The 69,698-nt window shown below is 42.1% G+C and overlaps 6 protein-coding genes across 8 annotated transcripts in view; 2 read left to right on the top strand and 4 right to left on the bottom strand.

The window, feature by feature from the left end:
- The window catches only part of LOC139383443 (maleylacetoacetate isomerase-like), a 2,067-nt gene extending 1,342 nt beyond the window's left edge, over nucleotides 1-725 (top strand). The window contains exons 8-9 of the mRNA XM_071127991.1: nucleotides 11-60; nucleotides 152-725. Of these exons, the coding sequence (XP_070984092.1) occupies nucleotides 11-60; nucleotides 152-278 (177 nt within the window). The 3' untranslated portion in view covers nucleotides 279-725. The remainder of the gene's footprint in view (nucleotides 1-10; nucleotides 61-151) is intronic.
- A 299-nt stretch (nucleotides 726-1,024) lies between these two features.
- On the bottom strand, nucleotides 1,025-4,461 carry LOC139383583 (rab9 effector protein with kelch motifs). Its single transcript, XM_071128157.1, has 11 exons — nucleotides 4,429-4,461; nucleotides 3,628-3,741; nucleotides 3,379-3,495; nucleotides 3,116-3,284; nucleotides 2,896-3,018; nucleotides 2,574-2,761; nucleotides 2,272-2,468; nucleotides 2,052-2,143; nucleotides 1,908-1,962; nucleotides 1,547-1,644; nucleotides 1,025-1,439 (listed from the first exon to the last, which is right to left on the bottom strand). Exons 1-11 carry the CDS (start codon nucleotides 4,459-4,461, stop codon nucleotides 1,216-1,218), a joined length of 1,410 nt encoding a protein of 469 aa, XP_070984258.1. The 3' UTR covers nucleotides 1,025-1,215.
- Nucleotides 4,462-10,199: 5,738 nt separating this feature from the next.
- Nucleotides 10,200-12,897, bottom strand: LOC139383582 (protein TMED8-like). The gene is made up of 4 exons (XM_071128156.1): nucleotides 12,796-12,897; nucleotides 12,616-12,712; nucleotides 12,086-12,379; nucleotides 10,200-11,918 (listed from the first exon to the last, which is right to left on the bottom strand). Exons 1-4 carry the CDS (start codon nucleotides 12,895-12,897, stop codon nucleotides 11,701-11,703), a joined length of 711 nt encoding a protein of 236 aa, XP_070984257.1. The 3' UTR covers nucleotides 10,200-11,700.
- Nucleotides 12,898-16,139: 3,242 nt separating this feature from the next.
- On the bottom strand, nucleotides 16,140-37,935 carry LOC139384192 (autophagy-related protein 2 homolog B-like). 3 transcript variants are annotated; one of them, XM_071128912.1, is made up of 43 exons: nucleotides 37,832-37,935; nucleotides 36,480-36,870; nucleotides 36,205-36,367; nucleotides 35,896-36,048; nucleotides 35,694-35,796; nucleotides 35,386-35,548; nucleotides 35,118-35,297; nucleotides 34,912-35,008; nucleotides 34,648-34,812; nucleotides 34,361-34,512; nucleotides 34,154-34,265; nucleotides 33,817-34,060; nucleotides 33,564-33,726; nucleotides 33,297-33,389; nucleotides 32,869-33,057; nucleotides 32,464-32,737; nucleotides 32,254-32,362; nucleotides 31,944-32,151; nucleotides 31,678-31,820; nucleotides 31,400-31,563; nucleotides 30,989-31,164; nucleotides 30,723-30,873; nucleotides 30,390-30,583; nucleotides 30,165-30,245; nucleotides 29,935-30,041; nucleotides 27,345-27,437; nucleotides 27,191-27,261; nucleotides 27,011-27,087; nucleotides 26,747-26,917; nucleotides 26,318-26,450; nucleotides 26,026-26,225; nucleotides 25,692-25,921; nucleotides 25,399-25,516; nucleotides 25,110-25,301; nucleotides 24,909-25,010; nucleotides 24,658-24,736; nucleotides 24,301-24,520; nucleotides 21,764-21,833; nucleotides 21,425-21,507; nucleotides 21,132-21,253; nucleotides 19,652-19,806; nucleotides 19,383-19,532; nucleotides 16,140-19,242 (listed from the first exon to the last, which is right to left on the bottom strand). In XM_071128912.1, the coding sequence occupies exons 2-43, from the start codon at nucleotides 36,639-36,641 to the stop codon at nucleotides 19,012-19,014; spliced, it is 6,243 nt and encodes a 2,080-aa protein (XP_070985013.1). In that variant the 5' UTR covers nucleotides 36,642-36,870; nucleotides 37,832-37,935; the 3' UTR covers nucleotides 16,140-19,011. The 3 variants fall into 3 exon arrangements, with proteins under 3 accessions (XP_070985013.1, XP_070985012.1, XP_070985014.1); XM_071128911.1 differs by lacking the exon at nucleotides 37,832-37,935 and adding an exon at nucleotides 37,503-37,575; XM_071128913.1 differs by lacking the exon at nucleotides 37,832-37,935 and having other exon boundaries at nucleotides 31,944-31,986; nucleotides 32,068-32,151; nucleotides 36,480-36,869.
- A 14,229-nt stretch (nucleotides 37,936-52,164) lies between these two features.
- LOC139384193 (iron-sulfur cluster assembly 2 homolog, mitochondrial-like) lies at nucleotides 52,165-58,110 on the top strand. Its single transcript, XM_071128914.1, has 4 exons — nucleotides 52,165-52,262; nucleotides 54,553-54,727; nucleotides 54,940-55,055; nucleotides 56,092-58,110. The coding sequence occupies exons 1-4, from the start codon at nucleotides 52,198-52,200 to the stop codon at nucleotides 56,264-56,266; spliced, it is 531 nt and encodes a 176-aa protein (XP_070985015.1). The 5' UTR covers nucleotides 52,165-52,197; the 3' UTR covers nucleotides 56,267-58,110.
- Nucleotides 58,111-62,988: 4,878 nt separating this feature from the next.
- LOC139383396 (echinoderm microtubule-associated protein-like 5) overlaps nucleotides 62,989-69,698 on the bottom strand; it is a 59,041-nt gene continuing 52,331 nt past the window's right edge. Inside the window, exons 33-45 of the mRNA XM_071127930.1 lie at nucleotides 69,520-69,618; nucleotides 69,058-69,078; nucleotides 67,985-68,158; nucleotides 67,646-67,854; nucleotides 67,056-67,213; nucleotides 66,744-66,858; nucleotides 66,440-66,628; nucleotides 66,139-66,311; nucleotides 65,843-66,005; nucleotides 65,629-65,732; nucleotides 64,829-64,982; nucleotides 64,205-64,305; nucleotides 62,989-64,000 (exon numbers count right to left, since the gene is read on the bottom strand). Of these exons, the coding sequence (XP_070984031.1) occupies nucleotides 63,964-64,000; nucleotides 64,205-64,305; nucleotides 64,829-64,982; nucleotides 65,629-65,732; nucleotides 65,843-66,005; nucleotides 66,139-66,311; nucleotides 66,440-66,628; nucleotides 66,744-66,858; nucleotides 67,056-67,213; nucleotides 67,646-67,854; nucleotides 67,985-68,158; nucleotides 69,058-69,078; nucleotides 69,520-69,618 (1,697 nt within the window). The 3' untranslated portion in view covers nucleotides 62,989-63,963. The remainder of the gene's footprint in view (nucleotides 64,001-64,204; nucleotides 64,306-64,828; nucleotides 64,983-65,628; nucleotides 65,733-65,842; nucleotides 66,006-66,138; nucleotides 66,312-66,439; nucleotides 66,629-66,743; nucleotides 66,859-67,055; nucleotides 67,214-67,645; nucleotides 67,855-67,984; nucleotides 68,159-69,057; nucleotides 69,079-69,519; nucleotides 69,619-69,698) is intronic.

The raw sequence follows: 69,698 nt of genomic DNA, 5'->3' as shown, positions 1-69,698 counted from the left end.
TACCTTTTAGATTTCCATGGCAGACATCTGTCTCGTCCCTCAAGTCTATAATGCTGAACGGTAAGGCAACCAGTCATTCAGAACACCACTGTATGAGACCAATTCATCACTGAACATACAACCCCACATGACTTGTACATTTGCCCAACAGGTTCAAAGTGGATGTTGATCAGTTCCCAACTATCAAAAGGCTAAACCAAACCTTACTGAAGGTAGATGCTTTCAAAGAGAGTCATCCGTCCTGCCAACTAGACACACCTGCTGAAATATGTACATGAGAACCCCTCTGATGTCTAAGGGAGCCAGTAGTGCCACCATCATTGAATGCTTCTATAAAATACCTTTGTCTTATTTAATGAGATTGAAACCAAAGACGATATATTACTTGTATGATGAAGTTTCGTTATTTTAATACTCATATTTACCCTCTAAGAAACAGTACATTCACCCATCTACACAAATTATGCCAATGCTGACCAAAGTGGATTTGTTAAGGGAAGCAATACAAAATGTAAAAACATTAACAAATAGTGATGTATTAAATCAATTTAAAAAAACATTTACTGTACAAATTCCAAAGTACCATACTAGCCCTCCGTTGATCCTTCATGTTACTGTAGAAGTTTATGGAAAGTGAAAATGGCTGTCTGCACTTTGTTAATTGGTTTTGTAAAAAAGCTGAAGTTCAGCTTACTTCAAATAAAACAGAAAATTGATTTCAGCTCTACCATGTGATCACACACATTGATGAGAAAATATTTAAAAACAGAAGAGATTGCTTGTCAGATCTGATGTGTATACCATATTCTCAATGGGAAAAATGTCACATAAAACAAATGGGTCACGACCCATAATGTGAAACACCACAATGGGATAAAAAGGCATCACTTGCACCATAACTAACAATCACCACCCCCCCCCCCCCCCCCCCCCCCCCCCCCCCCCCCCCCCCCAGGAAAAAAAGCTGATCAGATAAGACTACAGCACAGAACAAACAAAGGGGCCTTAAGCAGCCACAATAAAACTGAAGACTTGATGAAATCTAAGCCTAACGTAACAGAGCCTTACCAAGGACTCAAAAGTCCCTGTACGAGTTCCGCCCATGGCACAATCATATTATTTAGAATGTGTAAACCAGATACAGGGATAAAAAGTCAATTTATTTTCCTTATTTCCCAATAAGGTCGTTATCGTCTCCCACTAAGATCCAGTCTCTTATTCTACAGGGATCTCCACTGTGCACTTCATTGTGTTATTGTAGAAGGTCCCAGCGCAGTCAGAGCCCCCAAACACCAAGACGGTGCAGTGGATGTTGGCATACTCCCCCTTCTGTTTATCAGCATCTGAGATGACAGAGCCTCCCAGATTGATCACACTGTGTCCGGCACGAGGCCTGGCGCAGAGCAGAGGGGAGACCACTGAATGCCACATACTGGTGTCTGAAAAGAACCAAGACAGGCATTTTTATTCAGAGCAAATGAAAGAGGCTGGATTACCAACAACTTTCTTGGAAAAAAATGATAGGCATTGGTGAGTGTGTACTCACCCGTGTTGAAGATATGAACGTCCTGCAGGGCTCCAACAGCACTGCAACCGCCACTGACCAGCATCCTGTTGTCGGATACTGGCAGTGCTGCATGATATCTGACCACAATGATGATAGGGCAACGTTAACTTAGTAAAAAGGAATTTCTACACCAATATGCATCCTTGTTGTTTACAGATACTAAGCAATAAATATCAGATTAAACAAATGGCATAGAATTAAATGGTCACAATATTGGTCTGTATGGCAATAGACATTTTATCACGGCAAGTACTTGATGTCCTAGATATATGAAATACGAAAAATGTCAGATGGGCATTGTGTTCATATTTTACAAGGTTTGATTTGTATTTGTTCTCACCCTCGAGGCAGTGGTGGCATGTTCTCATATTTCACAGCTGTGTACTCCATGAAGCCTTTTGTCAAAAATTACAATTACATTTGAAGATCATGGCAACTAGCTTTTTATATAGAGTACTCCACATTACCACTGTCAGTGCCTTACCAAGATCCAAAATGTGGAGGTCGTTTAGGTAGGTTGCAGTCTTCCTGCCACCAAAAATGAGCAACTGGTTGGACAAAAGTGTGGTTGTGTGCCTGTAATGTAAACACAAAATGTGTTTATTAAATAAGCACGGTCGTCCTGTTATGGTTAGATACAGTAAGTGAAATATTCTAATAGCCCAATGCCTTGTCTACAGAAATATAAATCAAGGAACACTGACCCAAACCTAGGTAGAGGTCGGTCCCCCTCGACGATGGGTTGGTACCAGAGCTCAAACTCTGGGTTAAAAATGTACAGAGCATTACTGCAGACCTTGCCTCCAGGACAGCGGCTTGGGTGAACCCCCCCAAAAACAAAGAGCTCTTTCTTATAGATAGTTGCAGAGTGGTAGGCCAACATGGGGATATCACCTCTTGCCTAGAGGAAGAATTTCCACAAGAGAGAAAATCAAACTTTTCATTTGAAGGTCCTTAAGGTCAATTAAACTATAAAGTGACAAGTGGCTCTGGACAGGACACTCACTGTGACAAGCTTCCACTTCCAGGTTAGAGTGTTGAGGATATAGAGGTCGCTGTAGCGCTGGCCCTCTCTCAGGCCTCCGTACACGTAGACGACCTTGGAATCAGGGTCATAGGTTGCAGAGTGGCCATGGGCACACGGTGGGACAGGTCCAGAGGTGGGGGAGTTCATTGGGAACCAAAAATCGTTGTCTTGAGAAGATAATGTTGACAATCAATTTGATCAATTAAATGTGTGCTGGGCATTTCAAGATGCCAGGTAACAGATGTTTACATTTTGGCTCCAAATTGTTCTATACGTTATTAAAATGGGCAACTCATCTCACCTATTTCCAGTTTCCATAGGGAGTCCTCGCAGTGAGTCTGGTCAGAAGCTTCTCCTCCAATGACAATGGCGGTCTCAGGATCACTCAGACACATGGTGTGGCTCCAGCGCTTTGATGGGCAAACTGAAAACAAAATATCCTTAATGTTTTTCATTCAGCAGAATAGTTGCTATTTGAAATACAAATACAAAACAAATAATTTCATGGCGAATTCTGTAACCTGCTCTGCAGTTGGTCTTCTTCATTCCAGTCTTCTCAACACTGTTCTCTCTAGATAGCTTTCTTTTTTGGGGGCTAGATGCTCGACCAGTATCCTCCTGAGGAATAATTTCAGGGCTCCATGCGATGCGACCCCTCTTCCCAATCACCGTCCGTCTGGGGGTCTTATCCTTCAAATACCATTAAGATTAAAAAGTCAGGTTCAATTTCTCTCGCCACACCACTCCCTACTTGGAAAGTTTCTTATTCAAGCATGAGCCCTACCGTAAGCGAAATACAGGGTTTATCAGATAAAGTGGAATCATCAATTTCTGTCTTGTTAACTTTGAGTTCGGCATAGCAAATGCTGTCTCCTAGATGTGATGAGTTGGGGGTTGAAATCTGCAAAGAGTGACACATTTGATTTCTGTCTCACTGAACTACAATTTTAATGACAGTGTAGACCAGAAAAATGCCTCAAAATCAAGACTGTAGTGACAGGTCTACTAACTAGTGGATAACCCTGCAATTTACCCTCTGACTCCCAGAGGTGTTGAGCAGAGTATGGGAGAGATTGCTGTTGTGCTCGAATGGGCTGGAATGTTTTCTTGGCACACGTGGAGTATTGCTGATGAAACTGGCTTCATTCTTTTCGAGGAAAGAGTTAAATAACAATTTAAGACACTGGTGCATTATGTAGGCTGTTAATCTTTCCAGAATCCTTTGCAAAGACAAATATAGTATCTGGTCAGTATTTAATTTATAATGTGAGATGTCACAACAAAGTGTCACCTGTCACAATAACATTGAAAATGTACAGAATAAAAACGCTTGAAACCATACCTCTCCACAAACAGTGAGCAAAACCTTCCCATATACTCCTCTCCTCCCTTTCTCTGTTGCCTCTTGGACAAGGTCAGCATTCCAATCTCCCTCCCAAGTCAAGCACCTTTAAAACAAGCAATATAGACCTTGTATGCATTTTTGCAATTGTTATTAATTAGAACGCATGTAGGCCTAATGTACCTTGTTTGGTCTGACAATGTACCAATCCTCTGCGGTTTCACGTCCTGGCTAACCAGAACATCAACTGAAATGGTTGTCTCGCTTGATAAGAACCGCCATTCCCCAAGACTGAATACAACAAGTTGTTTGGGCAGTGGCAATGGAACATGGACTTGGTGGCACTGGCGATTGGATTTGCTGCAATAATTACGGACAAACATTTATGCTGTGAACTACAAGGATGAAGATTGGGCATTTCTGTAATGAATAACGATGGCTCAAATTGGGAGTTGCTGCGTGCCCACTTTCAACACTTTAACAACGAAATACCTGATAACTACCTGATAAACTGACGGGGTGCATCGTTTAACGACCAGAGGACGAAAAAATGTAACCGTCCCATGTTGATTTCCTCTGAAGTGAATCAGCAAAATTGCAGATTTGCGTTAACGAAGATTATCCCAATATTACCAGGACAAATCGCTCGCCAGTGCAAGTGAAAGTGGCGTGCAATTTATAAACTGCGCACCTGTTATCTGCTCTATTGGGTTGCAGTGTGCACAGATCTAGGGTCAGTTTAGTCTCAACCCAGTCCAAATCCTCACCATTCAGGCCGACTTTACCCTGCTGTCGTGTGACCTCGTTCTATCCTCATCTGATTACTTTTTGGAACAGCTCAAAATAAAACTGTTGATGGATGTTTCATCAGCTGTGTTATACTTACATCAACTCCCTCATGATTGTTCTTAATGGAGAATCATGGGACAAAATCCCATAAGAGCATAGGCCTTAAGCTGTATGTGTGAGATAGGTCAGCTCTAATGATCAAATCCTATAGCATTTATGCAATGGTCTCAATCTTCAGAATGAGTTAAACAATTCAGTTTATCCAACTGATTCTGTGATTTGAGCAGTTGCAGGATAACAAAACAAAATAAAATCAGATTATATTTGTCACATGCGTCTAATAAAACAGGTAGTAGACCTTACAGTGAAATGCTTTCTTTCAAGACCTTTTAACCAACAATACAAAAACATTTTTAAAGAAAGAAAATATTTGCTAAAAAAAATAAAACATTTTTTTTTAGGTAGGACAAAAAGTAACACAATAAAATAACAATAATGAGGCTATGTACAGGGGGTACCGGTACCGAGTCAATGTATGGGGGTACAGGTTAGTGGATGTAATTGAGGTAAAATGTACATGTAGGTAGGGGTTATTGTGAATTTTTCAGTACATATGTGGCAATTACTTATTTCAGAAGGAGCCGTTAGCCGTCATTAGACACCATTAGACCTGATTACACCTCTTGGGTTTTTTCCAGAACAGGGGTGTGTCCCCTTTTCAGAGGAGTCAGCCGGAGGACATGTAGCGTGCCAAGGTCTGTTGCTATGGTCCTACATGCATGAAACTATTTCTGTGAGACTCTACAGGTTGCATGTCCTAATATGAAGGCAATATTATTTTATTTTTTATTATTTCACCTTTATTTAACCAGGTAGGCTAGTTGAGAACAAGTTCTCGTTTACAACTGCGACCTGGCCAAGATAAAACACAGCAGTTCGGCACATAAAACAACACAGAGTTACACATGGAATAAACAAACATACAGTCAATAATACAGTATATATATATTTTTTTATAAAGTCTATATACAGTGAGTACAAATTAGGTGAGATAAGGGAGGTAAAGGCAATAAATAGGCCATGGTGGTGAAGTAAATACAATATAGCAATTAAACACTGGAATGGTAGATGTGCAGAAGATTAATGTGAAAGTAGAGATACTGGGGTGCAAAGGAGTAAGATAAATAAATAAATACAGTATGGGGATGAGGTAGTTTGATGGGCTGTTTACAGATGGGCTATGTACAGGTACAGTGATCTGTGAGCTGCTCTGACAGCTGGTGCTTAAAGCTAGTCAGGGAGATATGGGTCTCCAGCTTTTTTTGCAGTTCGTTCCAGTCATTGGCAGCAGAGGACTGGAAGGAAAGGCGGCAAAAGGATGAATTGGCTTTGGGGGTGACCAGTGAGATATACCTGCTGGAGCGCGTGCTACGGATGGGTGCTGCTGTGGTTACCAGTGAGCTGAGATAAGGTGAGGCGTTACCTAGCAGAGACTTGTAGATGACCTGGAGCCAGCGGATTTTGCGACGAATATGAAGCGATGGCCAGCGAACGAGAGAGTACAGGTTGCAGTGGTGGGTAATATATGGGGCTTTGGTGACAAAACAGATGGCACTGTGATAGACTGCATCCAATTTGTTGAATAGAGAGTGTTGGAGGCTATTTTATAGATGACATCGCCGAAGTCGAGGATCGGTAGGATGGTCAGTTTTACGAGGGTATGTTTGGCAGCATGAGTGAAGGATGCTTTGTTGCAAAATAGGAAGCTGATTCTAGATTTAATTTTGGATTGGAGATGCTTAGTGTGAGTCTGGAAGGAGAGTTTACAGTCTAGCTCGACACCTAGGTATTTGTAGTTGTCCACAAATTCTAAGTCAGAGCATGGGAGTGGCTACCCAGACAATTTGCATTGACCCCCTTTTTTACACTGCTGCTACTCGCTGTTTATTATCTATGCATAGTCACTTTACCCTGTCGTGGAAATATTTGGTCAATCATATTTCACAAATACCGGAGCATGTGAGTTCAAATAGACTTTTATTAATCAATATAACAAAAGCCGAGTCAATTCATGAAGTAACTCCCAGTCTTAGCACAAGCTACTTATACATTTGTCCTCCTTACATCATACTCATAGCAACTCCTCTTAATGGCTTATCACCTCTGGAATTTAGCCACTGTTATCATTCTTATTGGCAGACTCAACATCCTTGGTTTCTCAAATGACTGCCTCGCCTGGTTCACCAACTACTTCTCAGACAGAGCTCAGTGTGTCAAATCGGAGTGCCTGTTGTCCAGACCTCTGGCAGTCTCTATAGGGGTACCACAGGGTTCAATTCTCGGGCCGACTCTTTTCTCTGTATATATATCAACAATGTCGCTCTTGCTGCGGGTGATTCCCTCATCCCCCTCTACGCAGGCAACACCATTCTGTATACATCTGGCCCTTCTTTGGACACTCTGTTAACTAACCTCCAAACGAGCTTCAATGCCATACAACACTCCTTCCGTAGCCTCCAACTGCTCTTAAACGCTAATAAAACCAAATGCGTGCTTTTCAACCGTTCGCTGCCCGCACCCGCCCACCCGACTAGCATCACAACTCTGGACGGTTCTGACTTAGAATATGTGGACAACTACAAATACCTAGGTGTCTGGCTAGACTGTAAACTCTCCTTCCAGACTCATATTAAACATCTCCAATCCCAAATTAAATCTAGAATTGGCTTTCTATTTCGCAACAAAGCCTCCTCCTACCGATCCTCGACTTCGCCGATGTCATTTACAAAATAGCCTCCAATACTCTACTCAGCAAACTGGATGCAGTCTATCACAGTGCCATCTGTTTTGTCACCAAAGCCCCTTATATACCCCCCCACTGCGGCCTGTATGCTCAGTCGGCTAGCCCTTACTACATATTCAACGCCAGACCCACTGGCTCCAGGTCATCTATACGTCTATGCTAGGTAAAGCTCCGCCTTATCTCAGCTCACTGGTCACGATAACAACAGCCACCCGCACGCGCTCCAGCAGGTATATCTCACTGGTCATCCCCAAAGCCAACACCTCATTTGGCCGCCTTTCCTTCCAGTTCTCTGCTGCCAATGACTGGAACGAATTGCAAAAATTGCTGAAGCTGAAGACTTATATTTCCCTCGCTAACTTTAAACATCAGCTATCTGAGCAGCTAACCGATTGCTGCATCTGTACATAGCCCATCTATAAGTAGCCCACCCAATCTACCTACCTCATCCCCATATTGTTTTTATTTACTTTTCTGCTCATTTGCACACCAGTATTTCTACTTGCACATCATCATCTGCTCATCTATCACTCCGGTGTTAATTTGCTAAACTGTAATTACTTCGCTACTACGGCCTATTTATTGCCTTACCTCCTCACGCCATTTGTACACACTGTATATAGACTTTCTTTTTTTTCTATTGTGCTATTGACTGTACGCTTGTTTATTCCATGTGTAACTCTGTGTTGCTGTTTGTGTCGCACTGCTTTGCTTTATCTTGGCCAGGTCGCAGTTGTAAATGAGAACTTGTTCTCAACTAGCTTACCTGGTTATTAAATAAAGATGAAATAAAAAAAATATATATATTTTAAATTAGACAAAATTACATTGGATGACCAAGGATATTACTTCTATTCTCCAAAAATACTAAAAATATGCTTTCAGTTGAGGGTTATGTAGCACTCAGATTAACACACCAATGCGTTTACATAGAACCAGACATTAGTTTAATCAATATATATAGTACCAGTCAAAAGTTTGGACACACTTACTCATTCCAGGGTTTTTCTTTATTTTTTACTATTTTCTACATTGTAGAACAATAGTGAAGACATGACAACTATGAAACAACACATATGGAATCGTGTAGTAACCAAAAAAGTGTTAAACAAATCAAAATCTATTTTATATTTGAGTTTCTTCAAAATAGCCACCCTTCGCCTTGACAGCTTTGAACACTCTTGACATTCTCTCAACCAGTTTCACCTGGAATGCTTTTCCAACAGTCTTGAAAGCGATCCCACATATACTGAGCACTTGTTATCTGCTTTTCCTTCACTCTGCAGTTAAAGAAAAACCCTTAAATGAGTAAGTGTGCCCAAACGTTTGACTAGTACTGTATATATGACCCAAAAATCCTTAATTGATCTTGAAAGATAATCATTGGCCGAAACCAAGCTCTCTATACTTTACTACTTAATGGGAACATAAAGTAAATGAGATGTAGAAAATGTTTTAAAAAACATAATTCAATGCAAATGAGAATCTTTCTTCTTTATTGTGATTTATTTTTAAAAGGAAAGCTTATAAGAAACAGAAGTGCATGCAGTACAAAGCACAGCAACCATGGGATACTTATTTTCAGTTCCTTATATTTTAACAGCACAATTCATATGATATAGTACCTTTGGAAACATGCACAACACAGATGGATGAGGTACAAACATAATTTTTTGGAACCACGTATTGTCGGCTATAATAAATTGAGAACATGATTAGGTGCATACAGAGCTACAACACAGAAAAGACACACACATTACAAATTATCTTCTTTTACAGAGATCTGTGCATAAAATTGTACTTTAAAGGGACTATCCAAATCATACTTTTATACTGAACAAAAAATAAACGCAACATCTAAAGTGTTGGTGCCATGTTTCATGAGCTGAAATAAACGATTCCAGACATTTTCCATACTCAAAAAAAGGTTATTTCTCTCAAATGCTGTGCACAAATTGGTTTACATCCCTGTTAGTGAGCATTTATCCTTTGCCAAGATAATCCATCCACCTGACAGGGGTGGCATATCAAAGAAACTTATTAAGCAGCATGATCATTACAGAGGTGCACCTTGTGCTGGGGACAATAAAAGGCAACTAAAATTTGCAATGTAAATATTGAACCAATATTACATAAAAGCTTTTTGTGATAGGGCATGGCTTTTATTTGTGTCATAAAGACAGACGGTGACCATTTGCTTTATCATTGGATTCTGAGCAACATTCAATATTCTTTCATTGACAATCACTCATTCCAATCACAGTATGCAAAAACACTATTGAATTGTTGTGCAGAATATTTGCTTAACTGCATTTGGATTATCATACAATTCAAGTAAAACATATTTTTTTTAAAGGCAAAAAAGTGACATATATGAAGCAAAAAATAAAACAAATTACAGTTCTTTGGCGCACCTCTCCCGATTAAGCTTTCCACCTAGCAGTCATCTTTCTATCAGTGTTCCCTAATTGCTGCCACCAAAGAAATTGTGTGTTTGATTAATATACATTACCAGTCAAAGGTTTGGACACACCTACTCACTCAAGGGTTTTTCTTTATTTTGACTATTTCCTACATTGTAGAAAATTAGTGAGGACATCAAAACTATGAAATAACATTTATGGAATCATGTAGTAACCAAAAAAAATTTTAAAAAATTTGAGGTTCTTCATAGTAGCCATCCTTTTCCTATTCTGCATTCTCTCAACCAGCTTCATGAGGTCTCCTGGAATGTATTTCAATTAACAGGTGTGCCTTGTTAAAAGTTAACTTGTAGAATTTATTTCCTTCTTCATGCGTTTGAGCCAATCAGTTGTGTTGTGACAAGGTAGGGGTAGTATACAGAAGATAGCCCTATTTGGTGAAAGACAAAGTCCATACTATGGCAAGACCAGCTCAAATAAGCAAAGAGAAACGACAGTACATCATTACTTTAAGACATGAAGGTCAGTCAATGCAGAACATTCCAAGAACTTTGAAAGTTTTTTCAAGTGCCGTCGTAAAAACAATCAAGGGCTATGATGAAACTGGCTCTCATGAGGACCGCCACAGGAAAGGAAGACCCAGAGTTACCTCTACTGCAGAGGATAATTTCTTTAGAGTTACCAGCCTAAGAAATTGCAGTCTAAATAAATGCTTCACAGAGTTCAAGTAACAGAAACATCAACTGTTCAGAGGAGACTGTGTAAATCCTTCATGGTCGAATTGCTGAAAAAAAACTACTACTAAAGAACTCCAATAAGAAGAAGAGACTTGCTTGGGCCAAGAAACATGAGCAATGGACATTAGACCAGTGGAGATCTGTCCATATTTGAGATTTTTGGTTACAACCACCGTGTCTTTGTGAGACGCAGAGTAAGTGAACGGATGATCTCCGCATGTGTGCTTCCCACCGTGAAACATGGAGGAGGTGGTGTGGGGGTGCTTTGCTGGTGACACTCAACGATTGATTTAGAATTCAAGGCACACTTAACCAGCATGGCAACCACAGCATTCTGCAGCGATACAACATCCCATCTGGTTTGCGCTTAGTTGGACTATAATTTGTTTTTTAACTAGACAATGACCCAATACACCTCCAGGCTGTGTAAGGGCTATTTGGCCAAGAAGGAGAGTGATGGAGTGCTGCCTCCACAATCACCCGACCTCAACAACAATTGAGATCATTTGGAATGAGTTGGACCACAGAGTGAAGGAACAGCAGCCAACAAGTGCCCAGCATATGTGGGAACTCCTTCAAGACTGTTGGAAAAGCATTCCAGGTGTAGAGGCATTCTACAATGTAGAACATTTTAAAAAATAAAGAAAAACCCTTGAATGAGTAGGTGTCTCCAAACTTTTGACTGGTACTGTACATATACTATAGATATCTTTAAAATATGGTCAATTTGCCTTAACTCACTGCACATAACTTTTAAACAGAACATGGCACAAACACAAGGCTACGTCAAATCTTTCTCTATAAACACAGTAAAACATATGAGCAAAATGTCCCACTTCATAATTCTCTGGTCCTCTTAGATTTTAGGTGTAGACTAGGAGTGAGCAACATCCGCTGATTGTGATGAAAAATCTATGCACTTATAATTAACCATAACATGTTCTATGGAATCAAAAATAAGTAATTCTAGTAAGTCATACAGTCATATGCAAAAGCTGACAATTACAGTTCCTCAGGCACTGTAATACACTCTGTAGTACAGAGTCTTATTTCGCCATAGTGAGTAGGAGTTATTAAACTTCAGAAGGTAAGTGCCTTCGCCTGGATACTCGTGACTGCCACCTTGCACTGCCATGTGACTGTCCAGACGATACACAGGTAAGATTTCCCCTATGTTGGAGTTGGCCAATGATTTAGAACCCTTCTCAACATCCCCTGGGTTGATAAGTCCTGCATGAGACAACACATATGGCCTTCAAGACAATTACAACCTCAACTAATTAAAAGAGAAGTTATTATTAAAAATATTCAAATCTTTTCAAATAAAATTGAGATTATTTCATATTAAATTAGTTTGGAACTAAAATTTCAACCCAAAAGAGGAGGTGCCTACTGACCTTCTAGCTGATTTTCCTCCTCTTCGTCATCGCTGGATTCACTAATGTGGACCGTGATGGCCTGGCTGGTGACAGGGTTCCAGTCAAAGGAGATTCCAAAGGCTATGTCATAGCTATCTGTGGCAAACTCCCAGCACACTTGCTTTCCCTCAGGAACGGTGGGCACATGCACTGTCAAAATCTTTCCTTGTTTCACTGTCACCACACGGTCCTTCTCCAGTCGCAGCTTGGACTTGAGCTCCTTCATCGCCATGGAGGTCCACGTGGAGGGAGGCTTCAGCGGTGGCATTTGGGCTAGAGCACAACCATAGACATATGTGAGAACAACATGGGAACCAAACATGAGCAGTGTTCAAAAACGTGTGATATAATTACTCAATCTGAGATCCTTTGTCAAATAGATATTTTTCAGCATGCTCATTATTTTATTAATATGTTGCAATACAGACATCAGACTCCAGAACATGGATGAAAGCTATGAGTTATCTTTAGTGGCAGTGGGTGTTAAACCCTAGACTAAATTGTCTCACCTTTTCTCTCTCCAGGGTTCTGGCTATTCCCACTGCTGTTGCTCTCTTCAACATCTCCCCCCATGGCCTGCTGCCCGGCAGGAGACTGTTGATTAACCTGAAAACACACAAGTGCTTGCAGTATTTTCATTTCAGTGCCATGTACTTTTTTATGTGGCATGATGTTGGCATGATGTTTACCTCAGCTGGCTGGTTGGTTCCATCCATATCAGGGTGACTTATGGGGTGGTTGGAGTTAGAGAGGCCTCTGCTCTGGAGCCTGTACACAGACAGTATGACCATTCTAACTTCTAAACACAATTCAGCATACAATACAATTGTGCTATGTAAGGCATACATAAAACAGGCAATGTATTACAACTATACAAAATTGTTATGCCGTATTTAAATTGTATTTAGTTATAGCATATTGCAGGAATTAAATACAGTAGTTATACAGCAAAAGATCAAAGTAGGTCTAGCAAGAACAAGTGAGTAACCTGTCTAGCGGATTGGTCTTCGACGTTATCCAAGGGAAAGAGGAAACCGATAACACTGTTAATCTGGATTGACGCTCCGAAGTAGACTCTAATTTATCTATCTCTGAAATGAATGCATAAACACCGCTCAATTCCGCTCTAAATAGCGTACTGTATTAAGTCCCTCCCCTTTACACACACGCACCAGCACGAATTCCGCGTTCACAACAACTTGGAACTCGGAAATCTCCGAATACAGTGTATTCAAGACAACTGGAAATCCGAAAAAAACGAGCTGGGGAAAATAGTTTTGAACGGTCATCTAACTCGAAATTCCAACTCGGACCTCTTTCTTGAGCTTCGACCTGAAGATCAATGTCGTCATTATTTGACCTGGTATTTGTTCACAGTTTCAAATTGTCTTGAACACACCATAACGCGCAGTTTTTTTTTTTGGGGGGGGGGGGGGGGGGGGGGGGGCTGTGTGTATTGTTGTTGAATTGATATATATTGCTGCATTGTTGGAGCTAGAAACATAAGCATTTCGCTGCACCGTGCTTCTACATCTGCATTGCTTACTGTTTGGGGTTTAGGCTGGGTTTCTGTACAGCACTTCGTGACACCTGCTGATATAAATAGGGCTTGATAAATACATTTGATTGATTTTGCGTACGCAACCAATAAACTGATTTGATTTAGTCAGCGAACTTCAAAGTCCGATTGGTGCGCGCGCGGTTACAAAGTAACATTCCTAGATAGCTTCCTGGTCACATAATTGCAACAGATTTTAAACCAATTTCATTGCAGCAGCCTGATGATAAACTGTAACAGCTCAAGTTGTTACAGACGCTACTAGCAAACTGATGTCCCCGCTGAGCAATCACTGCACCCACTGGCCATTCTGAGCTGGACGTACGCTTACTAACGTTAGCTATAGTTAGCTAGCCAGTTGAACTTGTCGTAAGATCCTCTGCCATTCTTGGAATCGATGCATCTCGACATAATCTTGTAAATCGTCAACAAATTATAAATAAAATAAACTACCAGAGATAATGATAATAGGCACTCGCACATCTGAGCTATATTTTTTGCAGGTGCATGGTAATAGGTGAATAAGATTAGAAATTAGAAGAAACCCGCACACTGCTCTTTAAACGCCTTATGTATCGACCCAAAGGCTTTTGTGAGTTTTAAATTAGCACCCTAACGTAGACACCCACATCCGTTCAATGCATCGAATGGTGTTGGAGTCGAGGGAAAATAAGTAAGCGTTACCAAATCTAACAATGTTCATTTCATAACTATTCTAATAAAGTGTGTATATAAAACGTATTAAACACGTCTGTAAAACCACAATGAGGACATCGACCCATCAAGCAAGTTTTCATAAATCATTGGGAACGTCAGAGTAATCTGAAATGGGGGCATTAATTTAGGTTCACATTTACAACATAACAATACATAGGCATTTCTTCATTAAGACCTCAGCCACAGTCATCTAACATACTCCATCCAGAGCGACACACATAAGCAACCAGGGTCAACGCCCTGCTCAAGGGCACGTCGACAGATCTCCCACAAGATCAAAAACGGGGACCGGAACCAGCGATCCATCAGCCACCGGCCCAATCTCCCACCCACAGTTCACCAAGAGCTGCCCCTCAACCATCCGAGCCCCCACCCCCAGAAAAAAAACCCCATTAATCTCCCCCCAATGCACCAACAACTGAACAAAAGGGGAAAAAAACACACAAAAAATAAGGAAAACAGAAAACTATGCAAAAAACAAAGATATCACTCTTGGCTTGCCTTATAATGGAGATGCCAAATTCCGATTATTAGCAGGTGATTAGGTGAGAAACAATGTAAATCAGTAGACTTATGTCACAAATTTCAAACAACAAAAATCAACAAAAAATCATAACAGCAAGGCCAACTGAATATGTTTGAGTGTATGTATGGCACTATTTACCTGTGTGCATGTGCATTTGATTGTGTCTGTATATGTACATGTACAAACACCTGCAAGGCATCAGCCTCAGGCAAACTGGTATTAGATGTAAAAACACACCCCTCAGTGTCATTCAAATGTACTTTTATGTTATGTTTTTTATACTTTTATCTTTGACTGTCATTCTATCCCCCGCCCTGCAACTCCACTCCCACATGCCAACCCCCTTATCTTGTCAAAGGAGAAATGCTCATTAACAGAAATGTAAACAAATTTGTTCACAAAATTTGAGAAATAAGATTTTTGTGCATATTGAAAATGTCTGGGATCTTCACATGTTGTGTTTATATTTTTGTTCAGTATAAATCCAATCTTTTTTTCAAATTGGACATATACATATTTCCCCTTACAAAATGATCTGTACGTTGTGTCGCAATAAACGTTTGGTCCATTCTACTCAGGAGCACTTCTATTTTCCAAATCCACAGTTTACACCCCAAGGAATGTTGCTGCTCAATTTGCACCCCTTAAAGAGTTTTTGATATTGGACATACACATATTGCACCATACAAAATTATTTGTATGTTGTGTCACAGTAAAAAGGGGTCCATTCTCCTCAGGAGCACTTCTAGTTTCCAAATCCACAGAGGTTACACTCGGGGGGGAGTGGCTGCCCTTTTGACGGCCCTTATATAGAGCAGCCCATCAACTTAAATCCAATCGTTTTTGTCATTTTGGACATACATATTACACCATACAAAATTATCTACTCACGAGAGTCTATAGCATTCAAAACAGATGAGTTTGAACGAAAAGGTTTGCGTGGGGACCCTCGACACTATATGGTACAAATATAGCACTGTAAGGGAAAAAAGTATTGATTGTGTCCATAAAACCACGGTCCAGTACTGTCACTTTAACTCTCCGCTGACTGACTAATTCAGGAATATACCATATCTATTTTAACTTACTCTTTGTGCTTCCATTGTGAAATAAAACGCCATTCCAAACCAGACTTACACTTTTGACTTGCATTATAATGGAGATGCCAAATTCCGACTATTAGCAGGTGGTTAGGTGAGAAACAATGTAAATCAGTAGACGTATGTCACAAATTTCAAATGTGTCTATTTAATAAGCTGTGATAGTATTGGGCATGACAATGTACTATTGTAAGGTTACGTTGTATCAATATCTGCACAAGTACGGTATGTGAGTAGTACAACAAATTTACCAAATGGCTCTGCACTTGTCTCCTATTTTTTATGCTCCACTGATGAACATTATTATAAAGGAGATAACGTTTGGCCACAACATCTTTGGTTTCCTTCTCAAAAGGCAATATATTTCAGTGGACATTAGTTTATTTCCCTTTTAAGAATATTTCATGCTTTAAATACAAATTGTGAAGATCAACTGTACACCTATGTACAATAAACAATATTCTCTATTATCACATGCATTACAATTCCCATTACAGTTAAACATTTTTGTAATGAACTACTGTCCAAAACAACTCAGGTGTGTAGAGCAAATGTAAAGGCTGCATTATCACATGAGCTATCTCCAAAATAAGCACATAGGCCAAAAAAAACTAGTCCAATATTTCAAACATGGGCACGATATTTAAGACCAGACAGCACAAGCCAACTTAGGTAAATGTATAGTGAAATAAAGTTTCACACTGACATTTGAAAAATGTAAAATTGAGAAGCAGTCTACTTCGCACATTAAATAACTTGCTACACAGGCAATTATACCATACGACTGCAGCCTGCAATTCTCTTATAAATGTATTTAGAAGACAACAGCCATAAAATCAGGAAAAAGTCTAACACCCCCATTGTACTGGTAACAAGTGACCTTCACATCACTTGTAATTAGAAGTGCAGATGATCTATACATTTTACCGCAACACATTCCACAATGCTGAGAGTCTTTTCGGATGCTCTCTGCAAGAAATGTTACATAGAATGCTATAAAGCTCACACATACATACCCACATATGCTAAACCTTATAAAATGTTAGGGGACATACACTTCAATAGCTTACATCATCTCTGGTCGAGATATAGTGTTATTTGACACCAAGTAGGATAAGATCATGTTGAATATGACAAACTACAGACTTGCTGTTATCACGATTGTTACAAAAAAATATTCAATGAAATGCTGAGCTTCCAGACACCACTCCTCATCTCTGTCCCTTTTAAGGACATGGTATATTACTTTTCCTCACTGTTACCGTTATGGAAAGATTCTCAACATTCAAAACTATCCAGTCCTATCCTCAAAGCTATAGGTAATTAATTATGATCCACAGTAGGGAGGGACATATGACAGTGACCTCTATGCTCCTACGAGTCCCTCTATCTAACATATGGTATTACAACAGTATATTACCATGAAGGCACTGCAGGGGAAAATGTGCTAGGAAGTTAACACAAGCCGATTCACACTAGTTCAAACTGCAACAAGTCTACGAGATGAATTGTGTTTTATTTACACCAGAGCTGACTTTTCAGCACCACTACATTTTGGCTACATACTCCATCCTGTATATAGCCATGTTATTTTCTACTCCCTATACAGTGCCTTTGGAAAGTATTCAGACCCCTGTACTTTTTCCACATTTTATTACATTACAGCCTTGTTCTAAAATTGATTAAATATTTTTTTTCCTTCAGCAATCTACACACAATACCCCATAATGACAAAGCGAAAACAGGTTGCTAGAGATTTGAGCAGATTTAGAAAAATGTAAAACAGAAATATCTTATTTACATAAGTATTCAGACCCTTTGCTATGAGACTCAAAGTTGAGGTCAGGTGCATCCTGTTTCCTTTATGGTAGAGTGGCCAGATGGAAGTCACTCTTCAGTAAAAGGCACATGACAGCCCGCTTGGAGTTTGCCAAAAGGCACCTAAAGGACTCTCAGACCGTAAGAAACAAGATTCTCTGGTCTGATGAAACCAAGATTGAATGCCAAGCGGCACGTCTGGAGGAAACCTGGCACCATCCCTACGGTGAAGCATGGGGGTGGCAGCATCATGCTGTGGGGATGTGTTTCAGACTGGGAGACTAGGCAGGATCGAAGGAAAGATGAACGGAGCAAAGTACAGAGAGATCCTTACAAAAACCTGCTCCACAGCACTCAGGACCTCAGACACAGCCAAGACAACGTAGGAGCGGCTTCTGGACAAGTCTTTAAATGTCCTTGAGTGGCCCAGCCAGAGCCCAGACTTGAACCCGATCAAACTTCTCTGGAGACCTGAAAATAGCTGTGCAGCGATGCGCCCCATCCAACCTGACAGAGCTTGAGAGGATCTGCAGAGAAGAATGGGAGGAACTCCCCAAATACAGGTGTGCCAAGCTTGTAGCGTCATACTCAAGACTCAATACTGTAATCACTGTCAAAGGTGCTTCAACAAAGTACTGAGTAAAGGGTCTGAATACTTATGTAAATGTGATATTTCCGTTTTTATACATTTAATAAATTACCAGAAATTTCTAAAAACCTGTTTCTGCTTTGTCATTATGGGGTATTGTGTGTAGATTGAGAAGGGGAAAAAACAATTTAATCAATTTTAGAATAAGGCTGTAACTTAAAAAATGTGGAAAAAGTAGAGGATTCTGAATACTTTCTGAAGGCACTGCATGTTATTTTTACTTGTTATTTACTGTGTATTTATTCCTCGCATCACTATTTCTATTTTATTTTTTATCTGATCTTTAACTCGGCATTGTTGGAAAAGTACCCGGAAGTAAGCATTTCACTGTTAGTCTACTACGCCGGTTGTCTACGACAAATGAAATGTGATTCAATTTTTTGCATCAAAAAGTAAATCTACAGAGCCAGATCCTTCCAGCTTGTAAGACTCAAAAGGCCTTTGAACAGCTGAGACGGAGTGTGTTCTCTGAAACAAAATACACCGCCCTCTGATTCTGCACAATCATCTCTTCAGTCATTGGACAGCAGTCGACAATCACTCCTCCCCTTGCCGCCATTTCTGGGATTCCTCCTGGCGTGCGTCTGGGTGGATCTGGTTCCTCATGCCCCCCAGTACGTTGGAGGTGGCCTCGGTGGCCATGATGAGAGGCTTGACCACAGCTGGGGGGAGCTGTCTAAGGACCCCACCCACTGCCCCGGTCATCCCACGCTGCTCATGCTCCCGTGTGGCCGTGTCATAGATGGTCAGAGCAGTGTCCGTGATTCCCTGTTGGGATACACACATTGAACATGATTTATAACAGTCCTGATAAGTAACTTCATTCTGTACTCAATCTTGTAGTGTGTTACACTTTAAGCAGCACTACAAGCAGATGAGATGCAAATTGCTAGCATCTTGCAATTTACCTCTTTTACAACACTGTAAGCGTTGGCTACTCCTTCTCTTAGGTCAACTGGCTGATGAGCAAATCGGTAATGAGAGAACCGTTTTATTCTCTTAATTTCCCTCTCATCGGATCCTGGAGATACCATGTCATAGGCAGTCTCTGCTGCTGCCTGAAGAGCACAAATCATTTTGCATTCCATTATGGAGCCTGACAAACTGCTAACACAGAAGTTGAGATGCAGGACAGTCACAACCTACATATTCTATCTGGACCAGGGTGTGTTTATACCTGGATAGTCCGCACCATGCGGTTGGTAAGCTCCAGAGCAGCCATAGCTGTGGAAGTGCCAAAGGAAGCAGTACCCCGCTGCAATCCCCGTACAACCCGACCATCCTTCCGGTACTGCTCTATTGGGAGCCACACCAGATCCCTAAATCCCTGAACTGAACAGGCGGAACATTTTATTTGGTCAATACAAAACAAAAAAAACAAAAAAAACAAAAAAAAAAATCAGGATTTCTGACTTTAATATAGTTTATTAATACATTAAAAAAAGTACTCTAACATACATACTGAACAAAAATACAAACGCAAATGTAAAAGATTTTACACTTCAAGTATTAAAGTTCATATAAGGAAAATCAGTCAATCAGTCTAATCTATGGATTTCACATGATTGGGAATGCAGATAGGCATCCCTTGGTCACAGATACCTATAAAAAGTAGGGGAGTGGAACCAGTTAGTATCTTGCATCATGCAGCGCGACATCTCCTTCGCATAGAGTTGATCAGGCTGTTTATTGTGGTCTCTGGAATTGTGTACAGATCCTTGAGACATGGGACAGTGCATTATCCTGCTGAAACATGAGGTGATGGTGGTGGATGAATGGCATGACAATGGGCCTTAGGATCTAGTCATGGGATCTCTGTGCATTCAAATTGCCATTGATAAAATGCAACTGTGTTTGTTGTCCGTAGTAAATTCCTGCCCATACTATAACCCCACCACCTCAATGGGGTACTCTGTTCACACATTGTCTGCGGTTGTGAGGCCAGTTGGACGCACTGTCAAATTTTCTAAAACGACGTTAGAGGCGGTTTATGGTAGAGAAATGAACATTAAATTCTCTGGCAACAGCTCTGGTGGACATTCCTGTAGTCAGCATGCCAATTGCATGCTCCCTCAACTTGATACATCTGTGGCATTGTGTTGTGCAACAAAACTGCACATTTAAGAGTGGCCCTTTATTGTCCCCCGCACAAGGTGCACTTGTGTAATGATCATGCTGTTTAATCAGTTTCTCCTTCTATGCCACACCTATCAGGTGGATGGATTATCTTGGCAAAGGAGAAATGCTCACTAACAGGGATATAAACAAATTTGTACACAACATTTGAGAGAAATACGTTTTTTGTGCATACGGAAAGTTCCTGGGATCTTTTATTTCAGCTCATGAAACATGGGATAGACACTTTACATGTTGCGTTTATATTTTTGTTGTGTGTAAGCATAACAATAGTATTTTTTATGTTGATCCAAAAGCTTACAGACTAATTTCCTGTTTGGCTAAATTGGCCAAAAGCATGACCTTTGTCACTGTATCTTGTGTGGTGCTGAGAGGCTGAGAGAGAATCTTCTTACAAAGATCCAGTTAATCATTCAAGGAAGCCCTTGCAAATTAAACCACATTCAACATACTGTCTGATTAATAGGTGAAGGCATTAGTGCCTCAAAACCAGTTTATCAACATACACATGTCCTACTTACCCAACTGTACCAGCGAGTGGATAGGTCCCACTCCACCCAACAGTCCTGGCAGCTGGTTCTTCTTGATGTCGTTCAGCCACTCATTTATTGCATAGGAAAAGAGCTTATCCACTCCCAACAGTCTGGAAGAAAACCAATAATGTCCTCACAGTTACTGCATACTGTATTATTCATACTATACATAGATAGCTTGTGTGTCATCATTTAACATAAAGAATGACCCAATTAAGTGTTGGTAGGTCCAATGATAACAAATCATACTAATATGAGGGGACTGTACTGATTAAACCTACCCTTGTCTGTAGCATAACCGCCTTAGTTTCAACTCGGAGCAATTCAGCTGTGTCAACCCAATCACAATACCAGCAAACGTTCCCTGTAAGATGGAGATGGAGATAACAGAGGAACAGCGTAGGAAACAGCGTAGGAAACATGAGCAAAATGTGCTACTGTGAGGGTAAGAAATGTTATACTTATAAGGAATGTGCTTATCCATCAGAGCTTGTGAACCAAAATATTGCACAATATGTAAACTGGACAACACCAGTTGTCAAGCCTGTCAACACTGGAATCACTAAACACAAAACTGAATGTGTATGCAGTGTTTTTAAGAGATTGTTAAAACAACATACCTGCTCCATTGAAACATGTTTCCCATGGTAATCCAGACGAATGGGAACTTCAGAAGTAAACCGAAACTCTCTGAGGGAAACCAAACAAATTAAAACAAATATTTCATCATTTGCTAACAACATCAATAAACACAATGTGGACACCTGCTCATCTCATTTCAAAATCATGGGCATTAATATGGAATTGGTCTCCCCTTTGCTGCTATAAAAGCCTCCACTCTTTTGGGAAGGCTTTCCACTAGATGTTGGAAAATTGCTGCGGGGACTTGCTTCTATTAATTTCTTTATGGACCTTGCCATGCTGAAACAGGAAAGGGCTTTCCCCAAACAGTTACCACAAAGTTGGAAGCACAGAATCATCTAGAATGTCATTGTATGCTGTAGCATTAAGATTTCCCACAAGTCCAATGGCGGCGAGCTTTACACCACTCCATCCGACGCTTGGCATTGCACATGGTGATCTTAGACTTGTGCGTGGCTGCTGCTCATCCATGGAAACCCATTTCATGAAGCTCCCGACGTACAGGTATTGTGCTGATGTTGCTTCCAGAGGCAGTTTGGAACTCGGTAGTGAGTGTTGCAACCGAAGACAGACGATTTATTCGCGCTAATGCACTCTGCGGTCCCGTTCAGGGAGCATGTGTGGCCTACCACTTCGCCGCTGAGCTGGTGTTGCTCCTAGATGTTTCCACTTCACAATAACAGAACTTACAGTTGACTAGGGCAGCTCTAGCAGGGCAGAAATTTGATGAACTAACTTGTTGGAAAGGTGGCATCCTATGACAGTGCCACATTGAAAGTCACAGTTCTTCAGTAAGGCCAGACTACTGCCAATGTTTGTCTATGGCAATTGCATGGCTGGGTGCTCGATTTTATACACCCGTCAGCAACGGATCTGGCTGAAATAGCTGAATCCACTAATTTGAAGGGCTGTCCACATACTTTTGTATATACAGTCGTATGAAAAAGTTGGGCACCCCTGACAATTTCCATGATTTCCATTTATAAATAATTGGGCGTTTGGATCAGCAATTTCATTTTGATCTATCAAATAATATTTCAGTAATATTTCAGTAGTGAAATTAGGTTTATTGGATTAACATGAAAATGTGCAATATGCATCAAAACAAAATTAGACGGGTGCATAAATTTGGGCACCCCAATAGAAAAATCACATCAATATTTAGTAGAGCCTCCTTTTGCTAAAATAACAGCCTCTCAATGCTTCCCATAGCCTCTAATGAGTGTCTGGATTCTGGGTGAAGGTATTTTGGACCATTCCTCCTTACAAAAGATCTCCAATTCAGCCCGCATGAACAGCCCGCTTCAAATCATCCCACAGATTCTCAATGATATTCAGGTCTGGGGACTGGGATGGCCATTCCAGAACATTGTACTTGTTCCTCTGCATAAATGCCCGGGTAGATTTTGAGCAGTGTTTTGGGTCGTTGTCTTGTTGAAATGTCCAGCCCCGGCGTAACTTCAACTTTGTGACTGATTCTTCAACATTATTCCCAAGAATCTGCTGATATTGAGTGGAATCCATGCGACCCTCAACTTTAACAAGATTCCCAGTACCGACACTGGCCACACAGCATGATGGAACCCCCACCAAATTCTACTGTGGGTAGCAAGTGTTTTTCTCGGAACGCTGTGTTCTTTTGCCGCCATGCATAACGTCCCTTGTTATGATCAAATAACTCAATCTTTGTTTCATCAGTCCACAGCACCTTATTCCAAAATGAATCTGGCTTGTCCAAATGTGCGTTTGCATACCTCAAGCGACTCTGTTTGTGGCGTGTGTGCAGAAAAGGCTTCTTCCGCATCACTCTCCCATACAGCTTCTCCTTGTGCAAAGTGCGCTGAATTGTTGAACGATGCACAGTGACACCATCTGCAGCAAGATGATGTTGTAGGTCTTTGGAGGTGGTCTGTGGGCTGTTTTTGACCGTTCTCACCATCCTTCGCCTCTCCAATATTTTACTTGGCACTGACAGCTTAAATCTCTGCGATAGCTTTTTGTAGCCTTCCTCTAAACCATAATGTTGAACAATCTTTGTTTTCAGGTCATTTGAGAGTTGTTTTGAGGCCCCCATGTTGCCACTCTTCAGAGGAGAGTCAAAGAGAACAACAACTTGCAATTGGCCACCTTAAATACCTTTTCTCATGATTGGATGCACTGGTCTATGAAGTTCAAGGCTTAATGAGCTCACCAAACCAATTGTGTGTTCCAATGAATCAGTGCTAAGTAGTTACAGGTATTCAAATCAACAGAATGACAAGGGTGCCCACATTTTTGCATAGCCTATTTTTCACATCTGATTTAATTTCATACAACTTAATATTGCTACACTAAAAATATTTGTCTGGACAATACCCCAGTACTCAGCTTTTATTAGAAAATAAATGGCATGCCACTGTGATCATTTTCTGTGACGACAGAGTAAATTATTATGCAGCTTCAGAGGGGTGCCCAAACTTTTTCATACGACTGTATAGTGTACCTGTCCACCTCTACACATAGTAAGGACATCTACCTGAAGAAGATGGGCTGGTCAGTGAAGGATGATGCAGTGGCAACCTCAGATTCCCCAGAGTCGCTGTTACTGGGCAGGGTGAGGCCGTTGAGACTGAGGCTGGAGCGGCTCTGTGCAGGCACAGAGATGATGGGGGCAGGGTCCTGGCTCCCACCTCCATTCTTAGTGAAGCTGCACGAGACCTCTGGGGCAGACGGCTTCTTCATTGAAACACACAGTGCTGCAGACCAACAAATGCATCATTGAGGGTCAACATTTTGCTCAGCGACAAATCATGAAATTAAAGCTGTGATGAAAATGCTATTCAATAGGCTACATATTTCATACAATAGTAGCCTCTAGCCAAGGATATTTTACCTTCTTGATCAGGTGGAGAGAACATCTCAACTTCAGCAGCAAGGCTAGCAAAGAAGTCTTTCAAGAAAAACAATGCATCCTACATGAAAATAAAAACCCTGTGTCATTTCAAAGGGATCAATATTAAAACTGAAACGTGTTAAATGAGAGCATGTGAAAGCCTACCAATTTCCATGTTTTGAAATCTTTTGCAAACCTCAGAAGGATGAATGATTAACTAGATAAAACCAGCATGTTTTTCTCTGGCTCACCTGATCGATGTTGAGGCGAAGGGGCATGAGTGAGACTCTCAGACAGCACTCCTGGGGTGCTTGACCCGTCTCTGGACACATGTGCAGAGCCCGAACTGTCAGCTGCAAGAAAACAAAAACGCATTCAGCCTCATCCACTACCATGTCTTTGATGTGACCACAGTCACATGGACATTACTCTAGATGCCCAGTGTCCCTCACCATGTTGGAGTGGGCCGTGCGGGGCATCTCCTTGCTGGAGTAGAGGTACAGGAACTTGTTCATCTGGGAGGTGGCCAGTCTGTCTCTGATCTCCAGGTCCTGGACGATGAGCACCTGCCGGGACACAGGCTGGTCCGCCGCCGACCCAGAGGCCACCGGGGCCTGGGGGTATACCTCATGTTGGAACCGCACCTGAGAAAAGAGCAAGAGGTCCTAAACTTTAGCTTCAGACTCATAGGCAACATGTTGTATAGTTACAGGAGAGGGGGGTTGTATCATGTTCTCTTACCTTGCTGAGCTGGATCTCCATCAGGACGTCAGGGTTCCTGCCCCGCCCTCCCCCGGAGCGTCCTCCACCCCTGCCCTGTCTGACTGGGGTCTGGGAGGGGGAGCTGTGTGGGGTACACCTTCAACATAACCCAAACATTAACAGAGGACACTTGATCATCTGTTGCACCTTTTGACCATTACATCCGTTTCTTTCTCTAGCCATCCTGACATTTCACACCATCTCAGTTCACATCTCCCAGTATTGTTGTTGTAATAAAGAACAGTTGAACAGTCCAAAGCACACACACTCACCCCCAACTTCTAGCTGGAGAGGAGGTGAATGTGGAGCTCCCAAAGTCCTTCCCCCCGTACAGGTGCCAGATGACAGAGATCTCCTTTATGAGGTAGCGCAGCTCTGGGACAGGGAAGTTCAGGGCTCCCCTGCTGGAGTCGCTGCTGTCCAGGGGCAGGCCAAAGTGGTCGTCTTTGATCTCAATGGAGTCTGGGATTAACTTGTTCACCACGGGCTCCTCGTCCCGATCCTGAGACAAACACACCAATCACACCAATGCAATGGAGTGACACTAAAAATGTACAAGTTATTCAACATGTTGAGTAAGTAAGTGTATGAGATGCATGCTCTTACGTCTGCTCTGGAGCCCGGGGTCTCTAGAATACAGAAGTCGTCGGTCTCTGGGACCAGGATAGGGGCAGGGGTGATGAGGGGTGAGTGGAGCGTAGGGTAAGTGGGACTCAGCTCCTGTGGCAGATTTCCGCTCTCGTCCGGGAAAAGGAAGAGGTCAGAGCGAGGCTGGTCGAGGTCATGATTCTGCTCCTCATGAATTCCTGTGGGGGAGAGTAAGGACAACGTAAAATCACTCAGACAACTACTATGCATGTAGTAAATGTCAAGTCGTTTTAGTTGTATGTAGTCTCACCGTTGTGTTGCAAAGCCAGGCTGTGCTGGTTGTCTGTCTCTTCCATGGCCTCACTCATCAGGTCCTGCAGCATCTGCTGCTCAGCGTCGGGGAGCGGAGGGGCCTGGGAAGGGGGCCGGCTTGAAGCCTCCGACTGACCAAACAAACAAGGACATGAACACCATTTTAAGTCAGCAGACAGTAGTCCATTGCTTCACGACAATATTTACACCAGTATAAATTCTACACAGTCCACACTGGTCTACTCTCTCTAGGCAATAGATTGATATGCTGTAATGGCTATGTTGAGTCATAAATAAGCCTCACAATTTACAGATACAACAAATTCTCCACTGCCCGGTCACTGCTCTTCACTCTCAAGGCAACAGTTTGATATAGCGTAATGGCTATGATAAATCATACATGTATCTGAGGGGTATAAATGCTGACCTTGGCTCTATGCTTGGAACAGGTGCTTTTGGCCTCTGGCCCAGGAGGGGGCACTAGGTCTCCATAGCTGGCCACATACTGGATGAGGTTCATCAGAGCAGCACAGGAGTCTGAACATGTTCTGATGTGGATGACGTCACTGGAGCAGCGCAGCTCAAATCTGGGCTCAGTCTGTCAAAAGACAGTGAGAAGACTGGATCAACGGTGCCATCTTGCTGTTGGAAAGACTTTTCTCATAGATCAACAGAGGTTGTCAGCTCTTACCAATTCTCCGTCCACTCCAGGTTTGACAGCAGTGATCCTCAGCTCTAATGTTCCCATGTCTACCACCTGCACATAGTCTGGGAGATAAAGGACATGGGTTACTGGTCCAAACAAATCTGTTTAAATAGAGAATATGTTAAAGCGTCTTTGAATAACACATTTTACCAGAGTTTGTCTCACCTCGCATTAGATTTACAGAGACGGCATTGCTCTTGTCAGAGAGGAACAACGCTGCTTCATCCAAAATGATCCTAGAACCAGCACAAAATACATACTGAAACACATAAACGTCCAACTTCTGAATTCCTGTCATTGTCCAGTGCTGCAACTGTACCTGAGAGTGGAGGATGAGTGGTCTAAGGAGACACTGCTGGAGATGCTGAATGTTTCCACGACCAACAGAGACCTGAGTGGCAGGTACAGGGGTCTGCAGAGAGGATATACACCATGTTAAAATACAATCATCCAGATCAGGTATTCCCAAAATGGGGTACGCGCAATGCCGTCGGGGGTACGCCAAATAAAAATGTGATTCCCATTTTTATTTGTTTTTTATTAAAAATATATTTTTTCCCACATTTAAAACAGTACATTTATATTTTCCAACGGGGCTATAAAGTTGGGTGAGGTTTTTTTCCCCTCACCTGACTAGCCTCGTTTCACTGCCAAAAATAAAATGAAACCATCTTGTGTTCAGCAAAATAACACAATGTCAAATACAGTTAGCCTAGTCAAACAATTAACATCCAATCACATTAACCGTTACTCTCTCGCAGGAAACTTTCACTCTTGCGCAAACATTTAGAAACGAAACACGACAATTCTAAAAATAAGCCACAGGAGTTTTTTGAGCGATAATAAAGACAACATTCAAGTAGTAAGACATGTATAAAAGCAACAGATACCATTAATAAGAAGGGTCTAAAAGCGTTTTATATGGTGAGCTACAGAGTGGCTAGGACAGGCAAGCCCAATACTATTGTGGAGGACTTCATTCTTCCTGCTGCTACGGATATGGCTGGGACAATGCTGGGGGAAAAGGCCAAAAAAACTATAGACAATGTCTTCATCAAACAACACTGTTTCACGACGCATCAGTGAAATGGCAGGAGATGTTTTGAAACAATTATTACTTTGCATCCAAGCCAGTGAATTCTATGCGTTACAGCTGGATGAGCTGGTACAGCTCCTGGTATATGTCTGTTACATTTATGGGGTCAATTAAGGAAGACATCCTCTTCTGCAAACCACTGCAGATACAAACACATCGTGACCACCAAAGTCCATCTGATGTCACAAATCAGTCCAGTACTTTAAAAAACAGGAGAGGATATTTTTAAAGTACTGGACAGATTTGTGACATCAAATGGACTTTGGTGGTCAAGATGTGTTTGTATCTGTACTGATGGCGTAAAAGCCATGACAGCGAGACATAGTGGAGTGGTAACGTGCGTGCAAGAAGTTGCTCCCGACACCACTTGGGTACACTGCAGCATCCACCGAGAGGCTCTTGCTGCCAAGGGAATGCCTGACAGCTTGAAAGATGTTTTGGACACTACAGTGAAAATGGTTAACTTGGTTAAAGCAAGGCCCCTGAACTCTCGTGTATTTTCTGCATCATGCAATGATATGGGCAGCGACCATGTAACACTTTTACAACAGTGCGCTGGTTATCAAGGGGCAAAGTATTGACCCATTTTTTTTTAATTGAGAGACAAGCTTAATGTTTTCTTTACTGACCATCATTTTCACTTGTCTGACTGCTTGCATGATGACGAGTTTCTCACATGACTGGCCGATCTGGATGATCTGAATGATCTGAATCTAGGATTACACTTTCTATCAGTGTATGATTTTTTGGGTGCAAATGAACTCAAGCTTATGAACAATGTCAAATGTGATATAGCGAAGCACCTAAGTGAGCTGGGTGCATCATTACGCAGGTACTTCCCCGAAACGGATGACACAAACAACTGGATTTGTTATCCTTTTCATGCCCTGCCTCCAGTCCACTTACAGATATCTGAACAAGAGAGCCTCATCGAAAATGCAACAAGCGGTTCTGTGAAAATTTTATTTAAATCAGAAGCCACTGCCAGATTTCTGGATTGGGCAGCGCTCAGTTTCTTGCCGTAGCAAATCAAGCTGTTAAGACACTGATGCCCTTTGCAATTTCGTACCTATTCTCTGCCCTCACTAGCATGAAAACTTTAAACAGGTACAGACTGTGGGAAATTATTTAAGACACAGATCTCTCCAATACAACCCAACATTGCAGAGTTATGTGCATCCTTTCAAACACACCCTTCTCATTAACCTGTGGTGAGTTATTCACTATTTTTGATGAACAAATAAGGTTTTATATGTAAGATGACTAAATAAAGAGCAAAATTATTGATTATTATTATTATATTATTATTTGTGCCCTGGTCCTATAAGAGCTCTTTATCACTTCCCACGAGCTGGGCTGTGACAAGAACTCACACTCATTCTTATGTTTAATAAATGTACCGTATCGTGTGTGTGTGGCAGGCTTACAATGATGGCAAAAAATAACATTTGAGAGTGCGCTGACCCTGGTGCTAGAGCTGTACACAACTGGAGGTTCAATGTTCAAATGGGTACGGGACTTTAAAACGTTTGGGAACCACTGATCCAGATACACAGCCGAGTTAAGTCACGTTTGTAACCTATCTACACTGTAGTGTAGTCCACTATTTCCCCAACTCCAGTCCTCCAGTACCCCCAACAGAACAAGTTTTTATTGTAGACCTGGACAAGCACACCTGATTCAACTTACCAACTAATCATCAAGCCCTAAATGAGTTGAATGAGGTATTTTAAGCTGGGGAAACAACAAAAACATGTGCTTTTGGGGGTACTCGAGGACTGGAGTTGGTAAACACTGGTCTAGTCAACAGCACCTGTAGTCCAATGAGCAGCTCCACAGGTGCAGATGAAGGGTGGTGACTGAGGCAGGTGGGATGTAACCCAACACAGGCTCATCAGACACATTCAGGAAGTCCACAATCTGTTACACACAACAAAGAAACACTGATCAGACAAGAGTATGGTTAATTTTATCCAAGGGATGCTTAATTTTGTGGCCTCAGATCGTACACAAACACCTTGGATGGACATGTGTTGTGTTTACCTGGTCATACCAGCCCAGTTTGGGGGGAACCACTCGGTGCTGGAGTGTGGTCCCTCTCACTCCCACTGCAACCAGAAACTCCTGCAGAGGAAACACATACTAACAGTGAGCATATATCTCCCCGTCTGTCAAAAATGACATGGCTTTTCTTTCTCAAGCAACAGACTAGTGTTTGAAACACTGGCACAAGTTAATGCACACCAAATGTAAATGGGGTGTACCTACCTTGACATTGCGCTCCATGTTCTGGGAGGAGATCTTGACGGCGACAGACAGCATGCTGTGGTCCTCCAGGCCGATGCCCTCCGAAGGGGACGCCCTATCAGTCTCAGAGGGGTAGATGGCCGGCTCCAGCCAATGAGGACGCGTCCTGCAGGGCAGCTTGATGTCGGACACTGGGGTGTCTCCTTCCACCAGACCTAGGTAGAGATATAAACCCATACAATGTAACAGACACAGTGGCATCCCCATGAACAATGGCATATTGACTCATTTGCAGAGGGGATCTATGAAGCTCCACCTCAAATGTGTGCCCAGGCTTAACATCTCCAGTCTTACCTTGGTGATAGAGACAGATGTTGCTGGTGTGGAAGCAGATGTAGTGCCTGTCTTTGTAGCCTTCGTACTGTGTCACACTGAACAGGACCCCATTCTTCACCTCCAACCAGAACTCTCCATGTCGGTTATTCAATATAGTCTTATCCTCCTGCTGGAAAATAAAAATACAAATTGGGGGACCAGTCAGGCAAACAGTCTCAGAGAATACCCAGCTGTTTAAATGCAATGTAACTGAGAAATGACAGATCATTGTAACTCGGGGTTACCTTAGCGCTGGTCTGCAGAGCCACCAGGCCGTGGTTGACAGTGAGGATTACAGAGAACAGGCTCTGGGAGGTCTTGCTCTGGGCTTTGGGCTTCTTCTTCCTGCGAGATCTGAAGCACTGCTCAGAGGCAGGGGAGTAGTGGTGCATGGTCTCCTCCTCCGATCCACTGTCCTCCTCTACAGGCACAGGACACCACAGCCATATGGGTGGGGAAAGTTGCAGTTCATTTGATATGAAGGAATAACATTTGAACCATTACGTTTCAGTACATTTTTACCTGGTACATTAGTACATCTCAATAATATTAATGCACAGAACAGAGTGCACTACAGACTTGCAGCTGCGTATGAAAACCATGAATGAGGTTGAGATGCAGCAGATGTTGGTTGAACTATGTAGGGAGAGTCTCACCCTCAGGGCCAGTGGAGCGGAACGGGCTGAAGCTGTCCTTGGTGTAGTGTGCAGCATTGATCAGCTGGCTGGCTACAGACAGCCCTACTCCATACGGCATGTTCTCCACTGTCTCCACAGGCGAGGGAGCGTTGGGCTCCCATAACAGCAGGTCATTGTTTATCCTGCAAGAGAGGGGGAGTTGATTATAGACATAGTAAAATTATCATAATAATATTATAATAATAATAAAAATATAATACATTTGATTAGTTTCTCCAGTTTTTTGTGCACAGTACCTGTTATGCAGTTTCTCATAAAAGGCTTTGTTGGGTAATGATAATTGCACATTTGGCAAGCACAACTCTAGGATAAAACGGGAATTGCTCATGGTTTTCTCCTGGAACTCTGTCATTTCAGCCACATCCCCAGGAATGACCATCTAAAGGAGAGGGGAAGAAATGTCAATCATTCAAGTTGCCTTAATTACCAGTCCTACCTAAATGTTGATCAATCAGTCCTAATTATGTTCAAATGAGCGTTTCAATAATAAATGTGCTCCTACCTCCTCATTCTCATACATGACCCGGCGTGAGGAGAAGGGGGAGGGTTCAGGCTTCCCAAAATCACAGACATCCTTCAGTGAGTGGGCACCGCCCCCCTCCTCCTCCTCTTCCTCCTCAGGGGAGTGGCCTTCAGCCCCCTCGTCCTCCTCCGCAGTCACACGCTCCAGGATGGAGTGGACAGCGGTGGGGTTGACTTTCAGAACCACTCTGGAGGGGCAGGGTTAGTAAGGAGAGTTTCACAACATCTAAGGGACAAGGTGTAGGTATGACATGAAGCAGTACAGTACTACATGGACAGATGTACAATACCTGGGCCAGTCAAACTTCCCACTGTCAGAGGTGGTCATGTCTCCATCCATGGTGTGGGAGACCCTGAGGAACCTGGCTGCAGGCTGGTCCTCCTGTTCCTGGAACTTCCCTATGCGAATGGATGAAAAATGAATACAGAAATTATATATATCAAAAGTGGTTCTGGTTTTGAGGCTAACCTGTCCGTTAGCAGCTGGGTGACATACATACCGACTAGCTCTCTGAAGGTGAGCTCCATCTTGGTCTGCTCTGGGGAGCTGCCGCCTGTGAACTCTGTCTTCACCTCCAGGTCCTCCAGCTCCAGGTACAGAACCTCCTTCTGCAGGGACTTCTTAAACCAGGGGCCTCTCTCCTGGTCCGAACGCAAGTCTGGGATGGGGAAGCGCACCACCAGGCTCAACACAGGAGCATTGACTCTTATCGACACGTGAGTGTTGGCTGGAGTACGGCTGTCATCAAGGAAGACCTCTGTAAAGGCCTTGTGCTATGGGGTGGATGGAAAAATTTTGAGGTGATTTACTTTTTCATAATTATTGCAATAATACGCAGCTTCCTTAAACACATGGTAAAATCGCTGCTATGACTGTGTAAAGATGGTATTAAGACAGTCCTCACCAAGCTGATGTGTTTATTATAGGATGTGTACATGTGAGAGGCCATCATCTCTGTGGTGACCAGTTTCTGTGGCTGTAGCAGAGAGTTGAGGCGGTCCACGATGCTGATGTCCAGTTCAGAGCGGACCGCCCCCAGCTCCACCTGGAAGTCAGCCTTCCTGGGCATGGTGCTCAGACGCACCTGTCCACCCTGGAAGAAAGCATGTAAGGGGCTACTCTATCAAGCACTGTACAGGATTTGCTACATACTGTACATTGTGGGCCGAATACTAACTTGAGATGCACACAAATCTCAGTTTGACATTAATGCATGACTGATGCAGAATTAAGTTGGAGTTACTTGAGAGTATGGCAAGTTGAGTTGTGGAACTGGGAATCTAATTACGGTGCATTCACTGCAGCTTTTAATCTCCCTAAGATTGCTCTTACCTGCGGCCCTCTGCGTTCAGACAGTTTGTAGAGCAGGTGGAGGCAGGTGGCAGATGGTGCCTCAGTGGTGACAGGGGTATCAAATGTCAGGAGCTGAGGTGGGACAGACCGAGAGAACATCAACATCTCTACAAGCACATGCCATCTATGCCTAGATCCAAAAATAGAATTAAACATCTGTTATGTTGTTATGATATCTGTTATGCGCATGTGTTGTAATCTGATTACTGGGACACTGTGGATGTTGTTGGTGGGGAGGGCCTTTACCTCTGTGTACTGGACCCCTCTTAGGGACACACCCCTTTGGGCCTCAGAGGGGAAGAGACACTCCAGCAGCTCCATCTGGCCCAGGGACACGTCTGTGCTGAAGCTGTGTAGGCTGGAGCCCTGACAATGCTCATATGTCACCTTCATCCCCTGAGCCACAAACCTGGAGATATAGAGGACACATATGACATGGGATTGAGTCAGTCAGGTTACTAAGGTGGCAGGGGAGTGCAAAATATTTCAATAAATTCACCTGAGGTGGTCATAGGGGCAGGCATCGTCAAACGCTGTGCGTAACTGGATGAACCCTGCTGGGGGGAGCTGGTCGGAGCAGACAACCCTGAAGAAGTCAGCAGCCATGGGGGCCAGGGGGCTGGGGGCAGCATCTGGTGGGGGCAAGGGGTCAATGTGGAGAACACACACAGCCAGGCTCCCCAGTGTCAGCCTGAAGACCAGCTCCGGCCTGGACTCATCACCATGGGCTTTGGTTGGGTGGGCTGAAACATAGTACAAAAGGAGTGAATTACTGACTTGTAAACACTCTGCTCAGTTTATTCTAAATGGTAGTGACAGTGTATCCTGGTTCTTACAGGTCTGTCTCAGCAGCTTGTGTTGGAGTGGTGAGTCCCGCATCAGGAAAGGGCTTTCTTGGGTCTGCTTCTCCCTCTGTCTAGGCACATCAAGGTAATCGTCCCAGAGGTTCTTAGAGGACAAAGGAACAAAGAATTACACTATGTTACAATAACCATGTCATTAGATCAGGCTAAGATTATTTTACTAAGTCTAGTGAGACGTACCGTGGCATTGCCAGAGGGAGACTCTCCTGGAGAGGGGGAGTAGTTACTGTTGAGTGACAGGTCCAGGTCCACAGTGGGCGGTTCCCCCAGTGGGGGGAGGGATGACAGGCTGTGAGACATGTCCATGTCAGCCATGGAGAAGAAGACATCCTCTGCTCCAACAAGAAAGAAACTAGATCAAACAATTGGTCATGATATTTAGATATAAACCTATAATAACTACCAAAAAGCTCAATACAAGTCATCAGGTCATTAAACAGTGGTTGGAGGTAACAATTCATCTGAACCTCGGCTGGACACAGTTCTGGTGGTCTGGCTCTCGAAAAGGTCAGGGTCTTCCCCGGCCATCATTGAGTCCTTCTTCAGGCAGCGGTTTAACTCCATGTGGAGCCGATACTCATCCTCTTGCTGCATGGGACGGTTCCTCTTGTCCTTCCCCCACTCCGGCCCACCTTCGGACACAAAAGCAGAGGCTTATAGTGTTTCACTCAACAACCTCTGAGGCAGCTCCTTTTAAGATATCATCATTAAATTGCAATCATTAAACCCACCTGAGCCTGAAAAAACTCCAAACATGTCCAGGAGTAGGTGAACTTGCCGTGGAGATAGCAGCACGATCATTGTACTGATCTGTCCATCAACATCCAACTGAAAAACAAAAAAACCCTTTCAAAGACCAAGACATTCTGTGCATTTCAGTGTGTCCAAGTTTCACAGCTGCTGTGCCATTTCAATCGTGTGAGAATGCTGACCCAACCTTTGCTCCAGGCATGGTTTGGTTCTGTTTCAGGACAAGCGACAGATCGATTCTGCCACTAAGGTGACCAATCTGCATGGGTTCAAAAGGTGTTGCAGAGGAAACAGGCTCCGTGAACTGGGGGTGTGGCTCACAGATTATTCTGGGGTTCCAGCTGGGGGATAACTTGGCCTCTGTCTCCTAAGGGTGTGCAGAAAAGGGAAGAGCGAGTGAGTATCAGTTATCTGTGCTTAAAACTACACATGCGATTATTTGGATGTAGACCCACTGCTGGGATGGGTGAGGATTTGAAGCCAGCTCTGGCCGCCTCTGAAAACTCGTCCCAGAAGACGGTGACTCCCTCCAGTTGCAGGTTTTTATGTGCAAACGTGGTGGGCTGGTGCACATTCACACTGGAGCTCTCCTCGCCCGTCTCATCACAATAAACAATCCTGAACAACACAAAACAGATAAGGATTTAAGAGCTCACGTAAAGAGTGGAAAGCTCTGTAAACTGCTCAATAAAATCAGGAATACCTAAGTAAAAGTTATTGGACACTACTCGAATGTGCAAGTAATTGTTATAACCTAACTTACTTGTTGATTCGCATCTCAAGACCGATTCCTGTTTTGGAGTTTTCTGGAACATGTTCTATTCTGAGAACCGTGTCCAAAAAAGTCACCTTGACTCTTCTCAGAACTACAGAAATGAAAGTAGAAATCATAATCAACCCTATTGATCCTTGGGAAAAAGGCCTAATCAAGTGTTAACTTATTGTACAGTAACTTTGTACTGCACCTGTTTCTATGGTCTCTGCAAACTTCTCCAATCCCTCTAGTGGCTGAAAGCTTTCCCCCAAGTCATCCGTTAGTCTCTGGCTCAGACACTCTTTGGCAAGCTGCATGCTGCTTGTCATGAAGCTGGACCAGTACATGGGTTCCAAACCTGATGCTAGGGGCACACAGGAAGAAACAGTCATGGTCAACATGATTTATTCAATTTGTAGTCGATGTGGAATCGTTAGCTAGTTAGCTGTGTGCGCACTCGTAGCAGGCAGTCATAGTACAATGATGCTGAAGAAACAAACAAATGGAGGTGTCTTCTTACCCATGCGTGGTCTGGGTCTGAACACCATCTCCAGTCCCTTGACCTCGAGGGCACAGTTCTCCTGCAGCAGGGACGCCCATGGTACGGTCAGGGAGATGGTCTGGATGAAGCCCTCTATTACCTCGAAGGGGGCATCCACTGACTCCAAAATCTCATTCAAAGACTGAAGGGGAAGAAATAGCACTCAGGCAAAGGTACACACAAAGCATTTATGTCAAAACAAATCCAATTATGCCATTGCTATTATTTGTTTACACAACAACGGTTGAACTTACCCACTTGTCCAACGGCACTTGTGCCAGGGATCCAGTGCCTTGATAGAGGTCTAAGCTAAGCTGATCTAAACTCAGTTTCTCTTGTAGGAAATTGCCCAAATACCGATGCAAAAGGTATCTGCATGCCCGCTTCTTTATAGACTCAGAAAATGGCCAAGGCATGTTGGTCTGATAATTGTGGTGGCTGCCAAATGGCTCCAAATATGGAGAAAAAGGATGTTGGAGAACTATATATTTATCATAAGCATGGGTAGCATGGGTAGTATCGGTCTTGTCATCCTGGCAATTTACAATCAGGAAAATGTCAGCTTAAACATCCTATACATACAGGGAGAATTATATGGTTTCTATGGAGATATGTGGAGATAATTCCAACTTCAGTTTGCTGTACCTATCAATGAAAAGGAACATAAGTTTGAAACTCAACTTCACATTTGAACACCACACTAGATAACAAGTTAAGACTTCAGTACCAGTACCATAGCAATATTGTTGTCATTCCTAGGAAGAAAAGTAGACAGCATTACTGTTGGTAGCTGCATGTGGGTGACACCACCATGACTTCCAATCGTCGGGTTAATATCTATAAAGAATGGGTGGCAATATCTAGCTAGCATCACATCATTGTTTGCGCAAACCGGGTGCCTAACGTTACTCGCTTGATAATCCTGTCCATACCGTCAACTGAAAGGATCCGGCGAAATATGATAGGTTTTAATGGTTTGACAATACTGCTAGGTTATTTTAGTTTGATTATAAATATGTAGCTAGTATGACAAGCTTACCAGGGTATGTCGATAGCTATAAAATTAAATCCCCACATAATCGACTTGTTTCTCGTCTGGGGTTGTTAGCTAGCTAATGTTAGCACGACCAAGCTAGCATGAACCTCTTGAACATCTTGGACTAGAACTAGTTTGTCTGCCACGCTCTTTTGAATATAGCTCAACTGACATGGCACGACAATATGTTAAGTGTCATATAATGAGTTCTATATAGAAATTTGATGGCATAATAGCTTACGTTTCTCACCGTCTGCATGAATTGTTTACAAACACTTTCATGACACTGCACCATTGAGGGAGTTCGATAACGTAAACCAGTCTATGGCCCGTGACATGTGACCGGGCAAAACCGGTGAGTGAGGGACGCCCTCTCAAATCGAACAGTAATCTGCGCGCTCATCCATGTTGTCAACAAGGCAGCATGATGCATCGTTAAGAAACACACAACATTTATTTTCCATAAAATATGTTCTAATTTTCAAACGAGATAAATCATTTTGATCAAAATCAATCACTTTTGTATTTAAAAACACATAATCAAACTATTACTACACGTGATTAACCTACGTCACTTTTGTTTTGAGCAGTCTTCGCCATCGGCCAGAACGGGGCACCTGGCTCACGACCGGTTTCCAAACAGATGCAATCAAGGATAACCCGCTTCACCCGGGGTATGTCCGGGCATTAATATAACTCCCTCTTGACGCTTTCCACGCTCCGCTGTACGCAAGAAGACAGGGGGACGTACACAACCGCACTCCACCCCTTCTGCGAAAATCTACTAAAACTGTTTATTGCTCATATGCTCCCAGTAAAGCTTTTTCCTCCACAAGCCATTCCACTTGAACTGTTTCTTATGACTTCTGATCAGAATATTGCCATGTTCAAAATCAAGGTGTAGAAATAATTGCAAAGAATTAATTAGCAACAATAATGAATAACAGTGGTGTTGATCAGAAGTCACTAAGGGCAAAAGATTTTGAGACTGGAAATATGAAATCTTCATGAACAAAACTCTTTGTTGATCGCACGGAAGTACAGTAAAACAAAAACAACAACCCGCGGAGGGAGGTGAGTAAGGCAGGTAGAATTATTCTAATTGTTTAAAAATATAAATTACATTTCCTGGTTAACTGTTGAAGTTTACTTATAATCATGATTGTTTATTGGAAATACAAATAATTCTATAAACAGAACCCATAGCCACGTACATTGGCTGCTATTGGCGATAAGTTAGCTAGCAAGCTAACATGGTGATGATGATGGTGGTGGACTGCAGTGGGACTGTCTTGTCACAGAATGAGAAGTGGTACGGTAGTGATGGGAACCCGAGGCTTTCTGAAGAAGGCTTCGGCGCTTTCACCACATTGTGCCGAAAACGGCGAATTACCCAAAGCTTCATTATATGTTCACAATGCATTAGTAACAACATATTTTCTTTTAACTCCGTGGCGTAGCGATAAATCGTTGGCTTTGTTACCCAATAATCAGTTGGAATACCTGCGTCATTACTTCCTTTTTTTTTCCTTCCAAGTTTACTACACTGAACAAAAATATAAAACGCAACAAGATAATCCATCCATTTGACAGGTGTGTGCGTGGGGGGGGATGCTGAGGAGTATTTCTGTCTGTTATAAAGTTATTTTGTGGAGAATAACTCATTCTGATTGTCTGGGCCTGGCTTCCCAGTGGGTGGGCCTGTCTGCCAAGCGGACGGGCCGATGCCTTCCAAGGCCCACCCATGGCTGCACCCCTGTCATGTGAAATCCACAGATTAGGGCCTAATGAATTAATTTCAATTGACTGATTTCCTTATATGAACTGTAACTCAGTAAAATCATTGAAATCGTTGCATGTTGTATTTATATTTTTGTTCAGTATATAAAAATAAAAAAAATGAATCTATGGCATTTATTTAAGATGCTTAAGACAAAAGCTTATACTAAATAAAACAAATGATTTAAACAGTGCAGAAAGTGTGGTTTCACTTTTTTTTTTAATGAAATAGTGTGTCTTCAACCTCACCCTCACGTCCCTGAATGTTCTCTGCTCCCTACCTGCTAAGCTACCAGTCAGGGCAATGTCTCGATCACACCGACAGCATCATTGCGTTTTGGTACACCAGAAGTACATTTATTTCCAATGGAACGCTGCGTTTGCCTTGCAGCATCGCGTTAGATAGGCAGTTGCGGTGCGTTCTGTGTGGTGCATACATTGGATTTATCGAGTGTATGCGTCAAACTGTATGTACAGTAGTTGAATGTTGAACTTTTGTTACACACACAGAGATGAGGCTGCATACCATTTTGCACAATAACGCTGTATGTGTGATCGAGGTGTAAACTACTTCTTTGAGGTTTATTGGCAGACTACATAAGGTGTATTGGCACAATCTAATGTAGAGGTAGTAAAAAAGGTTAAACCTTTATTACGCAATACTAACTATATTTGTAAGTACATTGTCCAGTAGAGGTCAGTGTTTGAAAGTAGTTTGGAATCGAAGAAAGCACCAGAACCACAGTGAAATCAGTGGGATCTCGTGTTTTGCAACACATGGTTGTCGGTGTGATCGAGGCGTTAGCTGCTTAGTGATTTCAACTCATGCCTCAGCTCCGATATCAAACGTAAAATCACTAGTGAACAGTAGTAACTATGGTATGAGATGCTAGTCATACTCTGGTCTCAGTAGTTATCACATGATTCATGAATGAATTCCAAACCATCACAACACACCAGGCTTTAAATCAAATTAAATGTTATTTGTCACATGAGCCGACAACAGTGAAATGCTTACTTACAAGCCCTTAAACAACAATGCATTTTTAAGAAAAATAAGTGTGGGGGGGGGGGGGGTAGTCCGTGTAGCCATTTGATTAGCTGTTCAGGAGTCTTATGGCTTGGGGGTAGAAGCTGTTAAGAAGCCTTTTGGACCTAGACGTGGCGCTCCGGTACCATTTGCCGTGTGGTTGCAGAGAGAACAGTCTATGACTAGAGTGGCTGGAGTCTTTGGCAATTTTTAGAGCCTTCCTCTGACACCGCCTGGTAATAGAGGTCCTGGATGGCAGGAAGCTTGGCCCCAGTGATGTACTGGGCCATACGCACTAGAGGTCGACCGATTATGATTTTTCAACGCCGATACCGATTATTGGAGGACCAGAAAAGCCGATACCGATTAATCGGCCGATTTTAACATTTTTACATATATTAAAAAATATATATATGTGTGTAATAATGACAATTACAACAATACTGAATGAACACTTATTTTAACTTAATATAATACATCAATAAAATCAATTTAGCCTCAAATAAAGAAACATATTCAATTTGGTTTAAATAATGCTAAAACAAAGTGTTGGAGAAGAAAGTAAAAGTGCAATATTTGCCATGTAAGAAAGCTAACGTTTAAGTTCCTTGCTCAGAACATGAGAACATATGAAAGATGGTGGTTTCTTTTTAACACGAGTCTTCAATATTCCCAGGTAAGAAGTTTTAGGTTGTAGTTATTATAGGAATTATAGGAATATTTCTCTCTAAACCATTTGTATTTCATTAACCTTTGACTATTGGATGTTCTTATAGGCACTTTAGTATTGCCAGTGTAACAGTATAGTTTCCGTCCCTCTCCTCGAACCAGGAACACAACGACAATAGCCACCCTCGAAGCAGCGTTACCCATGCAGAGCAAGGGAAACAACCACTCCAAGGCTCAGAGCGAGCGAGTGACGTTTGAAACGCTATTAGCGCGCGCTAGCTAGCCAGCAATTTCACTTCGGTTACACCAGCCTCATCTCTGGAGTTGATATGCTTGAAGTCATAAACAGCGCAATGCTTGACGCACAACGAAGAGCTGCTGGCAAAACGCAGGAAAGTGCTGTTTGAACGAATGTTTACGAGCCTGCTTCTGCCTACCTGCTTCTGCCTACCACCGCTCAGTCAGATACTTAGATACGTGTATGCTTGTATGCTCAGTCAGATTATACATTATGCATGACACGCTAGATAATATCTAGTAATATCATCAACCATGTGTAATTAACTAGTGATTTTGATTGATTGTTTTTTATAAGATAAGTTTAATGCTAGCTAGCAACTTACAACTCCTTGTGGAGTGCAACAAGAGGCAGGTCGTTATTGCGTTGGACTAGTTAACTGTAAGGTTGCATGATTGGATCCCCCGAGATGACAAGGTGAAAATCTGTCATTCTGCCCCTGAACGAGGCAGTTAACCCACCGTTCCTAGGCCGTCATTGAAAATAAGAATGTGTTCTTAACTGACTTGCCTAGTTAAATATAGGTGTAAAAACTTTGGGGGGCAAAATCGGTGTACAAAAATACCTCTTTCCGATTGTGATGAAAACTTGAAATCGGCCCTAATTAATCGGCCATTCCGATTAATCGGTCGACCTCTAGTACGCACTACCCTCTGTAGTTCCTTGCGGTCGGAGGCCAAGCAGTTGCCATACCAGGCGGTGATGCAACCAGTCAGGATGCTCTCGATGGTGCAACTGTAAAGCTTTCTGAGGATCTGAGGATCCATGCCAAAGCTCTAATGTAATATTGTTTACAGTCAGTCAAACAAGGTCCTCTAGTTGGTATCTCCATCCCCTACACCAGACACATACAAAACCACTGGACAACTGATGTTAAAGGTGCAATAAGTAATACAATTAAGAGTAGTAAATGCAAAGCAAGTCCAAAGTTCCAAACATCGGAATGCACCTATCTCCAGGGTTTATGTTTTTGTGGATGGACCCAGGTCCGTTTTGTGGATGGACCCATGGACCCATGTTCATCATACTTTTTGGAGAAATATCCTCTGGTCTGATGAAACAAAAATAGAACTGTTTGGCCATAATGACCATTGTTATGTTTGGAGGAAAAAGGGGGAGGCTTGCAAGCTGAAGAACACCATCCCAACCGTGAAGCACGGGGGTGGCAGCATCATGTTGTGGGGGTGCTTTGCTGCAGGAGGGACAGGTGCACTTCACAAAATAGATGGCATCATGAGGTAGGAAAATTATGTGGATATATTTAAGCAACATCTCAAGACATCAGTCAGGAAGTTAAAGCTTGGTTGCAAATGGGTCTTCCAAATGGACAACAAAGTCAAGGTATTAGAGTGGCCATCACAAAGCCCTGACCTCAATCCTATGGAAAATGTGTGGGCAGAACTGAAAAGGTGTGTGCGAGCAAGGAGGCCTACAAACCTGACTCAATTACAACAGCTCTGTCAGGAGGAATGGGCCGAAATTCACCCAACTTATTTTGGGAACCTTGTGGAAGGCTACCCGAAACGTTTGACACAAGTTAAACAGTTTAAAGGCAATGCTACCAAATACATCTTACACCCTTAACACCGCTCTCTACAGGTGGTGAGGGATTCATTTTCCAGCAAAGCTGCATGTTCATCACATCAGCATGACAAAAGTCTTCACCAAGCTGAAGAGGCTGCAACCTACTTATCAAAACTACAGCAAACCCTCTGAACGGGTGAAATCACTCGCCACAGCTTTCTGGGATATTGACTGAGCAAACAGTGGATTCTATGTTTATTCATAAGCGGTAACTTATTCATTTGTTTTCCAATAACCGCGGAGAGGGCAGTTTAGGTTACTAGCATAGTATTGGGTCTGTTCTAGACATCATGCCCGGCGGTCCTCAATTACGTGAGATGGGGAGAACAGTGTTTCATTTGGGGAAGCCGTGAGGAGGGCAGGTTTCTCTGGGGAAGCCGTGGTGGGGGTGAGGGGGGTTCTCTGGGGTCTGTTACCCTGTTTGGTTTTTGTTTTCTGCTGCCAGGCAAGTTTTATTTTAATTTGTACATGCTTAAGATGTTTTATGTTAAATGCTCTTGGATATAAATGTCAGGAAACGATCTCGGGAATCAGTCAGATGTTAAGGCTGTGTCTCATGGAACGTGAACGGTCTCGCTCGCAAAAGGGGCATGGTATTTAAGCGCTTGAAATCACTTGGTGCTGACAATTTTCCTGCAAGAAATGCACATAAAATCCACTGTGCAGCGGCATCTGAGATCCAACTGGATTTCTCAAGTGTATCAATCACCCAAAGCTAGAGGTGTCACTATTCTCTTTCGTGAAAACATCAATATTCAACTCTCCTCCATGTCTACAGACCCACACGGTAGGTACAGTGCCTTGCGAAAATATTCGGCCCCCTTGAACTTTGCGACCTTTTGCCACATTTCAGGTTTCAAACATAAAGATATAAAACTGTATTTTTTTGTGAAGAATCAACAACAAGTGGGACACAATCATGAAGTGGAACAACAATTATTGGATATTTCAAACTTTTTTAACAAATCAAAAACTGAAAAATTGGGCGTGCAAAATTATTCAGCCCCCTTAAGTTAATACTTTGTAGCGCCACCTTTTGCTGCGATTACAGGTGTAAGTCGCTTGGGGTATGTCTCTATCAGTTTTGCACATCGAGAGACTGAAATTTTTGCCCATTCCTCCTTGCAAAACAGCTCGAGCTCAGTGAGGTTGGATGGAGAGCATTTGTGAACAGCAGTTTTCAGTTCTTTCCACAGATTCTCGATTGGATTCAGGTCTGGACTTTGACTTGGCCATTCTAACACCTGGATATGTTTATTTTTGAACCATTCCATTGTAGATTTTGCTTTATGTTTTGGATCATTGTCTTGTTGGAAGACAAATCTCCGTCCCAGTCTCAGGTCTTTTGCAGACTCCATCAGGTTTTCTTCCAGAATGGTCCTGTATTTGGCTCCATCCATCTTCCCATCAATTCTAACCATCTTCCCTGTCCCTGCTGAAGAAAAGCAGGCCCAAACCATGATGCTGCCACCACCATGTTTGACAGTGGGTATGGTGTGTTCAGGGTGATGAGCTGTGTTGCTTTTACGCCAAATATAACGTTTTGCATTGTTGCCAAAAAGTTCAATTTTGGTTTCATCTGACCAGAGCACCTTCTTCCACATGTTTGGTGTGTCTCCCAGGTGGCTTGTGGCGAAATTTAAACGACACTTTTTATGGATATCTTTAAGAAATGGCTTTCTTCTTGCCACTCTTCCATAAAGGCCAGATTTGTGCAATATACGACTGATTGTTGTCCTATGGACAGAGTCTCCCACCTCAGCTGTAGATCTCTGCAGTTCATCCAGAGTGATCATGGGCCTCTGGATCTCTGATCATTCTTCTCCTTGTATGAGCTGAAAGTTTAGAGGGACGGCCAGGTCTTGGTAGATTTGCAGTGGTCTGATACTCCTTCCATTTCAATATTATCGCTTGCACAGTGCTCCTTGGGATGTTTAAAGCTTGGGAAATCTTTTTGTATCCAAATCTGGCTTTAAACTTCTTCACAACAGTATCTCGGACCTGCCTGGTGTGTTCCTTGTTCTTCATGATGCTCTCTGCGCTTTTAACGGACCTCTGAGACTATCACAGTGCAGGTGCATTTATACGGAGACTTGATTACACACAGGTGGATTGTATTTATCATCATTAGTCATTTAGGTCAACATTGGATCATTCAGAGATCCTCACTGAACTTCTGGAGAGAGTTTGCTGCACTGAAAGTAAAGGGGCTGAATAATTTTGCACGCCCAATTTTTCAGTTTTTGATTTGTTAAAAAAGTTTGAAATATCCAATAAATGTCGTTCCACTTCATGATTGTGTCCCACTTGTTGTTGATTCTTCACAAAAAAATACAGTTTTATATCTTTATGTTTGAAGCCTGAAATGTGGCAAAAGGTCGCAAAGTTCAAGGGGGCCGAATACTTTCGCAAGGCACTGTATATCATTGTACCAGGGAACATTCATTATTTCCCTGTCACCCTATTGAACGTTTATGGCCCTAACATTGACAACCCACATTTCTTTCCTAATGTTTTTGATTTGCTCCCAGATCTTAGTACCACTAATCTAATAATTGGAGGAGATTTGAATTGTTACCTGGATTCGTATCTTGAAGGACTGTCTACAGTCTACACACACTCCTTCTAAAATCACTTCTGTCCAGGTTCTAAATAATCAAATCAAATCCAGGAATCTAGTGAACATCTGGAGATCGCAACATCCCACAGACAAAGACGACTCATTCTTCTCTCATGTTCACAAGTCTTATTCTAGAATCGACTACTTTCTAATAGATTCCAAACTGATACCCAATGTGCTTAATTCGAAACACCATAGCATCTTAATAAGTGACCACAGTCCAATGATGTTGTCCCTCAATCTTTCTTTACCAATACTTTATTACAGTTGGAGTTTTAACCCCTCCTTGCTCACAGACCAAGCATTCATTGACAGCATGACATCAAAGTTGAATGAGTTCCTCAAGACTAGTGACACAGGAGTGGTATCTGATTCTACACTATGGGAAACTTTTTAAGTGGTTATGAGAGGTCATATTTCATATGAGTCTGCCCAAAAAAAAGTGAATCGCAGTCGGTTGGAGGAGACAGCTTTGGAGGAGACATACATCATTTCACTCTCAGGTTGACTACAATAATATTTTGAAATGTAAAATATGAATACAATTATATTATTGGTTCACAGGTCACTAACCTCCTCCTAATGCTGAGACAAAAACAATTTGAACTAGGGGACAAACCGGTAAGGTTACTGGCTAGACAACTAAAGGGTGCACAGGCATATAGAGCAATCCATAACATCCGGTCTAATGCAGGCACTTTGCTGACATACCCTAAAAGGATAAACAACTGCTTCAAATAATTTTACTCTGTTACATTAGAACAGAAGCATCTGGAAGAATATATCAGCCTTCTTTGATTCCATCAGCCTTCCAAAACTTGATGATAGCGCCAAAAAAGAATTGAACTCAAATTTCACAGTTGCGGAAATAATCGAGGCAATAAAGGCTTTCCCAACTGGAAAGGCTGCAGGCCCTAATGGTTTTGGCTGTGAATGTTATAAAACCTTCAGTGAAGCTCTCGCTCCCCTCTTACTCAGGATGATCACTGATTCAACAGAAAATCATATTTTGCCGAAATCATTGTATGAAGCCAATATTTGCCTTCTGTTAAAAAAAAAGGCAGAGGCAACATGTCCTGCAAAGTATAGACCGATAGCATTGCTTAATTTCGATTTAAAAAAATATCACAAGTGCTTGCTAATAGGTTGAACAAACATGTAACAACCATTATTCCTTGGATCAGGCAGGGTTTATCCCCGGCAGGTTCTCTTTTTCTAATGTGCGCAGGCTGCTGAACATTCGTTGTGCAAATCAGGGGAGGGGCTTCAAGGCGGCTGTTATATCGCTAGATGCTCTAAACGCGTTTGACCAAATAGAATGGTCATATCTTTGAAGTACTCACAAGATTTGGCGACTCATTTATCACCTAGGTCAAAATGCTCTACGCCTGCCCAACATCCACTATTCTGACCAACAGCGACACATCCAGTCCCTTTGAACTACATAGTCCAACAGGGGTACCCACTCAGTTCTCTGCTCTTCGCTGTCGCCCTTGAACCCCTGGTGATACAAATAAGGGATCATCTTAATATCCAAGGTCTTAAAGTAGGAAACATAGAAAGCAACATTTCGTTATATGCAGACGATGTACTTTTATACCTCTCCGACCCAGTAGCCAATGTCCCTAAACTACTAGACTTAATCAATTAATTTCGCAAACTATCTGTCTATTCAATACATTGGGGAATAGTGATCTCATGTGTATCGCAGATAATTTGACAACAAGGGAGCTAGAGAGGATACCGTTTAAAGTAGTGCATGACCACTTAACTTACCTGGGACTAAAAATACCTAGAAATCCAAAGCTCCTCTTCAAGCTAAACTACAGTGAACTGGTTGCAAAGCTAAATCAAAACATGGAGAGCTGGAGAATCCTGCCTCTTTCTATGATGGGGCGCATTAATGCCATAGCAATGGTTTCTCCCCCCAGGTTCCTTTATCTTGGCCAGAATCTCCCGATTTTTCTTACCTCATCATTTTTTAAAGACTTTGGACTGGACAATCTCTTGTAATTTGTCTAAGGATACAAAAAACACCGTATTCGTAAAGCCCACTAGGAAAAGCCCAAGGAAAGTGGCAATTTAGGCCTACCCATCTTTAAGCATTATTACTGGGCTGCAAATGACAGGGCATTACCGCACTGACAACTGGGTTTCCCTGATAGTTGGACACTGTTGCCCCCTGTGGCTAAATATGGATCTCAAGTCTGTCACAAACTCCTCTCTTCCAGTCTTGCTTTTCTCCAAAGCAGAGTTCCATATTCCATACAAACTGACAGGCAACAATTTGGGTTTGAGAAATTCTTTAAGAATTTTAAACCAGATTAAGCATGTTTGTAAGGTGCCTGATACTTCTGTATACACCCCGATATGCTTTAATCATTATTTTGTTCCATCTCGGTCTGATAAAGTGTTTCTTGAATGGAGGGAGAAGGGACTAGCCACAATGGAAGACTTCTATATAGATAAGCAATTAGTATCATTCATCCAATTAGAATAAATTAAATCTCTCCCATTCACATTTTTTTCTGTTACTTACAAGTCAGACACTATATCAAAGGGGAAATTCAAAATGCGGACACCCTCCCTGAACAACATTAGTTTTATGATTTGTTACAGCGCCCTCCCAATTCAAAACACCTCATCTCACAGTTTGTCTCCTTTTTTCTCCAACTACACAGAAGCCTCTACTAGCCATCTCAAGGAGACCTGGGGTAAAGAGTTAAATATTGAGATCTCAGAGGATCTATGGGGAGAAGCCCTGTCAAGAATTCCCTCCTGTTCCATCAATGCCAGATATCAATTGATACAATACAAAGTCATGCATAGACTTCATTACTCCAAAACCAAATGACATAGAATTTACCCCCAGCTCTCCCCACTGTGACAGGTGTAAAGCCTCAGAGGGTTCCTTAACTCATATTTTTTGGCTCTGCCCCATACCATACTCAATAATTATTGGAGGAACATCTTTGATTGGTACTCAAAGGCATATGAGAGGGCCATTGACCCTGAAGCAGAACTCGCTCTCTTTGGCTGCTCAGAGTCAGTTTTAAGCTCGTCCTATGAGGAACAACAGGCTCTGATGTTTGGAAAGGTGGCTGCTAAAAAAATGATCCCCACAGAATGGAAGTAACCCTGCTTTAGTAGGTGGCTAGTAGAAATGATTAACACCATTTACTTGGAAAATATTTGTTTTTTTTAGGACCAACTCCTCAAAGTTTGGGGTCCGTTTCTGGACAGAGACTGACTGTGAAAACTGACTAGGATCACTTACTGCGTTGTGACTCATTGTTGCTCAATTCTTGTCCCATGTCTTGCCTAAGCAATACTAGCAGCTGTGTTTTTATTTTATTGGTATTTTTTTTCATGTGTGCTTTTGTTTTGTACAAAATTGTAAACTAAATTCCTTTAAAATAAAATATATTAAATGTAAAAATTCAAATAAAAAAAATAAATAAAAGAATGATGTAGGCCACTATGTTCTTGGGTACCTTCAATGCTGCAGACATTTTTTGGTACCATTCTCCAGATCTGCGCCTTGACACAATCCTGTCTCTGAGCTCTACGGACAATTCCTTCGACCTTATGGCTTGGTTTTTGCTCTGACATGCACTGCCAACTGTGGGACCTTATATAGACAGGTGTGTGCCTTTCCAAATCATGTTGCGATGTCATTTACAAAATAGCCTCCAATACCCTATTCAATAAATTGGATGCAGTCTATCACAGTGCCATCCGTTTTGTCACCAAAGCCCCATATACTACCCACCACTACGACCTGTACGCTCTCGTTGGCTGGCCCTCGCTTCATACTTGTCGCCAAACCCACTGGCTCCAGGTCATCTACAAGAACCTGCTAGGTAAAGTCACCCCTTATCTCAGCTCGCTGGTCACCATAGCAGCACCCACCTGTAGCACGCACTCCAGAAGGTATATCTCTCTGGTCACCCCCAAAACCAATTCTTCCTTTGGCCCCTCTCCTTCCAGTTCTCTGCTGCCAATGACTGGAACAAACTACAAAAATCTCTGAAACTGGAAACAATTTTCTCCCTCACTAGCTTTAAGCACCAGCTGTCAGAGCAGCTCACAGATTACTGCACCTGCACATAGCCCATCTATAATTTAGCCCAAACAACTACCTCTTTCCCTACTGTATTTATTTATTTTGCTCCTTTGCACCCCATTATTTATATCTCTACTTTGCACATTCTTCCACTGCAAATCAACCATTCCAGTGTTTTACTTGCTATATTGTATTTAGTTCGCCACCATGGTCATTTTTTGCCTTTACCTCACTTATCTCACCTCACTTGCTCACATTGTATATAGACTTATTTTTCTACTGTATTATTGACTGTATGTTTGTTTTACTCCATGTGTAACTCTGTGTTGTTGTATGTGTCGAACTGCTTTGCTTTATCTTGGCCATGTCGCAATTGTAAATGAGAACTTGTTCTCAACTTGCCTACCTGGTTAAATAAAGGTGAAATAAATAAATAAATAAAAATGTCCAATCAATTGAATTTACCACTGGTGGATGCAATCAAGTTGTAGAAACATCTCAAGGATGATCAATGCAAACAATATGCACCTCAGCTCAATTTCGAGTCTCATAGCAAAGGGTTTGAATACTTATTTACATAAGGTATTGCTGTTTAAAAAAATGTATAAATTTGTAAACATTTCTAAAAACCTGTTTTCGCTTTGTCATTATTGGGCATTGTGTGTAGATTGATGATCAAATTTTTTATTTAATCAATGTTAGAATAAGGCTGTAACGTTACAAAATGCGGAAAAAGTCAAGTGGTCTGAATACTTTCCGAAAACACTTCAGAAAGTATTCATACATATATACAAGTATTAATTTTGTTACGTTACAGCCTTATTCTAAAATTGATTAAATAAAAAAATCCTCAATCTGTATTACAGCCTGAATTCAAAATGGATTACATAAATAAAAAACACCTATCTACACCCAATACCCCATAATGACAAAGTGAAAATTTTTTTTTAGACATTTTTACAAATGTATTGAAAATAAGAATACAGAAATATCTCTGGGATGCTGGCCTTCTAGGCAGAGTTCCTCTGTCCAGTCTCTGTTATTTTGCCCATCTTAATCTTTTATTGGCCAGTCTGAGATATGGCTTTTTCTTTGCAACTCTGCCTATAAAGCCAGCATCCCGGAGTCGCATCTTCAATGTTGACGTTGAGACTGGTGTTTTGCCGGTACTATTTAATGAAGCTGCCAGTTGAGGACTTGTAAGGCATCTGTTTCATAAACTAGACACTCTAATGTACTTGTCCTACTGCTCAGTTGTGCACCGGGGCCTCCCGCTCCTCTTTCTATTCTGGTTAGGGCCAGTTTGCACTGTTCTGTGAAGGGATTAGTACACAGCGTTGTACGAGATATTCAGTTTCTTGGCAATTTCTTACATGGAATAGCCTTCATTTCTCAGAACAAGAATAGACTGACGAGTTTCAGAAGAAAGTTCTTTGTTTCTGGCCATTTTGAGCCTGTAATCGAACCCACAAATGCTGATGCTCCAGATACTCAACTAGTCTAAAGAAGGCCAGTTTTTTTGGCTTCTTTAATCAGTACAACAGTTTTCAGCTGTGTTAACATAATTGCAAAAAGGGTTTTCTAATGATCAATTAACCTTTTAAAATGATAAACTTGGATTCGCTAAAACAATGTGCCATTGGAACACAGGAGTGATGGTTGCTGATAATGGGCCTCTGTACGCCTATGTAGATATTCCATTTAAAAAATCAGCCGTTTCCAGCTACAACAGTCATTTATAACATTAACAATGTCTACACTGTATTTCTGATCAACTTTATGTTATTTTTAATGGACAGAAAATGTGACCCCAAACTTTTGAACATATACAATACCATTTAAACGTGTGGACACACCTACTCATTCCAGGGTTTTCTTTATTTTTACTATTTTCTACTGTTAGAATGTTATGCAATTGCCTGCCATAGCCCCAAATAAAATGTAAACATTGGCTGGTTGGGGTCGCGAGAATTTTCAGATATCCAAATGAGGTCGTGGACGGAAAAAAGTTTGGCAACCCTTAGTCTACAGTAACAAATCCATCAATCCAACGTTCACGTGTTAACTACTTTCTATCTTCGTTTGAATATACACCGATATAACAAGTTGTGAAAAATATATATTAGGCGAACAAAGCAACTTTTTAAAACACACCGCTTGGGTCCTTCAGGCACAGTTAGAATAAGCCAGATATTTCACCGGATGTATTAATGTGAAGCATTCCAGCCAGCATCTGGTTGGCGTTTCCACACACTACCAAATATGGTGATGAGAGGAAGCCCAGTTGCCGGAGGTGGGAGAAGATTGAGCAATATGGATTTTGGCCGAAATTCTGCACATTTTCTCATCGATTAAACATTGGATCACCATACAGTTTTTTGTTGTTGCCAAAACTGGAATCGGTGTTTTGTAGACTACCCTTTGTCAACGTTTCTAAAAGGTGCGTTGTTTGGGAGTGCAAGGGCGAATTGCGTTACTGCACACGCGCACTTCGCAGAGTAGGTATTCCCTAACAGAAATATGCAAATAAATGCTAGAACGCGACAATAGGATCTCACTAGCTCGTTCTTGGCTCTGTCCACCTCCTTGCTTGTTCTGCCCACGATTGATTAAAATTCTCCCATTAGAAACGACAGGCTCTGGTCTATCTTGGGTTACTTATAAAACATCTTCGCTTCAGGTGCAGGCCGACAGACACTCCTTGTCACAGGAAAATGTCGCGAATCTACAAGGTCCGCTGACTGACGTTGAATGTAACGAATCAGATATTTTATATATTGCACGGTAGGCGTTTCTAGTGACGTCGTGACCAATCGTTTTCCGTCACTTGATCTGACGCCGTAGTTTCTCCATGTTGGGGGTGGGCTTTCTAGCTACAGTGTTATGGAAGATGTCATTCCTACTTCGAGGAGCTATGTTGAGTGCGACAAAGACAAGAGCATGGACCCTTGCTAGGTATACAATAAGCAATTATATGGGTATTGAAATATACGGGAATTGTTTAAGAAGGCATATAAACAACTTAATTCTGTCCATTCCGCTCTCTTAACATTACAGCATTGGTTATCATTTTGTGTCAGTCAAGCTTTCGTCATCTAGCTACGTAAAAGTTTGATTGCTGTTAATGAAACATTATCCTACCATCTAATCAGACAAATACTTTGGACTTAGTCAACGTTGTGTGTCTTAATCTAGCTACACATGGGTCTAGCCAGCTCTCATGATCCACTGAACCTTTATACATGACCCCAAGGCTGGACCCATCCCTATAGGCTTTGGGACACAGGTTGGACTCCCAGAGTTGTGCATCGTTCAGATGGGTGGCGATGGAAAAAAATAACCTTACCACAATACTAACCAACAGACTCCCGATGTTGTGTTCCAAAGCTAATGCCTCGATCACACCAACAGTGTTTTGCATTTTGGTACTCCGGAAGTACATTGATTTCCAATAGAATGCTGTGTTTGCCTTGTAGTATTGCGTTCTATGTGGTACCTACATTGGATTTATCAACATATGCGTCAAACTGTAAGCATAGAATTTTGCACAAACGCCCTTTTAAATTTTTTTTTTTTTTTTTAACCTTTATTTAACTAGGCAAGTCAGTTAAGAACATATTCTTATTTATAATGACAGGTTACCAGGGAACAGTGGGTTAACTGCCTTGTTCAGGGGCAGAACGACAGATTTTTACCTTGTCAGCTCGGGCATTTGATCCAGCAACCTTCCAGTTACTGGCCCAACGCTCTAACCACTAGGCTACCTGCCACCCCTTCCCTGCAGCGAACGCCTCGATTACACCGATAGCGGCTTTGTGAAAAATGGTACGCAGCATCATCTGGATATGTGTGCAACAAAAGTTAAACATTCACCTTCTGCTACCATTTCTGTCAAGCACACAGGTTGACGCATAAGGGTTCCATTGGAAATGAATGTACTTCTGGTGTACCAAAATGCCATAACACTATCGGTGTGATCGAGGCATAAGTAGTAGTAACTAGTAGACTGCACTGCTGTCAGTGTAACGTTAGGCCTTATATGTCAGTAGTATAGGCATAGAGTTGCATTAATTTGTACTTAGTTGGTCAGCATTAACTAGTTGATTCGTTTTTATTTGGATGAAGAAATTGTAACTACACTATATTTACAAATGAGTGGATTTGGCTATTTCAGCCACACCTGTTGCTGACAGGTTTATAAGATTTGAGCACATAGCCATGCAGTCTCCATAGACAGATATTGGCAGTAGAATGGCCTTACTGAAGAGCTCAGTGACTTTCAACGTGGCATCGTCATAGGATGCCACCTTTCCAGCAAGTCAGTTCGTAAAAATGTTGCCCTGCTAGATCTGCCCAGGTCAACTTTAAGTGCTGTTATTCTGAAGTGGAAACGTCTAAGAGCAACAACAACAACAGAGCCACGAAGTGGTAGGCCACACAAGCTCACAGAATGGGAACCCCGAGTGCTGTCCTCTGTTGCAACACTCACTACCGAGTTACAAACTGCCCTGGAAGCAACGTCAGCACAAGAACTGTTCGTCGGGAGCTTCATGAAATGAGCAACCATGGAAGCGCCGGCTGGAGTGGTGTAAAGCTCACAGCAATTGGACTACGCCCCCTGCCCGAATGGATAGTGCCAACTGTAAAGTTTGGTGGAAGAGGAATAATGGTCTCGGGCTGTTTTTCATGATTTGGGTTAGGACTCTTAGTTCCAGTGAAGGGAAATATTAACACTACAGCGTACAGTGACATTCTAGATGATTATGTGCTTCCAACTTTATGGAAACACTTTGGGGAAGGGCATTCCTGTTCCAGCATGACAATGCCCCCGTGCACAAAGCAAGGTCCATACAGAAATGGTTTGTCGAGATCGGTGTGGAAGAACTTGACTGGCCTGCACAGAGCCCTGACCGCAACCCTGCCAAACACCTTTGGGATGAATTGGAACCCCGACTGCGAGCCAACATCAGTGCCCGACCTCACTAATGCTCTTGTGACTGAATGGACGCAAGTCCCTGCAGCAATGTTCCAACATCTAGTGGAAAGCCTTCCCAGAAGAGTGGAGGCTGTTATAGCAGTAAAGGGGGACCAACTCCATATTAATGCCCATGATTTTAGAATGAGATGTTTGACGAGCAGGTGTCCACATACCTTTGGTCATGTGGTGTATATTCAAAGTGAGTGATGTATATGTCTTGAGCATCTTTGGTACTCTGATTTGACTGAATAATTGTATTTATTTTAGGGCCTCTGCTCCCCTTGTCACCAATGTGGGCCAACCAATATTACTGAGATGTTCCCAAAGGTCACAACCCCTCTACACAGATTTCTCTCGATTAAGCAGCACATCAGCCGAAGAGGAACTAGCAGAGTCCAGTCCAGTTGAAGAGAAAGTATACCTCAGTGCATCATGTGTTAAGGTTAGGGCAATTATTCACTCAAATTGCTTACATGTCATGTACAGTATATCATGTAGCTTCTCATTTGAAATAATTCCCATATGTGTGGGCTGTAAAGCTATGTTTTTATCGAGCACTCACTTTCACTTTCGTCAACACTGATCAAGTGATACAAGGACACTCCACAATGTCAAGGACTGACATAATTACCCTTTTCTCTGTGTGTTGTTCAGAGGTTAGGAGAGATCATGGATAAGGGAGAGTACCTGAGAATACAGGTGGAAGGGGGAGGCTGCTCTGGGTTCCAGTACAAGTTTATCGTTGACAGTACTAGGAACGAGGATGACAGGTAATTGTCATTGATTGATTGTACCTCTGTAATCATTCAAGAAGACCTCATTATGAATGAACTATTTAATGTATTGAATGGCATGCAGCAGTAACACAATTATTTGTGCTAACACAATCATCATCTCAAATCAAATTTTATTGGTCACATACACATGGTTAGCAATGTTATTGCGAGTGTAGCAAAATGCTTGTGCTTCTAGTTCCAACAGTGCAGCAATATCTAACATGTAATCTAACAATTCCACAACATCTACCTAATTCACACAAATCTAAGTAAAGGAATGGAATAAGAATATATAAATATATGGATGGGCAATGACAGAGCGGCATAGGCAAGATGCAATAGATGGTATAAAATACAGTATATACATATGAGTGATGCAAGGTATGTAAACATTATTAAAGTAGAATTATTAAAGTGGCTAGTGATCCATTTATTAAAGTGGCCAATGATTTCAAGTCTGTATGTAGGCAGCAGCCTCTCTGTGTTAGTGATGGCTGTTTAACAGTCGGATGGCCTTGAAATAGAAACTGTTTTTCAGTCTCTCGGTCCCAGCTTTGATGCACCTGTACTGACCTTGACTTCTGGATGTTAGTGTGGTGAACGGGCAGGGGCTTGGGTGGTTGTTGTCCTTGATCTTTTTGCCATTCCTGTGACATTGGGTGCTGTAGGTGTCCTGGAAGGCAGATAGTTTGCCCCCGGTGATGCGTTGTGCGGACTGCACTACCCTCTGGAGAGCCTTGCGGTTGTGGGCGGTGCAGTTGCCGTACCAGGCGGTGATACAGCCTGACAGGATGCTCTCAATTGTGCATCTGTAAAAGTTTGTGAGGGTTTTAGGTGACAAGCCAAATTTCTTCAGCGTCCTGAGGTTGAAGAGGCGCTGTTGCGCTTTCTTCACCACACAGTCTGTGGGTTTGTATAGCTGATCATTACACTGTGTTACATGCTATCGCTCTGTCCTCAATCCCTTCGAATTCTCCTTTTTTAAAATTCCATTCTAAACTCTTTCTACTGCACCCCATTTTTTTCTCAGGGTGTTTGAGCAGGGAGGGGTAGGGATCATTGTGGACCAAGATAGCCTGGAGTTTGTGAAAGGCTCGACACTGGACTATACTCATGAGCTGATCCGCTCCTCCTTCCAGATGCTGAAGAACCCCCAGGCAGACCATGGCTGCTCCTGCGGAACCTCCTTCTCAGTCAAGTTATGAGTCTCGGCCTGAGGCTTTCAGCTCTCAAACCCTCATCCCCTACATCCTTCACTAAGTCATAAAATTATATATTCAGAGACCGTGTTCTCATGGTTGCATAAATTATTACACAATTCACAGACGATACTTAGCAACTCAGCAACTAAAACTTATACGTAGCAACTCAGCAACTAAAAACATTGACAGACTGGTGTATCTTTAGGTAAAGTATGCTTGGTTACACATTAAACTAAGTGGATGAGAATGTGAGATTTTCTTGGATACAAATAGATGGATTAGTGTTACATTTCATTACAATATAAAACACTGTCTTATTGATTCATTATACATTTATACTAAATGAAGAATATGCTTTGGAGTGGTTTGAATGCGCAAGAGTGTATCCCGTACCTAGATGTGCTTGTATATATAAAAATGGGTCATATCTCTAACAATAAAATGTGTTAAAAGGATGTTACATGGATTTTTTATTTGGGATCAAATTGATGTTGGTGTATGTAAACTGGTCATAGAGTATACCACAGTATGAGTCATAATACCCATAAAACCTAGCAGTCAAACAGAGAAATGATTCCAATTGTTTTTCCACCATTCATTATTCCCATAGGGGATTTTAGAAACACTTAAAATAAAGGCTGTGTTTCATGTAGGCTTACCCTCTCATGATGTTTTGATAACTGCAAATCCCACTAGGACAAGGAGATTTATCAATATATTTGCCTGGATTAACCCCGCAAAAATGAAATGCAAATTAGCTGCTAATATGGCTATCATAAAGAACTACAAATGCCATGATGATCTGGACGAGACTGCCGAATCGAGGCAAAGGTAAGAATCTCTGGATTAACTATCTGTTAGTTAAATGTAATAATGAATAAATTGGCAAAATATCTTTAAATTAACAATTATGTGAACTATCTTGTGCTAGTTTTAAATTGACACAATACCTGCTAGCAAAAGTGTCAGCTAGAGATGACGTGCAGGATCTTTCAGCGATTTGTAGTTTTGCATCATGCAAATGTTATTCACACCAGATACTGACAGATTTTCTGATCCAGACCCTACCTTTTTTTAAGGTATCTGTGACCAACAGATTCATATCTGTATTCCCTGTCATGTGAAATCCATAGGTTAGGGCCTAATAAATTCATTTGAATTGACTGATTTCCTTATGAACTATATGAACTCATCTTTGAAATTGTTTCATGTTGTGTTTATGTTTTTGCTTAGTGTAATTACCCATTGAATTGGGAGCTTTCTGATTATGTCATGATGATTGAGTAGCTAGGAAGTGTGGTCAGTCAATCACAGATAGGTCTATCAATCAGCACTAGGTAACTACAGTACAGGAGTTCAAGTTTTCCATCACTGCGAAGGATTTCCATCATATGGATTTGTTTATAAAGGTTTTCAATTTTTTAAATATAAAACAATATTAAAAAGGAGGAATTGGTCAAACTCACAGTTTAAATGTACAAAATGATAATCTTTCCCGAAAATCATGATGGTCATGACTTTTTACATGAAAGGGGAAGTTAGATTGTTTGAGGGGAAGAGGTAATCTGAGATTGACAGTTTTAGTCATGAGATTTTGTTGTTGTTGCTTTAACCCCTGAAACTACCATTAGGGCATTACCATTTTAAATAGTCTTCTCTGTTTCGGAACATCAACGTCATTTTGTGAATGATAAGGGAATTATTTTTTCTGAACAGGCTATCATCTCAACAGTTTATTATTAGCTCAGCAAACCATCACATTTACATAGCTTAGATCACTGCTGTATGCAAATAGTTACTGGATTGATATACCTTTTTGGTTGAGTTAGTACCCTCTGCCTGATAAAGAACTTATGTTGTTGTCTTTTCATTTTCTTTATTAAAATGTGATTTAAGAAACATTTCACAAAAAATATACAAAATAATATTTACAAACTATATTTACATTGATGTAATGTAAATCAAATATGCAGTAAACATGTCATCTATTTAACAACGTAATTAAAACAAGAGGGAAAACATTCTGCACATTTCATATTTTCAATTTACTCTGTTAGGTGTATCATATCTGGTTACAAGAAACATACACCTATATCCTTGTAAAAAATAGCCACTCACTTTTAAACATACAGTGCCTACAGGAAGTATTTATACCCCTTGACTTATTCCAGATTTTGTTGTGTTCCAGTCTGAATTAAAAATGTATTACATTATTATTTTCTCACCCATATACACATATTGACAAAGTGAAAACATGTTTTTAAATGTATTGAAAATGAAATACAGAAATATCTAATTGACATAAGTATTCACACCCCTGAGTCAATACTTTGTAGAAGCACCTTTGGTGGCGATTATATATTTGAGTCGTCTTTGGTACGCCTGTATCAGCTTTGCACATCTAGATTTGTGGATTTTCTCCCATTCTTCTTTGCATATTTTCTCAAGCTCATAAATTAGATGGGGAGCGGCAGTGAACAGCAATCTTCAAGTCTTTCCACAGATTTTCAATGTGATTCAAGTGTGGGTTTTGACAATGCCACTCAAGGACTTTCACATTCTTGTTCTGAAGCCATTCCAGCATTGCTTTGAGGTCATTGTCCTGTTGGAACAGGAATCTTTGCCTCAGTCTAAGATTGTTTGCACTCTGAAGCAGGTTCTCATCCAGGATTTGCCTGCATTTGGCTCCATTCATTGTTCCCTCTATCCTTACCAGTCTCCCAGTCGCTGCTGCTGAAAAGCATTCCCATAGCATGATGCTGCCACCACTGTTCTTCACAGTAGGGATGGTGCTAGAAGGGTGTTGAGCTGTGCCTGGTTTTCTCCAGACATAGTGCTTTGCATTCAGGCCTAAGAGTTACATTTTCATATCATCAGACCACATAATATTTTGCCTTATGCTCTCAGAGTCTTTCACATGCCTCTTTGCAAACTCCAGGCGCTCGGTCATGTGCCTTTTTTTACTTCCATCTGGCCACTCCCATAAAGCCCATTTGTGAAGTGCATTTGTGAAGTGCTGTACAGACTGCTGTCCTTTTGATGGGTTCTCCCATCTCAGCCAAGGAACTCTGTAGTTCTGTCAGATTGATCATTGGGTTCTTGGTCAAATCAAATCAAAGTTTATTTGTCACGTGCGCTGAATACAACAGGTGTAGTAGACCTTACAGTGAAATCCTTATTTGTAAGTACAAGCCCTAACCAACAGTAGAATTTTTAAACAAAAAATAGGTTTAAGTTAAACAATAGATAAGTAAAGAAATACAAAATAAAAAAACAGTAAAATGACAGTGAAAATAACAGTAGTGAGGCTATATACAGTGCCTTGCGAAAGTATTCGGCCCCCTTGAACTTTGCGACCTTTTGCCACATTTCAGGCTTCAAACATAAAGATATAAAATTGTATTTTTTTGTGAAGAATCAACAACAAGTGGGACACAATCATGAAGTGGAACGACATTTATTGGATATTTCAAACTTTTTTAACAAATCAAAAACGGAAAAATTGGGCGTGCAAAATTATTCAGCCCCCTTAAGTTAATACTTTGTAGCGCCACCTTTTGCTGCGATTACAGGTGTAAGTCGCTTGGGGTATGTCTCTATCAGTTTTGCACATCGAGAGACTGAAATTTTTGCCCATTCCTCCTTGCAAAACAGCTCGAGCTCAGTGAGGTTGGATGGAGAGCATTTGTGAACAGTAGTTTTCAGTTCTTTCCACAGATTCTCGATTGGATTCAGGTCTGGACTTTGACTTGGCCATTCTAACACCTGGATATGTTTATTTTTGAACCATTCCATTGTAGATTTTGCTTTATGTTTTGGATCATTGTCTTGTTGGAAGACAAATCTCCGTCCCAGTCTCAGGTCTTTTGCAGACTCCATCAGGTTTTCCTCCAGAATGGTCCTGTATTTGGCTCCATCCATCTTCCCATCAATTTTAACCATCTTCCCTGTCCCTGCTGAAGAAAAGCAGGCCCAAACCATGATGCTGCCACCACCATGTTTGACAGTGGGGATGGTGTGTTGCTTTTACGCCAAACATAACGTTTTGCATTGTTGCCAAAAAGTTCCATTTTGGTTAAATCTGACCAGAGCAACTTCTTCCACGTTTGGTGTGTCTCCCAGGTGGCTTGTGGCAAACTTTAACCGACACTTTTTATGGATATCTTTAAGAAATGGCTTTCTTCTTGCCACTCTTCCATAAAGGCCAGATTTGTGCAATATATGACTGATTGTTGTCCTATGGACAGAGTCTCCCACCTCAGCTGTAGATCTCTGCAGTTCATCCAGAGTGATCATGGGCCTCTTGGCTGCATCTCTGATCAGTCTTCTCCTTGTATGAGCTGAAAGTTTAGAGGGACGGCCAGGTCTTGGTAGATTTGCAGTGGTCTGATACTCCTTCCAATTCAATATTATCCCTTGCACAGTGCTCCTTGATGCGTTTGGACCATTCTAGATTGTTGGTGATGTGGACACCAAGGAACTTGAAGCTCTCAACCTGCTCCACTACAGCCCCGTCGATGAGAATGGGTGCGTGCTCGGTCCTCCTTTTCCTGTCATCCACAATCATCTTTGTCTTTATTACATTGAGGGATAGGTTGTTATTCTGGTACCACCCGGCCAGGTCTCTAACCTCCTCCCTATAGGCTGTCTTGTCATTGTCGGTAATCAGGCCTACCACTGTTGTGTCGTCTGGAAACTTAATGGTGTTGTAGTCGTGCCTGGTCATGCAGTCGTGCGTTTACAGGGAGTACAGGAGGGGACTGAACATGCACCCCTGAGGGGCTCCAGTGTTGAGGATCAGCGTGGCAGATGTGTTGCTACCTACCCTCACCACCTGGGGGCGGCCCGTCAGGAAGTCCAGGATCCAGTTGCAGAGGGAGGTGTTTAGTCCCAGGATCCTTAGCTTAGTGATGAGCTTGGAGGGCACTATGGTGTTGAACGCTGAGCTGTAGTCAATGAATAACATTCTCACGTAGGTGTTCCTTTTGTCCAGGTGAGAAAGGGCAGTGGAGTGCAATAGAGATTGCATCATCTGTTTATCTGTTTGAGCGGTATGCAAATTGAGGTGGGTCTAGGGTGTCTGGGATAATGGTGTTAATGTGAGCCATTACCAGTCTTTCAAAGCACCTCATGGCTACAGATGTGAGTGCTATGGGTTGGTAGTCATTTGGGCAGGTTACCTTAGTGCTCTTGGGCACAGGGACTATGGTGGTCTGCTTGAAGCATGTTGGTATTACAGACTCAATCAGGAACATGTTGAAAATTTCAGTGAAGACACCTGCCAGTTGGTAAGCACATGCCCGGAGCACACGTCCTGGTAATCCATCTGGCCCAGCGGCCTTGTGGATGTTGACCTGTTTAAAGGTCCTACATCGGCTACGGAGAGCGTGATCACAGTCGTCCCGGAACTGCTGATGCTCTTGTGCATGTCTCAGTGTTTCTAGCATCGAAGCGAGCATAGAAGTGATTTAGCTCGTCTGCTAGGCTCGTGTCACTGGGCAGCTCGCGGCTGTGCTTCCCTTTGTAGTCTGTAATAGTTTGCAGGCCCTGCCACATCCGATGAGCATAGGAGCCGGTGTAGTACGATTCAATCTTAGTCTTGTATTGGCACTTTGCCTGTTTGATGGTTTGTCAGAGGGCATAGCAGGATTTCTTATAAACTTCTGGGTTAGAGTCCCACAACTTGAAAGCGGCAGCTCTAACCTTTAGCTCAGTGCGAATGTTGCCTGTAATCCATGGCTTCTGGTTAGGGTATGTACGCACAGTCACTGTAGGGACAACATCATCGATGCACTTATTGTTAAAGCCAGTGACTGATGTGGTGTACTCCTCAATGCCATCGGAAGAATCCAAGAACATATTCCAGTCTGTGCTAGCAAAACAGCCCTGTAGCTTAGCATCTGCTTCATCTCACCACTTTTTTATAGACCGAGTCACTGGTGCTTCCTGCTTTAAGTTTTGCTCGTAAGCAGGAACCAGGAGGATAGAGTTATGGTCAGATTTGCCCAATGGAGGGCGAGGGAGAGCTTTGTATGCGTCTCTGTGTGTGGAGTAAAGGTGGTCTAGAGTTTTTTTTCTCCTCTGGTTGCACATGTGACATGCTGGTAGAAATGAGGTAAAACTGATTTAAGTCACCCCCCTGACCAAGGTCCTTCTTTCCTGGTTGCTCAGTTTGGTCAGACAGCAAGCTCTAGGCATAGTCTGGGTAGTTCCATCTTTTTTAAATTTCCCAATGATGGACACCACTGTGTTCTTGGAAACGTTCAACACCCTAGAAATGGTTTTATATCCTTCCCCAGATATATGCCTCATCACAATTCTATCTCGGCGCTCTACGGGCAGTTCCTTGGACTTCATGGTAGTTTCTGCTGTGACATTCTCTGTCAACTATGGGACCTTATATAGACATGTGTTTCTTTACAAATCAGGTCCAAACAATGGAATTGGCCACAGGTGGAATCCAATCAAGTTGTAGTGACAGCTGAAAGGAATGATCAAAGGAAATTGGATGCACCTGAGCTCAATTTGGAGTGTAATAGCAAATGTGTGTGAATACTTATGTAAATTAGATATTTCTGTATTACATTTTCAATACAGTGCAAAACAAACATGTTTTCACCGTCATTATGGGCTACTGTGTGTAGATGGGTGAGAAAAAAACATATTTAATCCATTTTGAATTCAGATTAATGAAACAAAATGTGGAATAAGTCAAGGGGTAGGAATACTTTCTGAAGGCACTGTATATCAATATGTATGCTCTTAATACTGTATCATAGCAGCACACTGAAAAATGATGAAAGGTGCATTGAAACATCAATTTTTAGCCTTTTTCCTTATCTGAGGAATTTGGTTGGACAGGGAATCCGGTATTGTCTTTCGATAAGCCATACACTCCCATTGCACACATACACAAAGCCTCAAACAAGTATACACACACATGACATGTTATGAAGGGTTACAGCACAACCTAAAAGATCGCTACAACATGGTTACTCACTGCTGGGGTTTTGAGGTTCAACCAGTGGACAACACGATCACATACACAAATCATTAGGGTAACACAGTGACCAGGTCGGGTGTACAGTGCATAGTATGCTTTGGCATGCTGACATCCAGATCGTAACTGTGGATGTTACATTCAGGAGGAAGGCCACAGGAGTTTAAATCATTGGTAAAAAAAAAAAAAAAAAACTAGAATTAGTCAAAAAAAAACCTCTGAAATTATATAAAACAAACATCAAACCACTCCAAACCTCATCAGTCACTCCAGTAGATTAAGGCTAAGATAGTTTGTTACACGTCTTTAAAAATGGCATTTTCATCAGTCACATTTACTCGTACTAACTGGCAAAACTGCAATTTAGAATGTTGACACAGAAACACTCCACAATGACCATCAAAATCATGTGCAGGTGATATGAAAGGACGTTTTACAACTGTGATGTGATGTTTTGGAGAGATATTTTGCAACGGTCGTGACTCAATGTCCTCTACCTCAGGGTTTACGAAAATGAGGCTCACGCAGACGATTGCACCTAGTGTTGAGGCAGTGAGTCATGATTACTAGCTGCCAGGTGCGTTGTCCGTTTTGACATGCTTGCCCCACAGCGAAGCGGGTTCTTCTCTCTGAATAGCCATGCTGGGAAAAGCCCATGCAGCCCCCTGGACTGGATGATGTGTCGCTCCAGTTATGCATCTCAGTGTGGGGCATGGACGCACCTCCAGACAAACAGGCTGCAGAGGACACCGGAAAGGAAGACGCAAAACACACTTATTACTGTAACAGTTAGACAGCAGTCTAACCTACAGTATTCCATACACCATTACAATGTTTATTTAATTGTTAATTGCTGCAATGAACCAAAAACACTACTAATGACAATGTTGTAAATTGAGACTTTCAGAGGAATATTATACGAATAGAGATGGGAGTTCTACCTTCTATCGTCCCCGCCAGCACTAATGACGAAGCGATCCCCACTTGTGAAGCGAATATTAGTCAAGTGGGCTGAGTGGCCCAGAAAGCGTTTATGTTTGGCCTGCAGGGAACAAGAAGTGTTTTAACAAAATGGCTACCGCAAAATACCAGTAGCTGAGCTAAATTTAGACTGAATTTAGAATAGATGCATACTGTAGGTTAGGTGGCACTGTTATTATGTCATCCTGGTCAACCACAGGCACAATAACATCACACAGACACATGAATGGTACACATTGAAACCACAAATATAAGCCCGGAACACATTAGTGGAAGTTCACCAGCAAAATAAATAACTCCATTCAAATCAATGTCGAAAGCTACTATTTTATTTAAGTCAAAGTAAATAATGTAGACTACTGTCCAACATGATACAATTAATGAGTAGTCATTCAACAAGTATTAGCAGTTGTAAAAAATGTGCAGTATTACATTTTTGTAAGTGATGTAAATAAAGAAATATATTCTATAACTGTAAAATGTATACATTTCTGCCATCTTGGATTCATAAGGTACAATTCAACCAGAATTCAATATTCACACAGAGACACAGATCAGCATCATAGAACACAGATTATACTTACAAACTTTTCTGGACATGGAAAGTCAAACAGCTTTACCATTCCAAAGTCATCGCCTGTGACGATGTTCAGGCCAGAGTGGGACACACAGGCACAGGTGACGTCTGCTTTGTCAGTGTTACGGGACCAGATCCCCACAACCTCGTCCCCCAGGACACTGACCAGACAGTGAAACATCACACGTTAGACAGGAAGTAACTCCAATGATCATGTGGTGCTTTGACGGGCCTTTTCTAAATGTTGAATTTGCTCAACTACTGTGTCCTCTTTCCTCAGTCCTCTCTCGCCCCCTTATGAAAAAGGTCAAAAGGTAATCGAGGAAAGGCGGCGAGGAGAAGGAACATGGACGAAAATGCGCTTGTATTAAATGAGACTCTACTCACACATCAACAGGCAAATGATGTTTACAGGGAATGGAATCCCAAAATAAATGCAAAGTGAGGATAAGTAGCATATCGTTTAACTGTTGCATGTTTTTCTCCTTCGAGAAAACAATAACTGCTTTAAACGGGGTGTGACAGATATCAAAACTCTTCCACGAAGAACTCAGGTAGGATACACATGACTGTCCTCGATGAAAGGTGGCTAACGAGGAGGCGAGGACACTCTTCCGTTCGCCTACTAACTAATTGGCACTCTCTTTGACCACTTGACCAATTATCGGTTTCCAGGTCACAGAGGAGACAAACTTTTGCCCAAATGAGAAAAGGCCAGGATGTAACCCCTGTGTCCTCAGTATGGATTACTTCATATGGCCACGTCAGTAGTGTGATTACTATGGCCCTAACATAACACACACTCACCTTGTCCATGTGGCCCAGGTTATCCTGTCTATGACTGCCTGCTCTGTGGCCTGCTTCCCAGATGGTACCTCATACACCAGCCGCTTGTAAGCACCAGTAGATATCTGTTTGGGTAATAGCAAATAATAATGCAGTCTGAATATTGTGAGAGTTTCATATTGGAGAGTTAGTACACATTTGCACAATCCTAGATACACAAATCTTGTGCCTCTACCTGAACATAGCAGCTGTCTGCAGAGAAGTCCATCTGCATGACAAAGCTGGGGATGTCCCTGCAGCAGTTAATACGGTTGAGTTGTGGTCCAAGCGTCAGGTCGTAGAAGTCAACCGCACTCTCACTGGAGCCCACTGCCAAGTAGCGTGAATCTGGACTGAACCTGAGGAAGAAACATGATTAGTTGAAAATGTGTCCTCTGACACTTGTTCCAACACAGAGAAGAATACTCAGTACACTTGGGACAGGTTTCCCCATAATAATCACTGTGATTTTTTTATAGGGATCCCCCCCACCTGATATCTTGGATGGGGGAGTGGCGGTCCCTTTTCTTGCCCCAGATCTTGAGTGAGGTGACCAGCAGGATAATGAACTCTCCGTTCTTCATGCCGATGGCCACCATGTCCCCCTCAGGGCTGTAGGCCACCGTACGTGCTGGGTGGCCCAGGTTCACCTTGTTCAGCATCTTCTGTTACCCCCAAAAAGATTCAACACAGAGAAAGTCAACACAGCCTCACTCACAACACATGAGTAGTACAATACATCTGTAAGAAAGATTCCATCAAAAAGCTAACAGGACACACAGAGGCTCCTGACCTTCTCTGGGATGTCCCACAGCCTCACAGTGCCATCCTCTGCAGCGGACAGGAACACATCCCGAGTGGGATGGGTGCCCACACCCCAGATCGGTCCATCCATGTGGCCGTTCACCAGGATGTTGCACGCCGCGTTCTTCTCCCCCACCTCAATGATCTCAGCATTCTTCGTTCCTACAAGGATTTTACCCTTCAACAGAAACAAGGGAAATGTGGATGAAAAATCCAGATGTGGACTTGATCCTTAACCAAAGCATGACCCATTACCATATTCTTCATTCCCAGTGGATGGTGGAGAGCCTTACCTTTCCTCTGCATACGGAGCGCACACAGTCTATGATCTGTCCGGTCTCCAGGCGAAAGGCTCTGCAACGCTTCAGCTCCTGGTCCCACAGCTTCAGAGCACCTCCTTCCTTTGACCTATAGGGGGCACCAAAACACAACACCATCGTGACTACTGTAAACCATTCAGGTTTCTTACAAAAACATATTTAGGAATGAGAGTAAGAAACCGTATTAAATAGCAGACTTAGATGAATTAATCCAAATCAGTTTATTGAGGTCAGAGGGCTAACAATAGTGGTAGCTGGTACAGTGAGGAGAGGAGCAGTACTCACGGCCTTTCCTTGCCTCCTGTAACGATGAGGCCATCTCTTAGTGTGGTGTACATGGTGAATACAGGCCCTGTGTGGGCCTTAGCCACTACTCTCACTAGAATGTGCTCCTTCCACACACACACATCCCCACTAATAGTACCTGTAAATGTCAAGTTATTCTGAAACAAAAAACAAAAACTGCACTTATCTAGTGATCTGAAAGAGCAGAGGATCATTTCACAGACAATCAAGCAGTACAAGAACCAATTACATGGCATGTTATCAGTTGTTATCCGTATCATCGTTGTTAACCATAGCCAAGTATATTCAATAGGCTTTTATATGCATGTAATTATTTCTACATTTATCATATCATACTACACACCATTGTCATTCCTTTGAAATGAAAGGTAGGTTATATTCAAATGTTTTCAACATGAATTCAAGTCATTAGGAAATAAATTAAATAAGTATAGTATGTCTTAACAATAAGCAAAATGTCAAAAATATTAACGCTGATTATACATATTCCATAGGGGAAATTGCATATGCGGTAACTGTATTGTCCGATTAGGTATCATATGGCCATAGAGAGTGGGGAATGGACTTACAGCCCCAAATGCCACAGAGAGCATGGTCTGCATGCGGGCGTCCTCTATGTTACTCATCATGCCCTTCTTACTGAGCAGAGCCCGGCCCGCCAGCGTCCAGAACCTCACATGCTTGACACCCACAGACACAAACTGGGTGTCCGAGTCTGGACGGAACTCCGCCACAAAGATCCGCTGAATGTGGCCTGACCGACTGGCCACGTTGGCACCTTGAGAAGAATGATTTATTAGAACAAGCTCTGTAGGTGATACATTGACCTGTATTAATTCCAGCTGGGCACTAACAGGTGCACCGTGATGAGGTGAATAGCCTCTACTGAGTTAGTGTCAGGTGTTTACCTTCTTGCCACTTCCAGATGGTGATGGTGTGTTCTGGGTCCAGACCCACAGAGAGCAACAGCTTCCCAGTGGCACTGAAGCTGACCGAGCAGACCCCCCGCGAGTGGAAACAGCGCAGGACAGACAGCGTCTGCTTGTTCATGGCGTCCCACACGTGAATGGAGGGCGACGTGGCTGAAGGAGGGAACAAGACAATTGTAGATTCAAGCTTCATGTATGCTGACTGAGAAGAGGACAGAAACATTTGGCCCAAACTAAATCCACAAATGAAATGATTATGTGATTGTGACTTTTTGATTAAAAATAGTTGATCATGGATATTAAATATCAATGGTACATTCATATAAAAATGTGCCTTGAATAAAGTAGCCTACTAATGTAAGTGGGGGTCAAACAAGAGCTGCAAAGACTTCAAAGCAAGCAAGTTTGTGTGAGGTGCACATTTGACCGTCCCATCTAACCTACTAGGTGGCAGTGTATCAATATAATACATTGTGGATGTAGCAGAACAGGGTTCCCCAACTGGCGGCCCGTGGGCCGAATTTGACCCACGGGTGGTTTGATTTGGCCCCCCCAGGTTTTCTGAGAAATAATTTTGAAAAAAAATTCAATGTTGGACATAGAAGTCTGTAAAAACACCAGTTATTAGATTTTTTTTAATCTGTTCCCAAGTATTCCCACACTTAATAGAGAGACACGTGATCGTGTACTAATGTAAGCAAGGTTTGAAATGATCATGTTTTTGTCAAATATTATATCTGTTTGGGATTCGTGAGGTCAAATTGCAGTCTACAAATGATTTGGAATTATGTTCCAGCTCCCTGACCGTCCGCTCAACAAAAAAAAATTGCCCGTAGCTGAATCTAGTTGATGATACCTGTAGTAGAAGGTATCTGGGTAGCTGTCGATCAATTAAACCATGCTCTGTATGAAGAAGATTAGGATATTCTCAATCTACCATAAGAAACACATCTTCATATTTTCCCTTTAGTTTATTGAAACCCTCTCCCTCAGAACAACATTCTCTGCTGTCTGGAACAAACCAAAACTATTGAACCAAAACTAGTTCTTACCTGACATATCACCAGTATCACCTGTAAGGAAAAATCAATATTTCAAAAATACTACTAAGATCAATGGCACCACTACAACTCTATGACACTATTTTACACAGTCCAAGTGTTAATACGATTTTTGTCAGCATACTGTATTGTAGTAGTCTTCCTCATTAAGAGCCAATAGGCACATGGGAAATGTACGAGGAGATCCTACATGCAGCTTTTGATTCTCTCTTTCCAGACAAATAACAGTTGTTTACAGACCAAGTGTGTTTGATAGGTTTCTGTGGATTGCGAGGCACAGAGCATGCGTGACAATTATTATTTTTATTCAACCGTGTGAATATTGCGATTATACAGGTTAGCTGCTTCAGAGCACAGATAAGAGAGGGGAGGGGAGCACAGTAGTCCCCCAGCAGAACATACAGTTACAACACATAGGGAGAAAAACACGAGGTCAACCTCTCACAAACATACCTACTTGGCCAGTTGCTACCACGTTGGGGAATTTGGGGTGTTGATTGATAGTCAGGCACAGAATGTCATCACTATGTTCTATATAGAAGCTTTGGCAGGCTGCAAGGAAGCACACACACACACACACACGCACACACACACACGCACACGCACACGCACACAAAGATATATATGAATTG

The sequence above is a fragment of the Oncorhynchus clarkii genome, chromosome 25, assembly GCF_045791955.1.
Source record: "Oncorhynchus clarkii lewisi isolate Uvic-CL-2024 chromosome 25, UVic_Ocla_1.0, whole genome shotgun sequence".
Lineage (NCBI taxonomy): Eukaryota > Metazoa > Chordata > Actinopteri > Salmoniformes > Salmonidae > Oncorhynchus > Oncorhynchus clarkii.
The sequence above is the reverse complement of the archived record's forward strand: the minus strand, read 5'-3'. Positions and strand labels throughout refer to the sequence as shown.

Excerpts from the sequence above, each read along its gene's own strand:
- LOC139383583 (XM_071128157.1), bottom strand. The coding sequence starts at position 4,461 with ATGCACCCCGTCAGTTTATCAGGTAGTTATCAG. Across the intron at positions 3,019-3,115 it reads GAAGACCAACTGCAGAGCAG|TTTGCCCATCAAAGCGCTGG; the intron begins GTTACAGAATTC and ends TTTTGTTTTCAG. Across the intron at positions 1,440-1,546 it reads CGTTCATATCTTCAACACGG|ACACCAGTATGTGGCATTCA; the intron begins GTGAGTACACAC and ends GGTTCTTTTCAG.
- LOC139383582 (XM_071128156.1), bottom strand. The coding sequence starts at position 12,897 with ATGGTCATACTGTCTGTGTACAGGCTCCAGAGCAGAGGCCTCTCTAAC. Across the intron at positions 12,713-12,795 it reads GAACCAACCAGCCAGCTGAG|GTTAATCAACAGTCTCCTGC; the intron begins GTAAACATCATG and ends GTGTGTTTTCAG. Across the intron at positions 12,380-12,615 it reads GAACCCTGGAGAGAGAAAAG|CCCAAATGCCACCGCTGAAG; the intron begins GTGAGACAATTT and ends GTTGTGCTCTAG.
- LOC139384192 (XM_071128912.1), bottom strand. The coding sequence starts at position 36,641 with ATGCCTTGGCCATTTTCTGAGTCTATAAAGAAGCGGGCATGCAGATAC. Across the intron at positions 24,737-24,908 it reads TTCGCCTCAACATCGATCAG|GATGCATTGTTTTTCTTGAA; the intron begins GTGAGCCAGAGA and ends ATTTTCATGTAG. Across the intron at positions 24,521-24,657 it reads CTCTCCACCTGATCAAGAAG|CACTGTGTGTTTCAATGAAG; the intron begins GTAAAATATCCT and ends GTTGGTCTGCAG.
- LOC139384193 (XM_071128914.1), top strand. The coding sequence starts at position 52,198 with ATGTCATTCCTACTTCGAGGAGCTATGTTGAGTGCGACAAAGACAAGA. Across the intron at positions 54,728-54,939 it reads TCAGTGCATCATGTGTTAAG|AGGTTAGGAGAGATCATGGA; the intron begins GTTAGGGCAATT and ends TGTGTTGTTCAG. Across the intron at positions 55,056-56,091 it reads ACTAGGAACGAGGATGACAG|GGTGTTTGAGCAGGGAGGGG; the intron begins GTAATTGTCATT and ends TTTTTTTCTCAG.